Consider the following 60,948-nt stretch of genomic DNA (forward strand, 5'->3'; position numbering starts at 1 on the left):
GAAACAGCAGAGAGGAGCTTTAATAACACTGAGACACAAGAAGGAACTGGAACCACAGGAGTTTGTATTTAATATCTCCATGAAGCACTTTTATTAATGTTGTGAAGAATTTCTTAAACTTCTTGATAAATTTCTTTCTGTGTAACTTTTAATGTTCAAAGTATGTAGTAGAGGATTGTAAAGGTTTAACTGGCTGCAGAGGCGTTGGGGATTGTGTTTTACAGATGTGTTACAGATGTCTTCTTCTTGTTGAACCATGCTTTTTACTTTCACCATGTAGAAAACTTTCATATGATCATATTACACGTAGCAGAATAAAGTCCAGCAGCTGATCTTTGTGACATTCACACTTCAAACTCAACACAGAACCAGATTTTATTCAAATGTTTTTGGTCTAAAATGTTTTTATTTTGTTTCTTTGTGTTTTTGTGTGTTTCTCTTTTATTTAACCCTTATTTAACTGCAAAAATGAAATAATAAAAATAAATGAAAGGAGCATCTTTCCTTTGCTTTTTTCTTTTCAGTGAAAAGTAGTAAAGTTTTAATGTTTCTCCAGAGAAATAACAACATAATATGTAGATTAATGTAGAAATGAAAGATAAAAATAACTTTATTTTTCTACCTTTATTTGTGAACATGTGATAAATAATGAAATGTGAAAATGAATCAAAGCAAGTCAGTTTATCAACATGTAATACGTGAGGAGACGGAGCATAAAACTGCTCCTGATTAGCTGTTAGACATAAGAATCACCATTTTTCTTTTTTCATATCTTGTTACTGTTGTTAAGAAGCAGCACAGTGTTTATGATGTTATCTCTCCACCTCTCAGGTCCTCCTTCTGTGTGAGCTCAGGTTCAGGAAATCCACACTGTGGATCAGATTGTAGCTGAGAGGAAACAGCAGAGAGGAGCTTTAATAACACTGAAGGAAAAACATGAAATCACACAAGACAAACATGTTCAGCATCAATGTTTAACTATTTAACTCTGCATGGATTTAATCTGCTGTCAATCATTAGTTTTGTTACCTTTAATAGAAATAAATAAAGTGAAAAGTTAGTCATGAACCTGTCATGAAAATCTTTTCCAAGATGGCGCAGACGTTGCAGGAGGGCTGCCAACCTGCTGCTTAAAGAATAGTGGAGATGGAGCTTCCCTGGCTGTAATACATTAGTGTGGACTTGTGATTTAATTATGATTAGTCTTATTTTATTTTTCTTGGCTTTTATTGATTGATTTCTAGTAACAGAACTCTTAACTTTATTTATTTATAGTATATGCAAGCTTTTGTATAGGGCATGAGCAACTGGTGTTTAAATTTTTCTTCGGGACTAATAAAGTACATCTTATCTTATCTTTTTATTTCTACGACCCCTGTTTTTTTTTTACTTTTGCATAGCAGAATAATTAGATGCTTAAATGTAAATCTTCTAGAGGTTATTCATATTTTTAATTGAAATATTTCAGCTTTTTACCTGTGATACTTATTTTTAAGTTATTCTTTCAGATTTTTTTTTTTTTTTTTTTTTTTTTTTTTTTTTTTGATTTTATCAATTGTATGAATACAGACAGAAATACAAGACAGAAAACAAAACTACAAGAAAATAAAATAAAATAAAATAAAATAATCCCCCCCCCAGAGCTAACCATGAGCGCTGCAATATATAGTTCTGTAAAACATAAGTATACAGGACCATTTGTGTACTTACGAAAAGAATAATTGTATAATCAACAGGGTTACAAGGGACAGTGGAATGATCAGCATATATGCAACAGATGAAAGAGGAAAAGGGCAGTCAGGTTTTCTCTTCCAGGGATAAATAACGTTATGGTTTCTGTAAAAAGGAGTGGAGAGGTTCCCAGATCTTCCAGAATGTGTCAAGTTTGTGATTGAGATAGTGTGTCAACCTCTCAAGTGGAATAAAGGCAGAAATCTGTGATATCCACATGTCGACAGTAGGGGCCTGAGAGGATGACCACCTCAACAGAATACATTTCTTAGCAAGAAAGGTAAGAACTGTTAGCAGAAATCTTGTGTTGGTGTCAAGAGTAGTATCTGAGGTATAATTCAGAAGATAGAAGGAGGGAGTCAGCTCAAAATGTGTCCCAATAACCTCTTGAATTACAGAGTTCTTTCAGATTTAATAGTTTGTTATAACCGATAAACCCACCATTACACATGTGGATTTATTACCTGCTGTTCACTGTTTGTTGTCAGTTGTATTGTTTAGTAAATGTTGTGAATTTATTCCTTTATTTTCCTCTTATGGAGTCATTCTTAAATGAAAAGATCAGACAAGCTGAAAATCAATGATAGATCAGATTACATATTCTCTCTGTGTATGCGTGGCTTCACTCCGGCTTCCTCCCACCATCCAAAGACGTGCATGTAAGGGTTAACTGGTCCCTGTAAATCCTCTGGAGGAGTGTGTGTGAGTGTGTTTGTCTCTCTGTGTTGGTCCTGTGATGGACTGGCGACCTGTCCAGAGTGTTTCCTGCGTCTCACCTGCTAACTGCTGAGATAGACTCCAGCTGGATGGATGGATGGATGGATGGATGGATGGATGGATGGATGGATGGATGGATGGATGGATGTGGATGGATGGATGGATGGATGGATGTGGATGGATGGATGGATGGATGGATGAATGGATGGATGGATGGATGGATGGATGGACTTTCCTCACCTGTAAACATGTCTGTAAGTAAATCAGCTGATCTCGATTGTTAACCGTGAATTCTTGTCATTACAGAGAAAACAGACAAACCTTCCTCCAGCGTTCAGTTTGGTTGGTTTGTTTGGAGAATAATTACCTAAAAGGTAAGCAGGCTTGGTAAGGATGGATGTTGGGGTGGGTTCTTGTATATTTTATAACTCATATTTTCTCAGTGTCAAAGGAAAACTGGTGCGGTAGAGAAGATGTGATTAAAACTCACAATTAAGCTTCACTTTTTCCCAGATTTATCTCTTTAGATGGAGGTTCAGACTTTCATAAACACATTTCTAACATCACAGATCACCATGACAACCTTAACTAAAGTGTTTTTATTCAGGCTTTTTATCCTGTGGTCTCACAGAAAGAAGGTTTCTGGTTTGAAGCATTTCATGTAGAATAAAAACTTCTTGTATGAGCTTTAATGTCTCCTGCTGCTTCATGTTATCATTATATGAACCCACATGATGAACACACTGAAAAGTTTCACCATACAGAGGTGTCTTCTTACACAATGATGCTGATGAGAGGATTGTGGTTTGCTGCCACCTAGTGGTTAAATCTGGAAACACAGAAACATGTTTGTGTTCATGATGGTCAATAAATGAAATGATCAGGTTTTCATATCTTAAACAAACACCAACCTTTAACTCTGAGGTTTTACATATGAAGAAATCATCATCATCAGTCTCTCACATCATTGTGAAGGAGTTTAGGTCCACACTTCACATTATTTAGTAACCTGCACACCTGAATAGTGTCTGAACACGTCCTGCAGCTGAAAGCGAGCTGCTTCAGTCATGCTGCTCAGGACAGGATCAGACAGGACAAAGAAGAAGAAATAAAAAATGTCTGGTTTCCTTCTGACTGGCTGAACCATGAAGCTGCTGCCCTGACACAGTTTCTGGATGGGAAAGGAAAATAAATAAACATGTTTTAGTTTTGTATGAATGGATTAATGGTTAAATAAAATAAATATTAACTGTTACAAGTTAACAATACTTGTTAAACACACCATATTTTCCATGAAATAGTAAAATGTCTCAGTTTCAGCATCAGATGTTGTTTATGTTCTACTGGGGAAAAACATGTGGGTTTACGAGGTTTGTAAATCTTTGCATTGCTTGTATGTGGTTGTAATTAATAAGTGATGGGTATTTTTCTATCATAAAATAAGACACAAAGAACTCAGAGTGAAGTCAGCTTCATCGCGATGGGGAGAGACAGTGGTTCAGCACTCAGAGAGTGTCTAGTGTCAACTCCAACTCCTCAACCCCTGCGCAGCCTCTTTATTGAGCAGATTACTGTAAGTAATTCATATGAACCAGTAGCAAGTCAATCCAAAAAAGGAAAAAACATCAGCATTCATCACATCATCACCCTTATCGCAAAGAGCAGTGATAGCCACATCCTGTTTTCTGTACAGCAGGCGAGACTGCAAGTCATTACTCAAGTTTAAGAGAGGAACTTTAAGATGTCAACTTCTGCTTACTTTAACAATAAGGTGCTGATTATGTATCTATCAAAAGAAAAGAAAACCCTGGTCAGTGGCTGAAGTGTTTTATTTAGATCAGAAATAAAGTGTACAGTACATGTTTTATATCTGCAGTTGTACAGTGTTGACTTTTTACTGAAGTAGAAGAAGAACTTACACTTATACATAATTCTACTACCTTAATTAAAACCTTATTCAGACAAATATACTGCATATAAACAGCATTTGCTGATCATCTCATATAAACAAAATCATATTTGTTAAAAAGTACACTACACAGAGTAATAATACAGAAGTGTGTTATGAATCCTTATGTAACTGTAAGACTCATATGGGAAGGAGGTGAAAAAGGATATATGAGAGACTGATTACTAGAATCTACTGAGTACAGCTTTGTAAAGGAAAATCACATTTGGGCTTGTGTGTGTGTTTTTTTGTTTTGTTTTTTCATCTCTCCCTTACAGAGGGTAGGAAGCCAGCACTAGGTGAAGACTATGAGGAGAGTGCTGTTAGATGGCAATGGGACTTTGCCTAGTAACTGTACATTAGTCAGAAAAAACTGTGTATAGGAAGAGGACGAATGTATATGAGGGTTCATGGGCCAATAGTTGAGTGTTCTGTCTGTCTACAATCTATTTCGTGTCACTGTTGGCTACACCAATAATTTTCAATCTTTTTGGCTGATTACATCTCATACAGAGCACATTTCTCTGTAACATGTTCAGTGTTTCCACTGCAGGTTACTGAGCTGGATGTTTACAGATTTCTATCTACAGCAGCTTCTTTACAGACCAAGGCAAATTGTGGGGAGTCATGCCAGCAGCTCATATATGTTCACTTTTCACAGCTACTTCGTAGGAGTCTGAATCAGCAAGTCTAAAGAGAGATACAGAGTTCATGTACTGGGAGATGACAGAAAAGCATTTTTCATTGTAAACAAAGGAGGAAAAAGGGGAGAGTCATTTAGACACATGCTGCTGTACAAGACACTGAAGGGTTCTGGTCTAAAATCCATATCTGCTCTGCTGAAACCACATGAGGCACCAAGACAAGTTTGTTTCCATCTTGAGTTAAAACCCTGCAGCAGTCTCAGGGATGATGGTTCTTCTTTTTCCACCTTTTACAAATATTTTTACATTTATACATCAGTGGAGAAGAGGTCACGAGTTCCTCAGTCTCTAATCAGATGTGGGTCATCTCTCTGTCTCTCATCCTGGTTGCTTGTCTCAGTGGGTGAAGATAGAAAAGAGAAAAGGTCAGAGGTCTGTCAGGATGAAGATCAGCATCATGGACCTTCAGGTTTCTGTTTAACAGCTGATCTGAAGTTTGTCGTCTTCTCAGTAGATTTAATAAAATGAATTATTGAGATGAGTTTGATCATCAGAGCTGCTGCTGCTGCTGCTGCTATCAGTCCCAGTGCAGCAAAGAGGATGATTCTTCCTCGATTGTCTGGTTGTTGATTCTCAGTTGGTCTCTGAAGTTGATCCTGACTAGCAGCTGCTGTAAAGGACCAAACATATAAAATAAAAACTCATCTCTGTTTTTAAGAAAAGAAAGAAGACATCAGATTTCTAGATGGAGGTAAAACTGTGATAGAAGCTGCTCTTTTTCCACCATTTACAAGGTCACTTCATAAAGAACTGGACTGTGAAATTTCTGTCAAACTTTCCTGAAACTGAACATTCATGTGTTGTTAACTACTGAAAAGTCTTTAAGTTAAATAAAGCTCAATGTGTGTGGAGGGATGCTGAACATCAGCTTTGATTTCCAAGTGTCAGCTGAGGTTTTCATGGTTAACTGCAACATTTTATCTGGTTCACACAGAAAATTCACTTTAACTTTTTCTTGAAAAGCTGCTGCTGAGAGAGAAAATGTAACTCTTAATGACAAAGTTTTGCCACCATGAGCATCACAAGGTTTTCATTCACACATGAGAGAAACATTTGTTGGTTTTGGTGTAAAAACATGAACAAACACAAGAACAGAAAATCCTAAATTTGCTTTGGGAAGAAGAAAATCTTTTTGGAAAAAAGGAGAAAGTTGGTTAACTCACCGGTAACGTTCAGTTGACATTTTTCAGAGCTGAAGCCGTAATCTGTCTTCACATCACACACATACAGACCAGAATCATTAGTTCTGAGTCTTGATACATGAAGTCTGATTCGTCCTTCTCTGAGGACGTCTTTGTCACTCTGGACTCGTCCTGCAAACTGTCCATCCTGAGACTCTGGTACCTCAACTCCATCATGGACACGATACAGGGTTAAGACTCTGTGATCAGTTATCAGGTTACAGATGATAAACAGGAACCTCCAGGAGACGTCAGGTTTGGTGGTGAAGGTCCACTCCAGAGTGATGTTGTGGTTCTCCTCTGCCTGATAGGAGCTCTGTGTCACATTCACTACAAATGTTGCTGCTGAGGAGACAGAGAGAGAAAGAGAGGAGCAGACACACTGAGAACTGGAACATGGAGGCTTTAAACTACATCTAGAAGTTTCTGAAGATGTAAACTGACCACAGACAGATGAGATGAGGATGAGGAGCAGCAGCATCCTGCAGATCATCTTCTTAATGTGAGAGTTTACAGAGGTGAAGATTCATTTTCTACTGTGTTATAACCTTGAATAATATTATATTTTACAGTGCGGGACTGAGTATCTTTTTCTCATATTGATTTAATCAATGCATATTTCTTTCTGCAGAAACATATTAATGTCTTTCATCATCTTAAAAAGAGTCTTTCACATGGAATAAGTAAAGTGAGGTATTTATTTCTGAATCTAAAAGTAACCTTTTTAAATACATCTTTACTTTTTAATAAATATGGAGAAAAGTTCAGCAGTGAAGTTAGTTTTTCCCATTAACGTCCAAATCATCCAGCAAATCAAAGGCATCTGGAGTTAAATCATAAAGCAGCCTTCTTTCATATTTACCAGTAAATAGCATTAATTACTAGTTGTCTGTTTACTTTTTTTGTTATTAAATACAGTACTAATGAAAGTTACTATTAGTGTCCATTAAATGTACATTAACCAAATACATCTCTCCATCAGAAACATCAAAGATTTCCACAAAATAAATGTGTTATTTCAGATCAGAGAGATGAGTGGAGTAAAACTGAGTTACTTCAGGTCTCGATGCAGGAAGATTTCCTGCTGAAATGTTAGCATGCTAATGAGAAGCTTACTGACCAAGAAATCACGAGTAGATAATCACCACAATTCTCATGAGTTTTACTTATTTGTTAATTTTTTAATCAACACTTCATAACTTTATTCAATGCATCAAAGGCCATATGTCACATATGTTTATGTGCTCATGCCTTATGTAGCCATCCTTATTGTTACCTTCACAGCTCATGACAGTCAGCCTCTGATCTGGTTAACCTGTTTCTCTCCTTGTAAGCAGGACTTTCACCCAACATGTCTGCAGACCAGCCTGTCAGTTAGCAACTTTCCAGCGTTCTTTTATCTGACCTGTTTTGAACCTGACCCTGTTCTCTGTCTCTGGCCCCCCTGCACACATGAGTTTGTAATCTGATCCCTGCCTGTTTCTGACTAGGATTCTGGTTTTCTGGACTCAGACTGCCTGTCTGGTTTTGACCCCGAACCCTTCGTCTGAGTACACTTTTTATTGGACTGGATTTCTGTTTTTTATTATCTGCTTTGACTTCAGGACCTGGATAATTTCATGGATTGTTTCTCAGAGACTATCTCTTCATTTCTGCATGACACCTTGTCACATCCCCCAGCTTGTGGCCGGGTTCTGTGTTAATGCAAAGCGTACTGTGTGATTGCAACTCTGCAATTGGCTGTGGATCCGAGAGACCTCCCTGCTCTTTTGGACAACTGCCATCCAGCCAAACCAACCAGCGGAACACCTGACCTTTAAAAGGGAGGAAGCACCAACATTCGGGGCAGCTGGTCATTGGGCCCTCAGCTTGCCATCTGGGATTGTGTTGTTGATTGATTGATTGATTGATTGATTGATTGATTGATTGATTGATTGATTGATTGATTGATTGATTGATTGATTGATTGGTTGGTTGGTTGGTTGATTGGTTGGTTGGTTGGTTGGTTGGTTGATTGATTGATTGTAGGAGCGTTTGGTTTTCCCGATAGTTACACGATTGTGTTTGATTTAAGATAAATTGAGATTGTTCGCTCTCATCGTTTGTGAGTAACTTTTTTTGTTAAGTTTTGTAGCTATATTTGGTTTGTGGTTTAAATCGCTTTCTGATTTATTTTGTGGTACTGATTTTGGTTTGTCTTACAAAAGAAGCTTAGAGTAAGTTTAATAAGATTTTGGTTTGTATAATGGTTTAAGATTGTATAGATTGTTAAAGTTAAATAAGTAAAGAGAACTATTTATTTTGTATTTGCTAATTGTTACCTCAATTGAGGACACCTTTACTTAATTGGCTTTCATTTTTCCTTTAACCGGACTAGATATTCCGTACCTTGGACACCTTTTGTTGTTTTTGTTTTTTGTGTTTGAATTGGAACCTGGGTTTGTAATAAAACGTTGTATATATCTTTAAGTTTGGTCCAACTTGTTTTTGTTGTCGACCCCTTGGTCCCCTGGATTTTGAGGCGGGGTCGTAACACACCTCTACATGTAAGTCTCCACCCTTTTTCTGAGAATAGATTTAAATGGTTGGAAAACTCCTCCCTGAGCCGCCACACGCAGGTTTGCGCATCCTGATGACCCTAGGAGTTATGTTGTCAGAGGCTTTATGTCCCTGGTAGGGTCAACCAAGCCAAACTGGTCTCTAGGGGAGAGACCAGACAACGAGCAGCTCAAAAGACCCCTATGATGACAATAAACTATAGACCCAGGTTTTTCTCGCCTGGACATGGGTCTGGAGCCAGGCCTGGAGGTGGGGCACGAGGGCGAACACCTGGTGGTCGGGCCTTTGCCCATGGGGCCCGCTCAGGCTCAGCTTGAAAGGGTGACATGGGCGCTCCTCCTGTGGGCTCACCACCTGCAGGAGGGGCCATAGGGGTCAGATGCAGTGTTAGCTGGGTGGTGGCTGAAGGCAGCAACCCTGGCGGTCTGATCCTCGGCTGCAGAATCTAGCTCTAGCAACATGGAACATCACCCCCCTGGCAGGGAAGGCGCCTGAGCTGGTGCGTGAGTTTGAGCGGTTCCGGCTAGATATAGTTGGACTCACCTCAACGTTTGACTTGTGTAGGGAGGACTGTAGCTAGTTTGTGGGTGGATTAGCAATCACTGCAGGGTGTCGGTTTAGGACAACAATTGTTATGTTCAGGTGAGGTGAGATGGAATGACCAGGTTCAGGATTCAGCGTTGAACCGTCTTTATTGATAAGTGGGAGATGCGTGTGTACAGTGGTACATGTGTGTGGTTTTTTCTGATAGACACACACTATCACTGACACAGCTCAAACAATAGCAACGTGATGCCGAACCTCTCTGAGCCACGCTGTCTGCCGGATGTGATATATTACTACAGCCGGGTCAGCCGCCTAGTGGTGGAACGTAAGAACTACATGTGAACACAATACACTAAATATACCAGGTAAAACAGTACGGTCTTTTGTACAACTTGAGAATCTGGACTCAAGGGGCTGGACCCTTGAGTCCAGACCCTCTCAGGGGTAAACTCCAACATACCCTGTATGTTAATAAATAACCTGTGTTTCGGTCGTGACTATTCTGATCCTGTAGTGACCAAAATTATTTGATTGAAAGGTTATATTATTGTATCTTTTTGTTGTTGTAAATTTAAGCCAGTAACATAATTGAAGTTAGAAATTAAATGATAAAATATCCCATGCTTGGTATTCACCATTAAAAGTTGTATTGGTAGGATAAGATCACCCAAAGTTACAGGTGCAGCACACTTCTAACAAACCGTGTCACATGCAGATAACAAACTTCACATATGTATGTGTAACATAAGGAATGTGTCTTTAAGCTTATCAGTTAAATATAATAAATTATTATAAATGACATGACTGCAGGATTTAATTTTATATCCATTTATTTGGATAAACCAACAAAGATACATTACTGATAACATTCAAAACAAACAGTAAAGTTACAAATGAAAACTAATGAAGGCAACAAAATATCCCAACTTTCCACGACTAAATCTGCTATGTGTGAACAATAACTGGTTAACTCTACCCTAAGAGCTCTTTTCAGAAGAAGAAAAGGAATCATTAGCCAATCAAACCAAACATAACATTTATTATACATCTCTGCTTTTTAATACATCTGTTTTAACCAGTATTTTAATTTACTGTTTTGTTTTGTAGTAAGTGTTCATATGAAAAAATAAAGATTCCTTGGTTTCAAAAACAAAAAAAAATGTTCTCAGTTTTCAAGTGATTTCATCATAACAATGTATTAAAACATGTAACTATTCACACACTGCTTTAAACACAGTCGGACTTGTTTGGACATGCCTCTTGTGACATTATCAGGAGGATGGATTAAGGTGATGACCTTGTCCATGGTCTACCAGATCTTGTCCTCCATTTGTGGCAAAAAAAAGTGGTTTCACCCAGTGTTGTGCATGACTTTGACCTTAAGGGCATTTAACGATTTTGCCAGGGATAGTACAGATAACTCGATGAATGCTCAGTGTACCTTTGATGGTTTGCAGTCCTTTTGGTAGGAATGCGCCAACTCTGTTTATCTGTTTGTCCTCCACATAGATGAGCTTAACTTTGGTAAGTGGAAGAACTGCATCATAGAGGGCTTTAGCTGTGGGTATGTCCCCTGGCTACCAGTGAATCTGCTGTTTTATGCTTTGTGGTGGCCCTGACACCATCAGCAGGTCCTTTGCCATGACCCGCTTCCAGGAAACTCCAGGTTACACCATTAAATCCCACCTGGAATGGAGCAGTACTCATGAGGTAAAAGTTGTTCTTCCCTCTGTATTGCATGGTTGGCCCATCCCTGATGAAGAAGAATTTTTATCTTTTGGATAGTTCTCCTTCAAGAACTAAAGAATTGGTTCAAGTTGAGCTCAAACTGCAGCAGCATCGTGTTTCATAGACGATGACAAAACACAGAATGAAATGATACTATCTGTGGTGTACGTAACAGCATTGTGCAGTGTCGTGAGATGTGAGATGCTTCAAAGTAAACTTCCTGCACCTCTTTTGCATATTTGCGCTGCCAGTTTTCAGCAGTCAATGTGAAGAATGGCTTTGTCTTCTTTAAGGGATTTGTTCAAGTAATGCAGCTGTATGAATAGATTATTGATGTTGAAGAGGTGCTTGCACACTTTGGTTTTCATTTCTTTTTCAAAATTTTCTTAAAGTTGATCTCTTTTTCATAGTCCTCTTTCTTTGTGAGCCACTGGTACCACCATGTTAGTCCTGTCCTGGATCTATTAGAGGTGTATGAAACGGACTTGTTAATATATGAGAGACATTCTCTGAACATACAAGCTTTTGTTTGTAAGCCACAGCACAAGTCTTCTGCCACCTTGTTCAAGCTCTGTGAGTTAATAATTCCAAGCTGCTTGAGTCTGTCTGCTTTCATTAGAGTATTTTCATGCACTTTGCAAACACAGGTCTCTCTGTTGTTAATGTTAGGGGTAAGTTATGTTAGGGGCATCTCCAGCATCAGTTTCTTATGCAAATTCAACGTAATGTCAGAGAGGAACCTCTTTTGTTTCTTCTGTTTAAATTTTGTAATCATTTAATTTTTTCCTGCTGATTCTTGACTGTTGTCATCTCAGCTTAAGATCATTTTGATTCTTTCTATAGTCTAGTATACTCTATAGTTTTACTTTCCTTCCTATGATTTGTTTCGTGCGAGATACAAAAAGCATTTCTGGCCATGGAAACAAGTCTGTATTTTCTGAGTAACCTGGCTGAGACAACACTTTGATACTGTTAGCTTTGGCTAACAGGAGATATTTAGATGGCTGTGTGCAGCGTGAAAGATCTCTTCAGACTAGTAATATAACTTTTATCTTCCTTTACTGAAGATGGCAGCACTGTACAATCTGCAGGACAATCACAGATTACTGAACCCTCCAGAACCAGTGCAGACAAACATTTCCACACCAGAGCCAGCGAGCAATCATCCAAAAACAAAAACATTTCCCAGAACAAACAGAAACTCCTACAAAGTTCCACTTACCAGGTAAAGCTGCAGCAACATACCAGTGGCTTTTCTGTATCATTGCAATATAACTGACAACCCAAATAACTAAGCAATATAAGCACAAAAACATTGTCTGTACTAATATGTATGTTTCTTGAGGACTTTTATTTTTCCTGAATATGCTGCACAAGCGTGTTATGAAAACAAGGGTGTTTCTGAAATCAGAGGGAAGTTTGTGCTTCAATAATTCTCTCAGAGTTTTAGTTCTTGGGGAACTTTCTGACAGGTACTGTATGTTGTCAACCTTAACTTCAACATCTGACTCCTTTTACTATACTTTCCCTTCCTCTTCTTTAATGTTTTGTTCTTTTCCTTTAATCCCAGTAGTTGTAGTTGTGTGTTCTTGCTGTTGCCCTTTCTTGTTCTGAAAGCCTACATCTTGGTGTAGGTCCAGGTGTTAGCTCTGGTGTTGGCTCAGACATCAGTCCTGGTGTTTAATCAGTCTCTCTGGAGGTGCTAGTTGGTGTGGAAACCATGTAAATTTTCTCAATCTCTACCTGTATTTTCACAAATCTCCAGTGACCCTGTTGTCTTTTCCTCTTTTGTGCCCTGACCCTTCTTTTCTTTCTATCTGATAATTCATTGATGGGTTTCTGCTTTCCTTCTTCTTTTTATTTCTGAGTTTTTTCTTTCCTTTTTAAAATATTTTTGGTATTTAATCGGGTCCTTTTTCAGTCGTTCCCTGTACACTCTTAATTGCTTTGCGCCACTTTTTCCTGTATTGGTAGGCATTTTCATGTTTTATTTCTCCCTAGGAAAATACAAGCTAAAACAGAATTTAAAGTAATATATATTTGAAAACTTAAATATATTCTTTGGTATAAAAATATTTGACAATAATTAATTTTGTCATTACCGAAACAATCAAGTTGCAGTCGTGACTTTACTATGAGTCAGTGTTGTATGTGGCTGTTTTGGTGGTGAAAATATCAGCTATTTCTTAACCAAACTCTGCAATGCCAGGCTAAAAACAGCTACCAATTACAGATTTGAAAAGACGTTCATAAACAGAAAAGTAACATTTAATAATAAAAACAAAAACAGTTATTTAGTAGCAGAGATGACATGTTTGACTTTAAAAAATGCTGTTAATGTGATTTTAAAGAGTCACACAGGCCTCAGCACATAGCTTAATATTCTGTTTTGGAACCATGTTGCTTAATGATATTTGAAAAAAAAAAAAAAATAAAAAAAAAATAAAGGAGAAAAAAGTGGAAGTTTTCAAAGAAAACCCAAAAGTTAGATTTAAGGAATTTTATATATTGGTAACAAAGCCTATAAAGATATTTAAAATGTTATTGTTATAAAATATAATAAAAGGTGATGAATGCTGGTTGGAGGAGCCCCTGTGAAATGTTGCCTAAGTCCACAGGAGACTCCAGAATCACCTCTGCAGATAATAACAGGTCAGCTGTATCAGAGAGGAGACTGTGTTTATGTATGATATTTGTGTGTATGTAAAGATAGATCAGACTACGATCAGAAAAAATAAATGATGTATCTGTGTGTTCCTGATGATACACAGAGAATGAGCTCATAATGCTGCTGTTTAATGTAAGTTTCTTTTTACTTTATCTGCACAAATAAGGAAAAAAAAAATCTAGATACATCAAATATTATTTAATCTTCCACCACTATCTGCTCTCCAGATATCAAAGAGGTGCAGGGTTAATCTTAGTGGAATTTAAATATTTGGGGGAGTGGCAGCCTTGTGGTTGCAGAGGTGGTCTTGGGTCTGGAGAACTCTGGTTCTTGTCCCCAGTGTGGCAACAGAGGTGAACCACTGAGGCCCCTAACCCCTCCCAACTGCTCCCCAGATGCTGAAACATGGCCGCCCACTGCTCTCTAGTCCATCTAGAAATGGATTAAAAGCAGAGCTGAATTTCTCAGTTGGGATAAATAAAGTAAAAAATATTATCATGATGTTGTTAAAGTTGCACTATGTAACCTTCCAACCTATAACTCAGTGTTCCTGACTAGTTTGATGGTGCGCTGATATTTTTCATGCACATTTCTGGAGTCGTCTCAGTCCAGCTCATCATGATGCTGAGAAACTGCACTTCACAAGATTTTCTTCCAGGATGTTGCAGCAGAATTTTACTTTACACACCGACTCACTGTGTAGTGGGACCCTAACCCATCCCAAAAATAATCACAAATCCAAAATTTTTGTCTCCACCACTGGTCTGGTACTCCGTCCCGTCCCAATAGTGTTTGGCTTTGTTCTGCCTCTTAAAAAGTTTGTTCATGACAGTTGTGTTTTGAGCATACAACGGCCTTTTGGAGGGTGCGTCTTTTGGTTTTTCTCTTAGTTTGGTGTTGTTTGTTGTTTTGGCCTCGGCCCACCCTGAAGTAACATCTTTTTTCAGCTCTTTTTGTCTATGTTTCTACTCCTCAGGACACACCCTTCGGTCTTCAGGCCAGAGCCTCCTGAATGTTTCAAAGACCCATTTTAAAACCAGGGGAGACCTGGATTTCAGGCTGAAGCCCCCAGACTCTGGAAAGACCTGCTCCTGTCCCTCTGTGTGGTCGACTCTGTGGACTCTTTTAAAAAGCAGATGAAAATTTATTCATGAACAGTTTTTGCTGATGATTTATTTTATGAAATTATGTTTTATTGCACCCGTTTTATGTACAGATTTTTACCTGTGTAAAGTGCTTTATAAATAAACTTTACTTTGTTATTACTAAGTGAACAATAAAGTTTTGTAACTAAAACCTTTTTGTTTGTGGCTCTTTGAGACTTTAGGAATAAAAGTTTTTTCCGTGTAATGCCTCGGCCTCTCCTAGACGAGCATAACAGCTGATATTAAATCAAATTTTGTATTTATAATGTGAGTAATCATTAAACCATTGTTAGTTTATAAATGAATGAACATTTACACAAAGTGAATGAATGAACTGCTGTTATTCCCAGTACAATACAGTCTAGAGTCCAGTTCTCCTCAGGTTCTGGTTCTGGACCTGAAAAAGGACTTGTCTCTGAGGTTGAAGCTGAAATAAATAAGTCATGCTTCTTATAATAAAATCCAGGATCGTTTCAACTTAAACTCCCTGGTTTTTACTCAATACATGAGTTATAAAATGGTTTAAGTATAAATGCCAATACAAATCTCAAACTTCATCATCAACACTTTTACAACCCAGTCAGTCCATCTGTGAGTGAAATCTTTATTTTATTATTTTTAAAGAGTTAAACTGCAGCTGAAGCCAGAATCTGTCTTCATGTCAAACATCCAGACCAGAGTTCCGAGTTCTGAGTCTGAACATATGAAGTCTGACATACGTGAGATGAGTGTGATGAGTAGAAGCGTCTCTAATTCTGTAATCTACTAAACCAGTGAAACATCATGGTGCATTCAAGTACATATTAAACCTGTTGAAACAGCCAGGAAGGTTGTTCAGGAAATTAGTTTTTGTTTTACTCTTGTTGAAGCATTTGTCAGTTTTTTCTTGTTCTTTCACTCACAGATACGACATTTCAGAGTTTAAATTTATAGATTCACACAACTGAACTGTTGGCAGATACGGTGATACTGAACACCAGGTACTGGCTCTGGTTCCAGTTGAAATGTGAACATGGGACATGACTGTAAATATCCTGTTAACATGCTTCATTGCAGTGAACGTCTTATTGATTTGTTTCCAGAAAGAAGACAGCAGATTTATAGATGAAGGTAAAACTGTGATAGATACTGCTCTTTTTCTCCCATTTACAAGGTCAGTTCATAGAGAAGTGATATGTCAGCGAGTAGCAAGCTGTTACTGTCTTACATCATTAGATTGTCAGCTGGTTAGAAAGACTTTAACTACAGAACAGAGAAGTCACATGAAGAGGAAACAAGTCACAGTCAGGACTGATGAGTTGTTGTGTCAAAAGTCTCATTTTTGCCACAAATGCTGTAAACACACCTAAAATGTTTTACCCATTTATAAGGAAGCACTGTCAGGATTGTATTTTATTGTTATTTTGTCATGTTCTGTTTTTGTTACTTGTGGTTCAGAGATCCTACTGGTGGTGTTATTTGGAGATTCTCCTCACCTGGTGGTAATGGGAGATGCCACTCACCTGCAGCTGTTTGACTTTCCCAGCCTACATAAGAGCCAGTTTGCAGTCCACTCGCCGCCAGATTGTTGCCTTACCCTAGTGGTACAACACCGGCCACTAAGAGATTCGTTCCAGACTCAGAACTGATGACTCAGTTGTGTAGAGATGTCAAGTGAAGACATGGACAGAGAAGAGAAAATAATAGAATCTTCTTTATTTTTTCTGATTGTTTACGGTCATCTATAACTAATAAGTAACAAGCTTAACATGTAACAGTATCAGAGAGAGCAGGGAATGGCTTTCAGCAAAGGGCTTCTTGGTGGGATCTGAACCTGGACCAGCTGAGTTGAGGACCTGTAGTTTCTGTAAATGAGACGTTATCTAATTACCATTTGTTACATTTACCAACACACATTTATATTCTGCTGTTATGTTACACACAGCAGCTAAATTCTCCTGACTCTGTTATCTGTCTCCTGTTATATCTAACATGTCAACTTCAGTATGTTTTTAGTTTTTTTTATCTTCTATCTTTTATGTTTTCTTACTTTATTTATTAATGGATAAGATTTATGTAGCTTGTTAAACTGAAATGATCGACAGCTTTAAAAAGCTCCTATTACTGCAGATGTGCAGAGTTCCTGCAGTAAAGCCTTAAACCTGCTCACAGAAACCAGTGACTGAAATATCAACTCTTCTTAGATTTTCTTCTGATCATGTTGCAACTGATCATATCAATATATTTAGATGAAAACTAAATCAAAGTGAATAAAACTTGTGTAAAACACATCCTCTCCAGAGAACTTCTCTCTGCTGCTTCACTACAATCTGGTCCACAGTGTGGATTTCCTGAACTGGAGGCTTCTCATGTCTGTTCCTGATGCTTCACTTGTGTTATTGAGGAGTCAGAAAGCAGGAAACACGTTTTAATATCAGTCTGAACTTTGACCTACATGATGACACATCTGGGAACTGGAACATGATGAGACCTGATGTTCACTGTGATGGACGATCAGACTCAGGCTTCACTGACTCACATTTCAGTACAGAAATACAGAGTTACATGATAAATATGTAGAAACAAGCACATCAAAGTATCATTAGTGGTAATTCTGATAAAATACTGATATGGAGAATAAGCTGTTTATTCACAGCATCAAGAACAAAAACTAATTTGGTTAAAAATTAAACTGGTTAAAGATTAGTTGAATGATGTGAGACGAAATTTTCTATTTACTGATTAACACAGTCTGAAGGTGAAAGTTAGTTTAGAAAAACACTTCCTCCTCTGTGTCTGTTTGCAACATGATGAACATGAGATTTGGTTGCTTAAACACCACAAACACACACACTGGATGCTGATTAACACGAGGACGTTCCTGCTGTCAGATAGTTTCATCAGACAATATCATGAAAAACAGACTGAAAATTAAATAAAAATCAGAACCTCCATCAAAGTCTTTCTGTTCCACCACAACAGCAAATAAAACCTGTACATTGGATGTTTCTCGTCTTTGGTTCCATCAGTTTGTTGAAAAAGTTGTGATTTTTGCTTGTTTTTAATTTTAATGGGTTAGATAGGCTCCTACATGAGCCGCCACCTTATCGTGGTGGAGGAGTTTCTGCGTCCTGACGATCCTAGCGGCTATGTTGTCGGGGGCTCATGCCCCTGGTAGGGTCACCCATGGCAAACAGGTGTCTAGGGGAGGGACCAGACGAAGTGCGGCTAAAATCATCCTTATGATGATGAAAAAACAAGGACCAAGGTTTCCCCTGCCCAGATGTGGGTCACCAGGGCCCCCCTCTGGAGCCAGGCCTGGAGGTGGGGCACGAAGGCGAGGGCCTGGTGGCCAGGCCTTTGCCCATGGGGCCTGCTCAGGCTCAGCTTGAAAGGGTGACATGGGTGCCCCTCCTCCCGTGGGCTCACCACCTGCAGGAGGGGCCGTAGGGGACTCCCTCGCTGGGGTCTTCAATGCTCACGTGGGCAATGACAGCAAGACCTGGAGGAGCGCGATTGGGAGGAATGGCCCCCCTAATCTAAATCCGAGTGGTGCTTTGTTGTTGGACCTCTGTGCTCATTATGGATTGTCCATAACAAACACCTTGTTCAGACATAAGAGTGTCCACATGTGCACTTGGCACCAGGACACTTTAGGCCGCAGTTCAATGATCGACTTTGTAGTCGGGTTGTTGGACTTGGGCCGCATGTCCTGGACACTCAAGTGAAGAGAGGTGCGGAGCTGTCAACTGATCCCCACCTTGTGGTGAGTTGGCTCAGATGGTGGGGGAGGATGCCGGTCAGGCCTGGTAGACCCAAGCGTGTTGTGAGGGTCTGCTGGGAATGTCTGGCAGAGTCCCCTGTCAGAAAGAGTTTCAACTCCCATCTCCGGCAGAGCTTCAACCATGTCCCGAGACATTGAGTCCGAATGGGCTGTGTTCCAAGCCTCTATTGTCGAGGCAGCCAGCATCAGCTGTGGCCATAAGGTCATCTGTGCAAGTCGTGTTGGTAACCCCCGAACTTACTGGTGGACACCGGCAGTAAGGGATGCCGTCAAGCTGAAGAAGGAGTCCTATCGGGCCTTTGTGACCTGTGGGACTCCAGAGGCAGCTGATGGGTATCGGCAAGCTAAACAGAGCGCAGCTTTGGCGGTCGCTAAGGCAAAAACTCGGGCATGGGAGGAGTTTGGAGAGGCCATGGAGAATGACTTCCGAATGGCTTCGAGGAGATTCTGGTCCACCATCCGGTGGCTCAGGAGGGGAAAGCGGTGCTCCGTTAACACTGTGTACAGTGGGGATGGGGGGCTGCTGACCTCAACTCGGGACATTGTAAAGTGGTGGAGGGAATATTTCGAAGACCTTCTCAATCCCACCAACACGTCTTCTGATGAGGAAGCAGAGTCTGGGTTAGCTGGTGCTGGCTCTCCTATCTCTGGGGCTGAGGTCGCTGAGGTGGTTAAAAAGCTCCTCGGTAGCAAAGCCACGGGGGTGGATGAGGTCCGCCCAGAGTTCCTTAAGGCTCTGGATGCTGTATGGCTGTCTTGGTTGGCATGCCTCTGCAGCATCGCGTGGACATCGGGGACAGTTCCCCTGGACTGGCAGACTGGGGTGGTGGTCCCCCTCTTCAAAAAGGGGGACCGGAAGATGTGCTCCAACTACAGGGGGATCACACTCCTCAGCCTCCCCGGTAAGGTCTGTTCAGGGGTGCTTGAGAGGAGGGTCTGTCGGATAGTCAAACCGCGGGTTGAGGAGGAGCAGTGTGGTTTTTGTCCTGGTCATGGAACAGTGGACCAGCTCTACACCCTCTCCGGGGTCTTTGAGGGGGCATGGGAGTTTGCCCAACCAATCTACATGTGTTTTGTGGATTTGGAGAAGGCATTCGACCGTGTTTCCCGGGGACTCCTGTGGGGGGTACTCCAGGAGTATGGAGTGCCGGACTCGCTTGTAAGAGCTGTCTGGTCCCTGTACGACCGGTGTCAGAGCTTGGTCCTCATTGCCGGCAGTAAATCAGAATCATTTCCAGTGTGGGTTGGACTCTGCCAAGGCTGCCCTCTGTCACCGATTCTGTTCATAACCTTTATGGACAGAATTTCTAGGCGCAGCCGAGGTGTTGAGGGGATCCAGTTTGGTGGCCTCAGGATTGGGTCTCTGCTCTTTGCGGATGCCGTGGTTCTGTCGGCTTCATCGGGCCGTGATCTTCAGCTCTCACTGGAGCGATTTGCAGCCGAGTGTGAAGCGGCTGGGATGAGAATCAGCACCTCTAAGTCCGAGACCATGGTCCTCAGCCGGAAACGGGTGAAGTGCTCTCTCCGGGTCTGCAATAGGGTCCTGCCCCAAGTGGAGGAGTTTACGTATCTCGGGGTCTTGTTCACAAATGAGGGAAGGATGGAGCGGGAGATTGACAGGCGGATCGATGCGGCGTCTGCAGGGATGCGGACTCTGCATTGGTCTGTCGTGGTGAGGAGGGAGCTGAGCCAAAAGGCAAAGCTCTCGATTTACCAGTCGATCTACTTTTCTACCCTCACCTATGATCATGATCTGTGGCTAGTGACCGAAAGAATGAGGTCGCGAATACTAACGGCCGAAATTAGTTTTCTCTGCAGAGTGGCCGGGCTCTCCTTTAGAGATAGGGTGAGAAGCTCGATGATCCGGGAGGGGCTCAGATTAGAGCCGCATCTCCTCCACATCGAGAGGAGCCAAATGAGGAGGCTCGGGCATCTGGTTAGGATGCCTCCTGGACGCCTCCCTGGTGAGGTGTTCCGGGCACGTCCCACCGGAAAGAGGCCCCAGGGAAGACCTAGGACACGCTGGATGGACTACATCTCTCGGCTGGCCTGCGAAAGCTTCGGGATCCCTCCGGATGAACTGGTGAATGTGGCCGGGGAGAGGGAAGTCTGGGTTTCCCTGCTTAGGCAGCTGCCCCCACGACCCGACTCCGGATAAGCGGAAGAAAAGGGATGGATGGATGGGTTAGAGAACAAAATCCTTAAAAATATAAGAATCACTGTTTTATTGTTTTTTATTGATTTTATTGATATTAAAATGCTCACATACCCAAATGAATTTATAAGGAGATATTTTCCTTTGTTTAGGTTTTTGATACGTATAGTAACACAGATTATGTGAAGTTTCTGTTTTTAAGGAAAGAGCAGGACAGTTTATAATCAGGATTCTACTCATTCATTTCTATTTTTGATGAATTCACATATGCATCTGCTCAATCATAAAGAAGGCTCAGCAGTGGCTGCACTGAAGAAGAACAACCTGGAGAAGAACAACCTGGAGAAAAATCTGCTGCTGGCCTTTTATCACTCCTCTGTAGAGAGTGTGCTCACATACTGTTTGTGTGTGTGGTATGCCGCTTCCAAGGTGGAGGACAGGAAGGTTCTCCAGAGAGTGATATCTACAGCACAAAAGATCATCGGCTGCCCTCTCTGGAACAAATATCCATGAGTTCACTGATCTAACTCATACTAGAGTAGAGACTGTGCAAGAGTTTAAACTCAGCCTCAATGAGCTGCAACATGTCTGTACCTGCATGTACCCTCAGAGATAAAAACACAACAAGGCATGTCTCTACTTGTTTAGGAATGAACATTAGAAAGCAGTCTTCATTGTTTTGATGGAATTTTAGATTCATTACTCAAGACAGAAAAAGAAACCAGTTGAAGATGAGCTGCACCTCCATGTCAGTTTGATCAGACTGTCCCCATAACACACTTTAGTTTAGCTCTTTATAACCAGTGTTTTTACCTTCAAGTCCTGCAGGAAAACACACATCACATTCCTAAAGCATTATTAATGATTTACACACCCGTCTCTCTTTAGTGTAACCAAGTCAGATGCAGGTATGTTTGCACTGTAAAAAATAATTCTTGACAAACTATCAGAAGATTCCTCAGTGATGGTGAGTAAAGGAAAAAAATAAACATGTGTCAAATGTAAAATACTATAAGGACTGTGTGAGGCTTCACTGGGTGGTTTTATTATCTCACTATCTCTGTCACTGCTGTTCACGTCTTCATTTCACTTCAATAAAAACAAGATGAGAAAACTGATATTTGTAGTGACATGAGAAGATGATGGTGCTGCTGTTGGTGCACTTCCTGTAAAAGCTGCTTTATTTATGAACTGATAGTCATTTAATGTTTACTAATATGTAAAGAAACTTTAATTTAATCAGCATGTTTAATGTTTAATCAGCAAAGTCTGCAGTTTGAGTGTGTTAACATTGTGTTTACATTAAGAGCGTTTCAGGATGTAGGCGTGTCTTTATGTTTCAACTCAGACACGCCTACACGCTTGAAGTTGTAAACAAAGCTGATCAACGGGTAATTTCTGCTGCTGGGTGCAGTGAAGATGGCAGAGTCAGAAACCTTCCCAAGACCAGAAATTGTTTCTTCAGCAGTTTTTATGGAGCATCTTCTCCTGGTGTCTAAACTACAGCAGTGTTGGACCTGAAAGAAAAGACAGTGAGTATCTTTATGTCTCATTAAAGCCTGACGTGTTTTTAACTCTGCACGTTTTCTCTGTTGTGGTTTTTAAAGCTTAACTTTCTCACAGTGTAGTGGGATTAAATTACAGTTAATAACATAGTATGCTAACAGTAGGACAAAGTCTATGCTGACCATATAAATATATTTACCTTCTTTTGTCATGTTCAGAAACATCTGATGTTTTGTGCTAATTGATGGAAAACCTGCTCTTTTGTCTAATCAGGATTAAACTGATCAGCTCCAGATTAGTTTACGTTTGTACCTTCAAATCAAACAGATGGAACAAAACTGCACATGAGAAATGTTTTTTTTTTTTTTTAGACAGGATATGTTTTGCAGGCTGTGTGATGACTTGTGGTTTCCATAATTTACTTTCACTTCTAGCTCACCAGTTCTTCTCATGATCAGTGTTTACTACATGTGATATTTTATCTGCTTTGTTTTTTTTTTTTTGTTCTTTTTGTTTGTTTGTTTCTTTTTAAGTTTCCAAAGTATTTACATTTATATTATACTTATTTAAAATCCAGTTGATTATTTTACAAATCTGTCTCCAGTAACAGACTGAAAAGTATAATTTGACTGAACCCATTAGAACATAAACAGATTCACTATTTACATACAAGTAATTTAATTTATTTGTCCATATTTAACCATATCTACATCTTTGATACAATAATACATCGTCTCCTCTTAGAAAATAGTTTAAAGTTCAGACTGAATTAATCTTTGGCATCATTCTGAGTTACATAGAATTTAATAAATCCAGCTGGTAATTATTATTACAGTTTCTCATGACTAAATAAATAAATTAGTTTATGTCAAAGTGTTTCTGCTTCTCAGGTTTGCTTCTCTTTAGTTTAATTATAAACTGGCGCCCTCTTGTGACACAAATATATTCCAGCTGATATTTTCAGAGAAGCAGGAAACATGTTTTCACTGCGTCAGATTCAGTGTTGTTCATACAATATAGATAAAATTTATGTAAATTAGAACAAAGAAAATTGCATTTAACACAAAAATAAAGCTTTCAAAGTTAAAAAAAAATGTTACCAAGTCTAAAGCCTTTTGGTCAATAATAACTTAAATATTGACACTTTCACAGCATTTTATCAGGATATTTAACACATCACAAACCATAAGAAACAATGATAATAATGAACTCTCACAATAAACCATAACACACAATAAACCTGGTTTTCAAGGAGCCCCATTGATTTTTATATATCTTCTAATTAAATAATTTCTATCATTTGTTTAAATCTTCATGTTGTTTGACATGTTTAAATTAATTAATTAGTTAATTGCTTTCATGACTCTTCACTTCTGTCTCCTCTCACAGGAGGAAGATGCTGCTGCTCCTCATCCTCTGCTCATCTGTCTGTGGTCAGTTTGTACATTTATTTTATTAAGTTTTGACACTGTAACAGTTTTCAATTCATACCTATTGACTGTTACTATATTCATAGTTTAGTATCTTTAAATCTTATGTTTTCCATATACTTTATAAACCGGAACAGACTGTCAGTGAAGGCAACACTTCAGAGATGAAGATGTTCAGAAACTTCTAGATGTAGTTTAAAGCCTCCATGTTCCAGTTCTCAGTGTGTCTGCTCCTCTCTTTCTCTCTCTGTCTCCTCAGCAGCAACATTTGTAGTGAATGTGACACAGAGCTCCTATCAGGCAGAGGAGAACCACAACATCACTCTGGAGTGGACCTTCACCACCAAACCTGACGTCTCCTCCAACTCTCTTTTCATCTACTGTGAACTTAAAGCTGCTCACAAACTCAAAGTCCTGTTTCATGTATTTAAAGGTGTTGAAGTCTCCTTGCATACAGATGAACAGTTTGTAGGACGAGTCCAGAGTGACAAAGACGTCCTCAGAGAAGGACGAATCAGACTTCATGTGTCCAGACTCAGAACTGATGACTCAGGTGTGTACAGCTGTCAAGTGAACACAGATCATGGATGGGGCTCTGCCAGCTGTCAGCTCAACGTTACTGGTAAGTTGTCTGAGGAGAAAATAGCAGAATTTCCATGATTCCTCTTCTTAATGATAATTATCACTGTTTTTCAGATTGAACTGTAAAACCAGTCTTTATGTAGTCTGACTGCTGAGAACTGGATTATTTACTGGAATATGTGGAATATTTTCAACATAGAAACATGATGTTATTCACAGAAGCTGCAGAAGAGCTCCCACCTCAGAGACCAACCATCAGACCACAACCAGAGAGAGGAGGACACATCTTACTGCTCGTTCTGGTGGGATGTGGAGTACCAGCAGCAGTTCTTCTGGTGATCATTGTTATCACTGGTTTTGTTGTCAGGAAGAGAAAAAGCAGAGACAAATGAGTGTTTGAGAGTCTGACAGAGACAACCCTAAAACATCCCATTTATCATCAGCCTGAATAAGAGATTCAGTTAAAGACTTGAGTTATAAATTCATCAGAAACAAAGACTCTGTTCCTTCAACATCTGTCTGAAGTACCAGAAGAAGAAACACAGAAGTACAAACTATTCTGCTGATGTACATGATGCTTCTTTTCTGGGAGGAAAGACAAAAGACATCCAAACTGTCACCACAACTTCATCTGATGTGTTTCATTTTGCTGAGTCATGAAAAGCTTCTTCTGACTGAGGATCTCACCTCCCTGAAAATCCCAGATCCACATGATGACACCTGTAATGGAGAGTTAATGTGTAGTTTAAGGGTTTATCCACAAATTATATCTATCAAGTTGTCAGACCTCCAAACAATCCCAGTTGTTCCAGTTCACTGTATGAAATATTTTCATATGAAATATTTTTGTGCCTTATCCAATTTTTATATGTACATAATGTAAATAAATATCTTATTTTCAGGTTCCCCTGTCTTTTTTATTTAATGAACTATAGTCATGAACAGTTTGTCAGCAACAGCAAATCTGAATCATTAATAAAAATATCTTTAGCAGGTGTGTTTGTAGACAGAAATTATTATTGTTTCATGAAACTCACTTTACATACAACAGCTGAAATATAAATAGAGAGAAAACGAGATTACAAAGATAAAACCTGGAACAAAACAAATTAATTTTTAAAACTAATTTGACTTTATTATAAAATGTCTTCATAAGAAGTCTGAAATTGAAACAATGATTTAAGAAAAAGTATACAGACCTAAACAGGTCAAAACACTTTGTATAGATGCTCTATGAGCATCTTTGGAAACACTTCGCTGTTGTTCCACATGTATCTACAAGGTGGCAGCATAAAGGAACAACAGCAGAGTTTCTGTAAGAAGTTTAAACTTTTCAGTCTGTTTATCATGTGGATTCATATAATGATAACATGAAGCATCAGGAGACATTAAAGCTCATACAGGAAGTTTTTATTCTAACCTTAAATATCAGCATTAGAACTGTGTCTCTGATTCTGAGCTTCATCATCACAAACAGGACAGAAAGCTGCTGCTGCTCCACAATACTGCATGAAGAAACATCCACCAGATGGATGTTGAAGGAGCTTTGAAATGATCTGCTGCTGTTTAAACAAGAACTGGATCAACTTAGAGCAGAGACATCAGTAAGAAACCAGGTGAAGATCCTCAGTGTGAAATAATCAGAGAACACCTGTAGTGTTATCTGTCTGTCACAATGAGCTCAGACTAAGAAAACTCAGTCTGTTTCTGTTCACTACTGAAAAACTGCCTGTCAGGTTGGACTAATCTCTTCTACTTCCAAACACATAACAAGAGGCCTTTTTGAATGAAGCTGTGGAGTTTTACATCTACATCTCTCTGGAAGAGTCCAGAACAGCTCAGAAATCAGACGTCTTTCTTTATCAGAGTTTTTATGTTTTTGTTCAAGAATTCCAGCAGAAAATTTACAATCAGCAGGTTATCAGTTCTGCTTGTCTTCCTCATCTTTAAAAACTATTAGAAAGAGTCATTATTCATTTTGTAGATGTGTGGTGGGGTTCATCAACCAATAAAACAGGCTCAGTCCCTCTTCAGTTTTTGGTGGTTTATTGTGCTCGTGGCTCCCAAACTGTGCTCAATAGTGCAAAAATGTCCAAAATTCCAGTGCAAAGATTATTCACATATTTACAAGAATAAAAAAAAATCACAAAGACAACATTTACTGTTTTGTCTTTTCATAGACCAGCCAAAAATTCCTGTAGTCTACTTTCAATCCTCTAAGCCTCCTTAGATGTTAGACAACGTATCAAATGTTGAAACTGAGACGTTTTATCATTTCAAGGTAAATATTAGCTCATTAATTAAGATTTTCAAGGCCAACATCTTAACATCAACTAAGGTCCTTACTGACCTCTTCCAAAACATCTGGAACAACACACAGTCTCTGAAGACTAGTCTAGAGGTCTTACAGTCAAAGTCTTGACAACAGGATGGAGCCAGCCATTGACACCAGGCTCAGACAAGAACCAGCAGCCTTCAGGAAAGAAGGAGGGTGTACAGACCAGATCTTTGCATTACATTACATCCTAGAGCTGTGTTTAGAAGGGAAAACATACCTGTACATCAATTTTGTAGATTTCAGGAAAGCCTTTGGCTTGGACATGTGTTAAAGATGCACTATGTAATTCTGGTAGATTTTCTCAGTGATGTGCCCCCTGTCGACGGTTAATTCTGCATCCATCTTGCATGCTACCTCTACACTGAGTTGTCTCCAGCGAGTAAAAGTCAGTCCGGTAGGGTGGTTTTTCAGCAGAAATTAAGCAGTTAGCAGCTCCATGAGTACTATTAACAGAGCCTCATTCACAGTCTATCATGCTCTAAACTTTTAACACAAATTAAACTGTAATAGAGAAGCCAGATAGTTAAAGACTATAAATCTAAAACATTGAGACATACTCACGGACATTTATCAAGTAAAAATCCAGACAGATTCAGTCTCTGTTATCAATCTTTACTGGAAGTCAGAGCAGAGTTTGTGAACAGGTTTTACATATGAGGAAGATTCTTTATTATGTGCTTGTATAAGACTATCTATCTATCTATCTATCTATCTATCTATCTATCTATCTATCTATCTATCTATCTATCTATCTATCTATCTATCTATCATGTACATAAATACATATATATAGATAAATAGATATGTATACCTCTGCCCCTGCAAGTAAGGATGCTTAAAGTGGTTTTTGTTTCCTTTTATTCCAAAACAACTAACTAACTAACTAACTAACTAACTAACTAACTAACTAACTAACTAACTAACTAACTAACTAACTAACTAACTAACTAACTAACTAACTAACTAACTAACTAACTAATAAATAAATAAATAAGGGGGGGGGCATTTATGTAAGACCAGGGGTCTTATAAAATATATGATTAAATATATAATATGTATAATATATTATTTATATAATATTTTCTGTTTAATCTTTCTAAATTAATTACACATTTTAAAGGAAAAAAGACATTTATGCTTTATTTATGGATTAATAACTTTATTCAATTAATTTTCTTTTTTTTTTTAATTAACAAGATACTTAAAAGACCAGGAGAAGTCTCAGGCATGCTCTCACCTGCAGGAAGTAAAGACAGAAGAAACGGAGAAAGGGTGTTTCAGCATTTGACAGGATGAGGGTTTAGTTATGTTGGACTATTTATTCTTTTACTGCAACCAGAGCTTCAGGACCCTCATTTTTAACATCACTTCCAGCAGTTTTGACTGTGATTTACACAGTAACGAACTTTTCATCACTCTTAATAATCTGTACTGAAGCTGTGAGAAAAATGAGGGTTCAGATGTTGTCAAGAAACAGCAGCCACCAGAACCCCCTACTAATCACGATCTCCTTGCTCTTTAAAAGAAAGAAATATATACCACCTGTTCCCTAAGTGAAAGCAGAAAGCTTCTGTAAAACTGTGACTATGTTAATAAACGTGTTAAGTATTAGGCCCAGCTTCTCTGATCACATGACAACTCGCGCAAACAAATTGTATAACGGCACACGAGGACCTGATTCACCTTTCAAACTGTAATAATTACCATCTAGCATCTGTATCTAACATCTCCACTGGGACAAGGGATGAAACACTCAAATATCTACAACGGAGGGAGGAAAAAAAAACTACAGACCTGCATCAGAGAATGACATCATTACTTCCTGCTTCACCTGAACCCATCTCACATTTATACCTTTATCAATAAAATGGTTTTGTCTTGTTTGAATACTCAAATCTTTTCTCCAGTTTTGGTTAAGTAATCATCGGATCTGAAGTTTGTTGTCTTCTCAGGTGATTTAGTAAAATTAATGACGAGTTTCAACATCAGAGCTGCTGCAGCTGCAGCTACTACTGCTAACATGAGCCCCAGTTCTACATGGAGGCCGGTCCTTCCTCGAGTGGATGGTCTTGGAATCTGAGCTGGTGTCCAAAGTTGACCCCGACCAAAAGCTGCTGTAAAGTACAAAAATGTATAAAGTGAAAACTCTCATTATTTATTTAAAGAAAAGAAAGAAGACATCAGATTTCTAGATGGAGGTAAAACTGTGATAGAAGCTGCTCTTTTTCCACCGTTTACAAGGTCACTTCATAAAGAACTGGACTGTGAAATTTCTGTAAAATTTTCCTGAACTAAACATTTATGTGTTGTTAACTACTGAAAATTATTAAAGTTAAATGAAGCTCAGTGTGTGTGGATTTTACCTGGTTCACTTAGAAAATTTACTTTAACTTTTTCTTGAAAAGCTGCTGCTGAAAAAAAAAATGTAACTCTTAATGACAAAGTTTTACCACCATGAGCATCACAAGGTTTTCATTCACACATTTCATCCATATCAGAGCAACATATGTTGGTTTTGTTGTAAAAACAAGAACAAACACAGAAACAGAAAACCATAAATTTGCTTTGGAAAAAGGAGAAAGTTGGTTAACTCACCGGTAACGTTCAGTTGAGATATTTTAGAGCCGAAGCCGTAATCTGTCTTCACATCACACACATACAGACCAGAATCATAAGTTCTGAGTCTGTACACACGAAGTCTGATTCGTCCTTCTCTGAGGACGCATTTGTCACTCCAGACTCGTCTTGCAAACTGTCTATCCTGAGACATTGGTACCTCAAATCCATTATGGACATGATACAGGGTTAAGAATCTGTAATCAGTTATCAGGTAACAGAGGATAAACAGGGACCTCCACGAGGTGTCAGGTTTGGTTGTGAAGGTCCACTCCAGAGTGATGTTGTGGTTCTCCTCTGCCTGATAGGAGCTCTGTGTCACATTCACTACAAATGTTGCTGCTGAGGAGACAGAGAGAGAAAGAGAGGAGCAGACACACTGAGAACTGGAACATGGAGGCTTTAAACGACATCTAGAGGTTTCTGAACATCTTCATCTCTGTGCTGTCAGAGCTCATTTCTCACATTAAACAGAACAGTTTGTTTAAAAATTTATATAAATAATAAAAATATAATATAACTGTTAATATTTCACATCAAAGAACTTTCTGACTGAACTATATGAGCTACAACCACTGCAATAGAAGCTGTCACCATGGAAACCTGCAGTTTTTGTTTCTAGGGAAACATTTTACATGGATTGAATTACTTTTTTCTCCACAAATTTTAGGTTAATTTGTTACCCTAAATTCTCCCTAGGACTGTAAGTGTGTTTGTCTCTGTATCGGCCCTGTGATGGACTGGTGACCGGTCCAGGGTGGAGCTGCCTCTCACCTGCTAATTGCTGGGATAGACTCCAGCTTCCCCACGATCGTGAATTCACTAAGTGGTATAGAAAATGGTGGTGCCAGTTTTAACTGAAAGACAACTTTTTGTTTCAGTGAGAACTGAGTTCAATCTGCAGCTTGTTGAATGTTTTACTTTAATGTGTTTTTGTTCCTCGTTCATGTGGAGACCTTTGCTCTTGTAATGCAGGAGAATCTCTTACTTATTTTATTATTTATTTTCTATTTTGCAGGTAAAACATAATGAGCTCATTCATGATTAAAAAAGCTGGTATTCATAGATCTACATGTTAATACATAGTTTAGTCATAATAATCAAGTCATTGTACATTTTTCTACTCAATTATTATTGCGGCGTACAAACTTAAATTCCAAACCAAACGCCGCAGCACGCTAAGTCATGAGGATTTCTATCAAAGACGCGTCACACTGAACCAGTGCACTTGTCACAATGTTTATTCTTTCATATCCATGTCACTTACTTCCATTGGTGTTTTTCAGGTTGTGCAAAGATATGTTAAAACAGTACATTTAGATGGCGGTCAACAGAAAATTTCTCCCCAAGCTCACCCTGACTCCATAACACACCCACAGTGCCAAATAAATACATCATTCAATAAGGAGAAAAGTTCAGCAGTGAAGTTAGTTTTTCCCATTAAAGTCCAAATCATCCAGCAAAATAAAGACATCTGGAGTTAAATCATAAAGCATTCTTCCATCATATTTACCAGTAAATAGCATTAATTACTAGTTGTTTGTTTACTTTTTATGTCATTAAATACTGTACTAAAGAAAGTAACCTTTAGTGTACATTACACTATGTCCATACATGGAATCTAAGATTCACTGACTCTTAGCGAGTGGCAGTCTGCTTACAGCTGCAACCAAATATAATCCTAATCTATGCAATGTTAATTCATTCTAATTATGAAATGTTGAGAATCAGACACTTCATTTGACATTCCCGGTTCTGCACCACACACTTCTACATGTGAAGCTCCACGCTTTTTCAGAGAATAGATTTCATTGGTTGTAAAACCATCTAACCTGCTCCATCTTGATCCATCCAGACCTGCCTTCCTGCTCATCCTGCCAGTGCGGTTCAAGGCTAAAAACTCAAACCATTTACTTCTGTTGTCGCTGGTCTTTCGTGAGTCCGCCACATAAATGTTATGTTCTCGATAACTGCTGATGTGTAGATGAAGTTCGATCCCTGTTCTGGTGCGAACAACCTGTTCAGAGTGATCCTCACCCCAGCAGAATGGATAGCTACCACTTCCTTTAAAAAGCTTTCACACAGCACATCATGTGTGCTGCCTTGTTTGTGTTACTTTCTTCATGTCATGCTGAATTTGTATTATTTTGCATTAATGAATCATGTAAATGTTAAAATCTTTAAATTACTTTTAACAAACAATCTTTTTTTAAAGGAACCAGCAGCTCTGTTTAGGTACCGGATCAATAAGTAGTTTTGGGAAGTTTTAGTAGTAATGTCCCCTAGATGTTACTGATGTCCTACAACACTGAACCAGTGTTAAAGTAAAATGTTCCTGTGTGTGATTTCAGATAACATGTTAGATGAGTGTGTTGTTCTGATAGATGCAAATATTCACATTACAGACACTGACAGCAGCACAATAACACGAGACATTTTCTAGGTTTTCAGCTAGTTTTTTTCACACGTGAGCAGCAGAGTTCTGAACAAACATCATCAGTAATAAATGTGATGGTAGTCATCGGATACAAGACCAGAAACATCTCATCCTCCACTGATTTACTCATGAGGTTGTTCAAAGGTCAATATTCATCATATTACTGGTTTACCTCCTCACTTTCACTCTTCTGCTGTTTGTTTGATATTCACTCAGTCAGAGGCTTTAATCCATTATTCGTTTACATTAGAAGCTGTTTTTTATTGTTTAGAAACAGCATTAAGTAGAAAGCAGTGACTTACCCACTGCAGGACTCAGAGCCACAGTCAGCATCAGGAGGAGACCAACTTTCCAAAAAGTCATTTTTGACTGAGCCGCCCTGAAACAGAGACTTTAATGAGGCTGCAGCATCTTCATCTTAATGTTTCATTTATCTGCTTTATTTACAGCAATTTACATTATTTATTAACACATCTGACTCCATCTTTGTCTGTCTGTCATATTTGTGTTTAGCTTCAGAGGACAAAATGGTGGCTGCAGAGGAAACCTCAGTTAATAGTTTCACTTTCATGTTTGCTCTCAGGGTTATTAATACACATGCTGAGCTCTGGTTCAAAGTTTTGTACAGCTCTGCATAAACCTGTGTCAACAGAAGAGAGGTGGGAGGCCATTTATGTAAGAGTTTGAGTCTTATAAAACATATAATTAAATATATAATATGTAATGTTTTATTTATATAATGTTTTCTGTTCAGTCTTTCTAAATTAATTACACATTTTAAAGGAAGAAAGACATTTATGCTTGTTTTGGATTAATAACTTTATTCAATTAATTTTTTTTCTTTTTTTAATTAACAAGAAACAAGAGAAAAGACGCTCCCATTCATGCTCTCACCAGCAGGAAGTAAAGACAGAATAAAAGGAGAACGGGTATTTCAGCATTTGACAGGATGAGGGTTTAGTTTTGTTGGACCATTTATTCTTTTACTGTAAACCTAAACTATGCAGTAAGAAAAATACCACTAGAGGCAGTTTAACAACTGCACCTGCAGCTTCAGGACCCTCATTTTTAACATGACTTCTAGCACTTTAAGCATCATTTATACATTTTCAACATTTTTGTGACATTTAAGTTGTTAACGTACTAAAATGGTTTTAGGGTAAAAGTTAAATAAGCAGGATTGTTGTTCTCTCACAGTAATGTTCTTTTTCCTCTGAGTACAAAATGATGACCCGACCTATAGGAGACACTAAGTCTACAGAAATACTGGGTTTCTTCAAGACAAGGTTGTGTTTAAGGGAAGGTCCAAGGAAGGTAATCAGTCTTATCTGGTCAGGATGACTACTGTGAATAACACAAAGGTAGAAAACTGATCACGCTAACCCCGGTCTTTCAAAACCTCTTGCATGTCTTGATTTTTTTTTCGGTGGTAAACTTTGTTAAACTTCACTCAACTATACTCTCGTTAATAACTTTTTCTACAACAATAGTCAAATATCAACAAAGGAGGGAGGAAAAACAAAAAAAACTACAGACCTGCATCAGAGAATTAAATCATTACTTCCTGCTTCACCTGAAACCATCCCACATCTATAAATTAATCAATAAAATGATTTCTTCTTGGTTGAATACTCAAATCTTTTCTCAGGTTACATAATCAACCCACAAATGACTTATAATTAGGTGAAAACTATTGATTCTGGCTGCTGCATCAATAAGTGCGCAGAAACTTACCTTCAGACGCAAACGGAGCAGAAAGTGGAGCAAGATGACCTGATTCAGCTTTAAAACTTTTAAAAATTTAATCGAGCATCAATCTCACTCACGTAAAAAGCAAAAAGAAATAAAAATAGTAAAATCTGGATCTGCTACAGAGTGACTTCACCACACAAGCAAAACATAAAACTGCAAAACTGTAACAAAGAGCAGCGTCATTACATTCCTCCTTCATGAAAACCACATTCCTCCATAATCCAGGAATGAAAACATTCCACTTTTACCTCATTAAAGAGACAATCTCTAGAAAGCTTCCTGTTTAGTAGCAGTAGTAGTAATAGTAATAGTAATAGTAATAGTAGTCTTTATTGTCGTACCAGTCATATACACAGTGAGAAGACTATTTTTCACCAGATGCAATTGGTGTTATACATACCATTAAAACACAATACAGATATAATTCATTGTCTTACATTCATTCACGTACTTCCACATATGTTTACTCAGAGTGCAAGGGACAGCAGTAACGTGTAAAGTGCAGAAGGTGCAGTGCGCTGATGTGCATTTAGGTTGCAAGTAGAATTGCAGATTGAGTTAATGTTAATCAGTTTTGCACTAAGAGTGGTTGAGCAGTCTGACTGCTTGGGGAAAGAAGCTCTTTCCAATCATGGAAGTGCAGGCAGAGATGCTGTGGAACCTTCTTCCTGATGGAAGTAGGGAGAAGAGACCGTGTGAAGGATGTGTGATGTCCTTAATGATGATCTGGCTTTTTGCAGGCAACAGGTGTTGTATATGTCTGCTGCAGGTCCGCTGCAGTACAGCTGCCAAACCATACTGTTATGGAACAGCTGAGGATGCTCTCAATGGTCCCTCTGCAGAAGGTTATCAGAATGGAGGTTGGGAAGCGGGCTTTCTGCAGCCTCCTTAGAAAGTACAGCTGCTGCTGGGCTTTCTTTGTAATGTATTTGGTGTTTTCTGTACATGTGAGGTTGTCTGCAGTGTGCACGTCCCAAAACGTTGTATTCTGGACGATCTGGAACTGAAAAGAAAAATGCATAGTGGAGTATGACTGTGTAGAGACCGACTGAAGTCAACAATTAGTTCTTTAGTTTTATCCACAGTGAGGGATAGATTGTTTAGACTGACCTGTAGGCATACAGTAAAGACTAGATATCTCAACTATAGATATCTACAATAAAGTCTTTATTGTAGATATCTATGGGCGGGGTGGCCTCCGCCAGACCAGACACACCCCACCTGTCTGTTTTTATTCTGGGAGGATGGGTGGGGTGGCTTCAGCTCCTAATAGTTCACTATGAACTAAAAGTAGTTAAATTTCACCAGTAGAGGGCAGCATTTACTAGAAAAGTCTATAGTCTCTACACTACAGCTCTGTAAATACCCAGTTAACATGCCTCATTGCAGTGAACGACTTATTGTTTTGTTTTCAGAACTGGCTGAAGCAGATTTTTAGATGAGGGTAAAACTGTGATAGATACTGCTCCTTTTCTCCCATTTACAAGGTCAGTTCATAGAGAACTCACGAGCCAGCAAGCAGCAAATGTTTAAAATGTTTTAACCATTTCTTACATATAAGGAAATACTCATTTAACAACAGCTAAAATGTTATAAATAAAATGCTGTGATGAGGAAGAGAAACAAGGATTTTATTAGTGATGTTTTTTTTTCTTCTATGCCTCTGCTTCATACATACATACATTAATTTATGTACATTTAGCTTTCAAATGACCCAGCCAGTTATTCATTTGATGATGATGTTAAACAACAGATCTCAGCACCACCTCACCACCACTGCTGCTAAACCTGCATCACTTTGGTCACAGTGGTGGAGGATTTCCTGCAGCAGCCTCTCAGCTTTTAAGATTTGCTGCCAACATGTTTGCTGTTCATCAAGCAGCAAGATCTTCCTCTGTTACATTATCAGATTGTTACGTGGAGTTAAAGACTCCTTTACTACAGAACTGAGAAGTCATACAAGAAGAAAACACTAGATCTACGGTTTGAACCGAGACTGAGAAAAGTGAGTCTCCAGCTGAAAAAGTCTTGTTATGATAGATCAGCCAGAGCTGGTGGATGATCTTTGAAGAGCTGGAGTAAAGACGAGTTTAAACTCAGACTTACTGAACTGTAACATGCATGTACCTGCATGTACAGTCTGATATGTAAACATTAAAGGCATGTCTCTACTTGTTTAGGAATGAAGATTAGAATGCAGAGTTTAGTGTTTTGGTGGATTTTTAGATTAAGCAAGACAAAATAAGAAACCAGTTGAAGATGAGCTGTACCTCCATGTCAGTTTGATCAGACTGTCCCCATAACACACTTTAGCTTAGCTCTTTATAACCAGTGTTTTTACCTTCCAGTCCTGCAGGAAAACACACATCACATTCCTTAGAGCATTATTCATGATTTACACACCCATCTCTCTTTAATGTAACTAAGTCAGATGCAGGTATGTTTGCATTGTAAAAAATAATTCTTGACAAACTATCAGAGGATTCCTCAGTGATGGTGAGTAAAGGAAAAGAACAAGCATGTGTTAAATGTAAAATACTGCAAGGAATGTTTACTGCGGTGAAGTTAGTTTCAAGTTGGATATTGGATATTCGCGCTGTGGTTGTTGACTTAGGGACTGTCAATAAATTTTGAACCATCACTCTTCAGAAACAAAACTTATAGCTGTCCTCTCTTGTTACCAACTCTCACAAAATCAATGAAATATCATGCAACAAAATTAAATGAATCTGCTAAATTACCAGATTTTTGAGTGATTTTGCTGTATTTTTTCGACGTGTTTTTAGCCATTTTTTTTATCCAGAATTTCTGATTATCCTTCAATAGCTTCCAGGTCATGTGACCCATTGACACAAATTCCATATTAAACTTTTCTCCTAGTCTCCACAGATGAGGCACACTCATTTTTTATTGCATTTATAGTCATTTATTATTTTTGAGTAATTTTTTTACTGTAAATTTATGATTAACGTTCAATAGCTTCCAGGTCATGTGACCCATTGACACAAAATCCATATTAAACTTTTCTCCTAGTCTCCACAGATGAGGCACACTCATTTTTATTGCATTTATAGTCATTTATTATTTTTGAGTATTTTTTGTACTGTAAATTTATGATTAACGTTCAATAGCTTCCAGGTCATGTGACCCATTGACACAACATCCATATTAAACTATTCTACTAGTCTCCAGAGATCAGGCACACTCATTTTTTTATTGCATTTATAGTCATTTATTATTTTTGAGTATTTTTTGTACTGTAAATTTATGATAATCGTTCAATAGCTTCCAGGTCATGTGACCCATTGACACAAAATCCATCTTAAACTATTCTACTAGTCTCCAGAGATCAGGCACACTCATTTTTTATTGCATTTATAGTCATTTATTATTTTTGAGTATTTTTTGTACTGTAAATTTATGATAATCGTTCAATAGCTTCCAGGTCATGTGACCCATTGACACAAAATCCATCTTAAACTATTCTACTAGTCTCCAGAGATCAGGCACACTCATTTTTATTGCATTTATAGTCATTTATTATTTTTGAGTAATTTTTTGTTACTGTAAATTTATGATTATCGTTCAATAGCTTACAGGTCATGTGACCCATTGACACAAAATCCATATTAAACTTTTCTCCTAGTCTCCACAGATGAGGCACAATCATTTTTACTGCATTTATAGTCATTTATTATTTTTGAGTAATTATTTTACTGTAAATGTATGATTATTGTTCAATAGCTTTGAGATCATGTGACCCATTGACACAAAATCCATCTCAAACTATTCTAATAGCCTCCCAACATGAGGCACATTTATTTTTATCCAAATTAAAGTAATTTCATCTTTCTAAGTATTTAGTATTTAGAAAAAAAAATCCCATTTCAAGACGAATATGATTTTAAAATATTTGTTATGACAAATACCATCCTAAACACTAGGTGGAGCTAACGTGATCCACCTAATTTTATCCTAAACAGAGTGAAACGGGGCAGAGAGAGCACATGGCAATGGCAAATCTACTCTCAACTTCTGTCCAAAATGGGTCGTTTTAGAAAAGGACAGAACCAGAAAAACACAAACCTGTGGCAAAAAGCTGGAGGTATCGATGCTATCGTTCAGTGTTTTATTTCTCTGGGATTTAGTGAGGCAGTTGTAACAAAGCAGCAGTGGCTATCGCTTGTATTTGCTGTGTTTAAAACGAACGAGAAAAATTATTTAAAGTGGCTTAAGGTAATCTGGTCTGCAGATCGACAAGGAATCCGGACGAAGGTGCTTACTGCAGGTAATGTTTATTCTGAAACATTCAGACAATTTTTGCTTTTTGCTTTGTTACAACTGCCTCACTAAATCCCAGAGAAATAAAACACTGAACGATAGCATCGATACCTCCAGCTTTTTGCCACAGGTTTGTGTTTTTCTGGTTCTGTCCTTTTCTAAAACGACCCATTTTGGACAGAAGTTGAGAGTAGATTTGCCATTGCCATGTGCTCTCTCTGCCCCGTTTCACTCTGTTTAGGATAAAATTAGGTGGATCACGTTAGCTCCACCTAGTGTTTAGGATGGTATTTGTCATAACAAATATTTTAAAATCATATTCGTCTTGAAATGGGATTTTTTTTTTCTAAATACTAAATACTTAGAAAGATGAAATTACTTTAATTTGGATAAAAATAAATGTGCCTCATGTTGGGAGGCTATTAGAATAGTTTGAGATGGATTTTGTGTCAATGGGTCACATGATCTCAAAGCTATTGAACAATAATCATACATTTACAGTAAAATAATTACTCAAAAATAATAAATGACTATAAATGCAGTAAAAATGATTGTGCCTCATCTGTGGAGACTAGGAGAAAAGTTTAATATGGATTTTGTGTCAATGGGTCACATGACCTGTAAGCTATTGAACGATAATCATAAATTTACAGTAACAAAAAATTACTCAAAAATAATAAATGACTATAAATGCAATAAAAATGAGTGTGCCTGATCTCTGGAGACTAGTAGAATAGTTTAAGATGGATTTTGTGTCAATGGGTCACATGACCTGGAAGCTATTGAACAATTATCATAAATTTACAGTACAAAAAATACTCAAAAATAATAAATGACTATAAATGCAATAAAAAATGAGTGTGCCTGATCTCTGGAGACTAGTAGAATAGTTTAAGATGGATTTTGTGTCAATGGGTCACATGACCTGGAAGCTATTGAACGATTATCATAAATTTACAGTACAAAAAATACTCAAAAATAATAAATGACTATAAATGCAATAAAAAATGAGTGTGCCTGATCTCTGGAGACTAGTAGAATAGTTTAATATGGATGTTGTGTCAATGGGTCACATGACCTGGAAGCTATTGAACGTTAATCATAAATTTACAGTACAAAAAATACTCAAAAATAATAAATGACTATAAATGCAATAAAAATGAGTGTGCCTCATCTGTGGAGACTAGGAGAAAAGTTTAATATGGATTTTGTGTCAATGGGTCACATGACCTGGAAGCTATTGAACAATAATCATAAATTTACAGTAAAAAAATTACTCAAAAATAATAAATGACTATAAATGCAATAAAAAATGAGTGTGCCTCATCTGTGGAGACTAGGAGAAAAGTTTAATATGGAATTTGTGTCAATGGGTCACATGACCTGGAAGCTATTGAAGGATAATCAGAAATTCTGGATAAAAAAAATGGCTAAAAACACGTCGAAAAAATACAGCAAAATCACTCAAAAATCTGGTAATTTAGCAGATTCATTTAATTTTGTTGCATGATATTTCATTGATTTTGTGAGAGTTGGTAACAAGAGAGGACAGCTATAAGTTTTGTTTCTGAAGAGTGATGGTTCAAAATTTATTGACAGTCCCTAAGTCAACAACCACAGCGCGAATATCCAATATCCAACTTGAAACTAACTTCACCGCAGTGGAATGTTTGAGGCTTCACTGTGTGGTTTTACTATCTCATCATCTCTGTCGCTGCTGTTCACGTCTTCATTACACTGTGGAGTGAAAGTAATTTTAAATTCTATTTCCAAAACATTTATCCCTCTCTCACTTCATGCATTTTAAAATAAACTCAAAACTGAAATAAATAAAAACATTTCATTATTTTACTGTAGGCTACCTGTAGGCCTATGGAGTAGGGGGAAATAAAAACACTTGACAATATGTTAAACTATTTATTTTAATTGGAACATTAATAACCAGTAGAAATTAGCGACTTTTTTTTTTACTATATTTAGCGAGTTTTCAGACTCCTCCAGCAAGTCCCGCCCCCCCCCCAATGAGGAGCGGGTGCTGCACAGACCCATCTACCGTCCGAAAGCACCCATACGAGGCTTCACATAGCAGCAGCACAGAGCAGACGGCGTTCGCCTCTGTTTCATGACTAGGCTGAAAGTCGAAATGGACAATGCTGGATGATCGCTGGTTTACCGTCAGATACTGCATGTTGCTAATGGATCTATTGTCTGACCCAGACTGCAGTATGGCAGCCACTCCCATCTTCCTGGTACTGCGTACCGCCAGTGAATCTATTTGTAGTGACATGAGAAGATGATTGAACTGTTTTAGGTGCACGTCTTATAAAAGTGGCTTCATTTGTTTACGAACGGATAGTCTTATAATGCTCACTAATATGTAAAGAAAATTCTGTTTAATCAGCACAGTCTGCAGTTTCTGTCTCAGTGCGCCCCCTCAGGATGTAGACGTGTCTTTATGTTTCAACTCAGACCCGCCTACGTGCTTAAAGTTGTAAACAAAGTTGAGCAATGCTTCATTTGTCCAACAGGGTGCAATGAAGATGGCAGAGAGACAGAAACCTTCCCAAGAACAGAAAGTGTGTTTCTTCAGCAGTATTTATGGACCATCTTCTCCTGGTGTCTAAACTACAGCAGTGTTGGACCCGAAAGAAAAGACAGTGAGTATCTTTATGTCTCATTAAAGCCTGACGTGTTTTTAACTCTGCACGTTTTCTCTGTTGTGGTTTTTAAAGCTTAACATTCTCACAGTGTAGTGGGATTAAATTACAGTTAATAACATAGTAAGCTAACAGTAGGACAAAGTCTATGCTGACCATATAAATATATTTACCTTCTTTTGTCATGTTCAGAAACTGAAACATCTGATGTTTTGCTCTAGTTGGAAGAAAGCCCGCTGTTCTGTGTTCTGTCCAATGAGAATTAATGGGCTGGACCTTCAAATCAAACTGATGCCATCAAACTGTGGGTGGAGAATGTTTTTTTTTCTTTGTTTTGTTTGTTTGTTTTTTTTTTTTTTTTTTTTTTTTTTCTGCAGACAGGAGTGGTTTTGAAGACTGTTGACTGTGGTTTCCATAATTTACTTTCACTTTTATTTCTTGGTCAGTGTTTACTACATGTGTGATATTTTATCTGGGTTTTTTTTTTCTTTCCTTTTCTTTTTTTTCATTTTGTTTCTTTTTAAGACAGAGTAAAAAAAAAACACACATCTTAAAGTGACATTCTTTGTAAATATTTTTGATCATATAGATTGACAAGAAACATCCTTAAATTTAATTAGCTGTTTTTATTCTAAACACACATTTAGTTTCTTAGAAATAAAATTTTATTGTGCTGAATCACTTTCTCTCTTGTTGCCAGTTTTGACAATGAATAATATTTCTATTAATCAATAAATAATAAATAATTATCTTTTTGTTTTATTTGGAATAACATGTGTTGTCAGTTGAACTCTTCTTGTATTACTGAGCAAAAGTCTCCATGTGACTGTCGTTAAAAAAGCAGAGAAATAACTGAAGTTCAGCAAAAGAGACTCATTAATTTCACTTTGTTTTGCAGTTGAAACTGGCGCCACCTGGTGGCAGAAACAAAAATAGCTTCATCCATGTGAAATGCTTCCATAGAAACACAACCTGTAGGTTTCCATGGTGACAGCTTCTATTTCAGTGGTTGTAGTTCATGTAGTTCAGTCAGAAAGTTCTTTGATGTGAAATAAACAGGATGATGAACAGGATCAGATGCTGGAATGACTGAATGAAGTCAGACTGGAGATTTTCCTTCTTCTACCTGGAATGACTGAACTTTGACCTCATGTGTTCATGACTCTTCACCTCTGTCTCCTCTCACAGGAGGAGAAGATGATCTGCAGGATGCTGCTGCTCCTCATCCTCATCTCGTCTGTCTGTGGTCAGTTTTTACTGTTATTTACACTAAATTTATAAACAAACTGCTCTCGGTTAATATGAGAAATGAGCTCTTACATCATAGAGGTGAAGATGTGACAGAAACTTCTAGATGTAGTTTAAAGCCTCCATGTTCCAGTTCTCAGTGTGTCTGCTCCTCTCTTTCTCTCTCTGTCTCCTCAGCAGCAACATTTGTAGTGAATGTGACACAGAGCTCCTATCAGGCAGAGGAGAACCACAACATCACTCTGGAGTGGACCTTCACCACCAAACCTGACGTCTCCTCCAACTCTCTTTTCATCTACTGTGAACTTAAAGCTGCTCACAAACTCAAAGTCCTGTTTCATGTATTTAAAGGTGTTGAAGCCTCCTTGTATACAGATGAACAGTTTGTAGGACGAGTCCAGAGTGAGAAAGACGTCCTCAGAGAAGGACGAATCAGACTTCATGTGTCCAGACTCAGAACTAATGACTCAGGTGTGTACGGATGTCAAGTGAACACAGATCATGGATGGGGCTCTGCCAGCTGTCAGCTCAACGTTACTGGTAAGTTGTCTGAGGAGAAAATAGCAGAATTTCCATGTTTCCTCTTCTTAATGATAATTATCCCTGTTTTTCATATTGAACTGTAAAACCAGTCTTTATGTAGTCTGACTGCTGAGAACTGGATTATTTACTGGAATATGTGGAATATTTTCAACATAGAAACATGATGTTATTCACAGAAGCTGCAGAAGAGCTCCCACCTCAGAGACCAACCATCAGACCACAACCAGAGAGAGGAGGACACATCTTACTGCTCGTTCTGGTGGGATGTTGGGTACCAGCAGCAGTTCTTCTGGTGATCATTGTTATCACTGGTTTTGTTATCAGAAAGAGAAAAAGCAGAGACAAACGAGTTGTTGAGAGTCCCACAGAGACAACCCTAAAACATCCCATTTATCATCAGACCAGAGATTCAGTTAAAGACAAAAGACAGTTTGTATTATAAACTACATGCAAACTATTCTGTTGATGTACATGATGGTTCTCTTCTGGAAGAATATGTTACATCTAAATTACTGCAGTTTTGTACAAAGACATCCAAACTGTCACCATCTGATTTGTTCATCCACCACAACTTCATCTGATGTTTCATTCTGCCGAGTCATGAAAAGCTTCTTCTGACTGAGGATCTCACCTCCCTGAACATCACAGATCCAGATGATGACACCTGTAATGTAGAGTTATTGTGTAGTTCAAGGGTTTATCCATAAATTGTATCTATCAGGTTGTCAGACCTTATGGAAGTTGTTCCAGTTCACTGTATTAACAGTTTTTTTTTTCAGAATAGTTCACTGTGTGTGTATATAGTGTAAATAAAGAGGTCTTATTTTATGAGTCTTCAGTGTCTTTTCCTTCTTTTGAAACATTATAATTGTCAAAGTTTGTACATGCTAAGATCATTTTCAGAATATTAGAAAAAAAGAAGCTTACAGAGACCTGCAGTTACAGTCCTCAGGATTTTTGACCTGAGCTTAAAAGATGTTTCATCTAAACATGTCATACACGTGAACTGACTAGAAAGTTAAATCAGGTTTTGTCTCATGTTCCTGGGATTTCTCAGCAATCTGATCATCTGATTACTAATAATGTTGGTCTTCTGCCACATTTAAAGTCTGGCAGTAAGTACTTGTTAACAGTAACGTGTAAAACAAAAATAAACTTTCTTAACCCATGAAATCACAGCAAAAGTTGGAAAAATGCAAATGAATGACATAACAAAAAGCAAAAGTTGCACTAAAAATGTGTCTGGAGGTTCTTGTTTTAGCACCATTAGTGTCTCAGACAATGTCTACCTATTTCCCCCACTTTTTAGTATTTTTTATACATTTATTCCTCTCTGTCTCCAACCCTGTAAAGCCCAACTATGTGATATGTCAAATATATTGTAGTATAGTCTCCTGCTTCCTGGTACCATTAGGGGGCAGATGACAGGTATCACTTTTTACACTGCAAAATATCTGCATATCACTTTACACTCTTGTGGATGTTTGCAGTTTTTTTTTTTGTTTGTTTTTTTTTTTTAAAAATTTGTCCCAATTTGTGTGGAAAGCTTATAAATGTGCAGACCAGCTACTGTTCATGTGTTATTGCGTCTGCCAGAGAAAACTAAACGGTCTTTTCTCTGAACATGTTTGTTTTTCTCCTCTCTACAGGTTTCTTTGTACTCTTTGTCAGATGTTGGAAAAGTTATCCTTAGAAAGTGTTTGCTTTAGTAAACTTACACAAAACGTTGTTTTACTGTCAATTTTTGTGGGCTTTAACACCTTCATACAAGGAGGGAGGAATATAGCGCCGCCTCACAGGGACATCATTCTCTAGAGTGCGAGAAAAAGCACTGATTTCAGTCAGGGTTGGCACAGTCAGTTAGGTGAGTTTACTGTTTGAGGTTCTGTCTTGGTTTCGGGTTATTGTTTACATTGCTGGTGTGGGGCTCTGTCCAGTGATGTGCGGTCAGGGGAGACAGGTGAGGTAGTGCCTCACCTGTCATGATAAAGGAAAAAAAACATACAATAAATATTAATATCGTCCACTGGTCTGTGTTCTAGCTGAAGGACACACTGGGAAAGATGAGTTCTATTAAAATAGAAGTTTTAAACATTCATATCATAGCTAAAACAGAATAAGAACAATTATTACATTTCCCACTTTGACATGATTTTGTTATGTCAACTAACAAGTAAATAATTTAAAACCTGTAACTACAGCAAGTAATAATGTAGAACAACTAGGAAGAGAAAGGTTATCCCTCCTTTAAACTATGAGTTGTGTAAACAGTGTCTCCACAGCATTTTGCATCCTATATATGAGCCATTATGTGAGGTCTGTTCCACTCTCATAGGCTCCTAAAGCATATCTGCCAGCGTCTGTAAGCTGAGGGTTCTTTAAGGTCATAACTAATGGATTACCTGAGTCGGGGCCACACACGGCCAGAGGTGAAGCTTTTATAATTGAGAGTCTCTCCTTAAGGGGGTTTGCTGTTTGATAACCCCAATCTTGTACCTGTATTAGCTGTCACATAGTTCCACGAGGGACACCAGTGATCCCGTGTGCCGCTTGTGTTATTATGTACCATGCAGAACGTTATTAGGTGGAATCAGCTTCTGTCTTTCACAGGGTTAAAGTGAGCATTGTGTTATTTATTTTTTATTATTATTTCTTAGCAGTTTTCTTTTTATTTGGTTTTTGATAGTTTTTATTTCTTTTTATTGCATGTTTTTATCCAGTTTTGGTCTTATTATCGCAAGGGATTTTATTTAGTTTGATCTGGTTTTAATTGCATGCAAGGTCACTCACTTTGAGCCTACAGACTGATTGAGGAAAATGTCTTGCACCTGCAACAAAGTAATGGGCCTATCAGCAGCCAGAGTGAGCAGGGTCCAGAGGGCAGCACCTGGAAATAAAGGGAGAACTTGTGATAGGAAAAAGGACACACAACAGCAAGTAAAAGAGGTTGGAGGCAGCACACAGCGGACCCAGGTGTGGACAAGGGAACAGAGTACAGCAGAGACACAGTTACATCGCAGAGGACAGAAGAATGGTGTTGCTATGTGAACGACACAGGTGCATATGTATTAATCAGATCTTCAGCAACACCTGTCAAGAGAAGCCTCTCGTGTTTGAGCATACAGATGCAGCATACTGGCAGAACTATCACTTCTTTTTCAGAAGTCCACGGTGGGAGTGACAGCTCGCAGGGACCACACGGGCAGCACTGCTTCATTTGGACCTCTGTGCCTTTTTAGTTTTACAAAGACTTTTTAGTCTCCTTGATTTTATTTTTTTTCCTTTTTTTAAATGCTTGAACTCACATTCTTTTAGTGTAAATTTATGTATCTTATAATTGTATTGGTTTACAAGAATAAAAATTCTTCCCATCCCTACTTAATGTTGTTTCTCTCTACTCACCATGCTCGCTCTCCACCTGTCACATATGCTCCAGTTCGGTTCACAGCTGAGTGTGTTACAGCTGGGATGAGAATCAGCACAAGCAAGAGAGATTTGAAAATTTAAAAAAGAAGAGAAAAGTTATTTTCTTGTTTAACATTTACAAGGACTTGTATATGTACATGTAAATTTGTAGCTGGAAAAACAAATTGGCACTAAGTTTTATGAGGATGGGTATAGCAGGTCATTTACTGTAAATACAGAAAACAACCTGCTATGTTAATCTAATATTATCTCATTTCATTTTCTCTATATCTCCACATGACAACAGAAGTCATTAAGGTAGGGGTGTCCAACCTCGGTCCTCAAGGGCCACTGTCCTGCAGATTGTCAATGTGTCCCTGCTCCAACACACCTGACTCAAATTAAATGAGTCCAACAACCTATCAAGTTCTGCACAATGACTCAATAATTTGAGTATTTATACAACAGGGTGTCATTTCTGTCTCTACATGCTCTTTACATCTCTCATGGTAGTGTTGCGCCCCAGTAAGCACACACACAGATGAGCACACTCATCGATAAAAATGTGAACCAGAAAACACGTCAACCACTGAAAACAAGGAAAACTATCAGCATTCTCTAAAATACCTGGTTTAGCAGTGCTGTGCCCCAAACCTCTGCCCCATATAGTTTTTTTCTCCCCATTAACTATATAAGGCATCAGTTTACAGGAAACTGCATCATACTGAAAGAGAAAGTGGCTTCATCCAGCAGCAGACCATAAAAGAGACGCCTGCAGAGCAACACTGCTTCAGTTCAGTGTGGAGCTAAATTCAGAGCACAGTTTACCTGAGACTGATGCACAGCAAGAAAAACAACTTTCACAAAGGGAATCGGTTTTACCATGGGCAGTCTTTTGCAAAGGTAGGCATTTTATGTTCATTTTTTAAGAATATGTTGCTTTAAAATAAACTGTACAAAAAGACAAAACCACCAGAAATAAGAACAAGGTTACATTTTAAAAAAGAAATAATCATTGAACATCATGTAATGACCTCAACCAGTCACAGACAGAAACAAGAAGAGAGGAATCTACTAACTAAAATGCTATTTTCAGCCAAAATCTATGACTGTGTGTCTTAACATAGATTAATGTTATGAGTTATCACCTACACCCACTTTGATCTGCATTGGATTGATGACCCAACTTTGCCATACCACTGTGATTTTATTAATTAAAAAGATGTCTACAAGACTCCAGAATGGTGAATAAATATCTAGTCTATATTTGGATTAAAGTTGGTTGGTGATGTTTAATTGCTGTCTTTTCAAAATGTGAGGCATTTTGTTGTCAACATGCTGTTTGCTGCAGAGCTAGCCCTGATTTGATGCCCTCTGCAAGATTTTAGCTGGTTTCCCACCTGCATATCAGTCAATTTCACAATCAATCAATATATAAAGGCAGCATGCATGTAGTCAAGATTTTATTTCTTTCACTTTGAAAATAACACAAAAAAAAACCTCATGCACCCCCTATTTATTGAGTCCTATTTATCTGTATAAAACTCAGATTGATGAGTAAAAAGAAACTAACTATAATGAAAGAAACAATCTTACTGCCTGTATTTTAACACATGGAGGGAGTTTTCCTCATAGGAAGAAAAACCTGTGCCCCATACAATGTTTTCTCCTCACCATTTGCTGTAAAGGGCTTCAATTTCCAGAGTGAGAAAAAAACATCTTGCTGTGCTATACATAAGACTAATATAGACTAATAATGATGGATGGATGGACGACCGGAAAGACAGACAGACCACTGCATGCTAGGGCCTCCACTTGCCACATTTGATGGTCATTCTTGTGTGTCTAACTTTCCTGTCCTTGGAAAGAAGAAGTGTACTGACCGCTTTTGCCTTGGTGGCTTTAAATTCCTGAACCACAGATGAAACTGGCAATAAAAATTTTGAAGTCTTGCTATACAGATTGGCTGTACTAAACAAAGGTGGAACTCACATTTTCATTTTCTAAATATCCCTGATTAATTTAAGGTGGGACATTTAACAAATTAAGTGACTCTAGCAGTTCATTGATTATAAACAATGCTGCAAACATCCAAAATAAGCAAGCAATTTAACACTGCGTCAACAGCAGTAATTACAATCCATAAAATATTAATTTAATTTACTTCATCACATTGAGTCACTATAGTGCTATCGTTTTACTTATTTTCTAATTACAGAAAAATTCACATAAATGAAAATGTTTTTAAGTCATTGGTTCCCAAACATTTTCTGCAAGGCCCCCTTTTCACTGTCTATGGAAGCTGAGAGCAGCCATTATCAGATAATATTATTTTTTTCATCATTATCTCGAGATAACTTAACTTGTCCTGTCCAGCATAGCAAACAGAATGATGGTCTGGCTGCTGTGTTGTGTCGAACAAATTTACTTTGCCAAGAGGAGTTTTATGGGTAAAAGGCTCCTTTTGATAATCTCATTTTTTATTAATTTATTTGTTTAAATATTTTGTTTTATCTTAGTTATTTGGAATTATAGAATTTATGTAATCTTGCTGGATCTGGCCGGAGGGGACAGAAAAAAATTTATTGCAATGACGAGAAGTAAGAAGGAAAGCGGAAAAAAGGAAGAGGAGAAAAAAGATACAGTAGAAAGAGGCAACCACCCTTCAATCCAACCTAACACCAGGCAACCAACTACTACACCTGTACAGAAACACAACAGAGAATTTCCTACAGCTTTTACAGGTAAACTAAGCTGACAATCATCAGGAAGTTGTAAAAAAGTAATCAAGACAGCAACAATAAGATGTATCACGACAACAACCAAAGTACCAAAGACACACACATAAAAAAAGTAAGAAAAAAAAAAAAAGAGAAAACCTAAACAAAAGTAGCTCTTAGTGTATAAATGTACTGGACAACTCTGTGACTGTGTCAGCATGCAGAGTATGAGGAATCAGGACTGAGCAGAGATGAGTGTGATCCTGCAAATGTGACCACACCTCTACCAAGGCAAATTAGGGCAACCCAGAGAACCGGGTGATCAGTGGCAATACACAAACACAAGTCACCCCACCACAAAGACTAACTGGGACCCACACCAAAGACTGCACAGGTGGAGACAATGAGCAGGCAGTCATAACATGTACATGTTAATATGTCTTATTTTTTTAGTTCTTATACAATAGTTCTTATATTCTGCAAGTAAGGTCATATTGAATAATTATTCTCAATATTATTATTTCCACAGCTCCTTGCTCTCATGTGAAGACAACCTTGTACACTCTCAGGAGTGAGTTAATGTCTCAGCATTTGGACACTCCTGTCGGTGAAGTGTTTGAACTTTAGAACAACATGAAGAAAAAAACTGTGCCAACAGCATCTGACGGAAACAGCCCAACACACAGACCAGAGGAACAAAGTAACCCTCGGGTTACTGGAAAAATGCAGGATGAAACTCCAAACACAGGTAAGGAAATAGTCAAACATCATCCATCTATCCTCCACCACTTATCGGCCCTCTTAAGTTGGTTGCGGGAGCAATAAGCCTAAGCAGAGATGCCCCGAATTCCCTCTCTCTTGCCACTTCTTCAAGCTGCCCCAGGAGGAAACTAATTTCAGCCACTTGTATCTGCAATCTCATTCTTTTGATCACAACATGCTGGCATAGGTGAGGTTAGGAAGGCTGATGCTGTATCCGCATTACTGCTAATGCTGCACCTGCACCTGTTACTTAACCGCTCCATTCTTCCCTCACTCGTGAACAGGACCCTAAAACTTGAACTCCTACACTTAGGGTAGGATCTCATCACCAGCCCTAAGAGGGAATTCTACCCTTTTTCTAAGGACCATGGTCTCAGATTTGGAGGTAATAATTCTCATCCAAGCTGTTTCACTCTCAGCTGTTAAATGCTCCAGTGAAAGTTGTAGACCATGGTCTGATGAAGCCAACAGGATAAAAAAAAAAAAAAAGCAAAAGCAGAGACACAATCCTGAGGCCACCAAATCAAACCATATAAATACTCTGGCTGCACCTCAATTCTGTCCATGAAAGTTATAAACAGAATCAGTGACAAAGGGTGGCTTTGGCAGAGTCCAACCCCCACTGGAAGAAAATCAGACTTTCTGGCTACAATGTTGACCAAGCCTTGATATTTGTTGTACGGGGACCAAACAGCACTGCTACCCCATCCTGAGTCACCAAATGGTCAAGCAGAATCTTCTCAAAGCCATATGGAAATCGTTCTCCAGGGTCTCACTGAACTTCTACCACGGTCAGATATTTGCCTCAGCAACTGCTGAAACCAAATTCCTTTTAAGGCAATTACTTACTCCAAGAGAAGCAAGAACTGAAAAAAAGCTTCTTGTGGAGTATGATGGAGTGGCAGCATCCCTTACAGCCTGTGTTCACCAACACATTTGGGGATTAAAGCCTCAATAGACACAAACCACTTTATGGCCGGATGGTCACCTCAACAATGGAGATGCAGAATACTGGCCACTTGGGCTAAACATCCCCTGCCTCGCATGGGACATAGTCGAAACTCTGCCAGAGTGGGAGTTTAAAATTTTTCTGACTGGGGACTCTTGGAGAATAATTTCAGCAAGAGTTTTCCAGCAGACTCTCTCAAAATGTTTGGGCCAGCTTACCACCCAGTAGTCATCATTTGATTTAATATCTCCTCCTCTTTTTTTTTTTTTTTTAAATTTTTTAATTAGTTTATTTTTTTAACCTGTCCTGTCCAGCATCTTAGCAAGCAGAATGATAGTCTGGTTGCTGTGTTGTGCCAAACAAATGTACTTTGCCAAGGGGAGGCTTATGGGTATAAGGCTACTCTTGATAATCTGATTGAGATTGATGAGCTCCTCCTCTTTTTATCAACCAAATGTCCAAGACATGTGGCTGCAAGTCTGACAACATGACTACAAATTTGGTCTTGAACTGCAGCCTAGAGTGGCTTGGTGCCAGGTGTGCATCTAGACATTTTTTATGCTGGAACAGGGTATTTATTATGGACAATGTGTAACAAACACAAAAGTAGAATGACAAAACTGTCCCTCCTAATGACACCAGGGCTGTCAACTTTTCAGTAATCATTTGAGTATGATTTAGTGAAACCAACTGAAATTTTGCCACATACAGGGCAGCAAGACATAACAATCATTTTGTCTCATTTTGTGCAGGTTGAATCATAAAATACAACCCTCAGGAGTGACAAAATGTTTAAAAAAGGTATACAAATAGGTCTTCAAAGTACTAACACAAACTTTAAAATAAAACAGGAAACAACCCAACTACACAGGAAGTGACACTATGACAAGATGCAGGAAATTTCATAATAATAATAATTTCTCAAGATCTGTGTGTCTTGTTGGACTGGCTTTTAGCATGTTTTGAGGCCTTAATTAACAGCTGATTGAGGTGGTGAGAGAGTAAGAAAATGAATACAGACCCCTCCTGTCATGGACGAAGTTTCTCGTTAAATATGAAATGACCCTTTCAGCTGTTCATTGCACATAGTAATGTCACTGTCTTTATGTCTGTTTTCTGTAAATTTGAGTTTTTGTGTTGATGTTTAAACAACAGGAGTTCCCTGCAATCTTAAAACTAAGGCTATCAGTAATCTACCTGTTGAGTCTGACCAAACACTTTAGTAATCCATAAATTATGCCTGCAGGCAGGGACAGGCTTGCTCTAAACATCCAGCATAAAAAAATCATATAGTCAGACTTTACTCTATTTGTATTTACAGAAAGACATTGTTTTAAGTGATTGTTGGAAATGTGCTCCAACAAATATGTTTAAAAAATTATGGTGAAATTCATTCTCCAGTAAATTAAAGCTGCTGTCTGGGAACTGTCTGACTGAGAACTGCCTGATTGGGAACTGTCTGACTGAGAACGGTCTTACTGGGAACTGCCAGCCTGACTGGGAACCATCTGGGAATTGACTGGAAACTGACTGGCAAAGGGATGAAATATGGACACAAAGCTGAACTGTTTTTATCACAATGTCTCAGGGTCAAACGATTAGCAATAGCAACTTTGATGAATTTCTGATCATAATTAATCAGTGTTGTCCCTAAATGCAGTGGCGTCAGACTGGGGGCAAACATTACCATTTAACCAGGGTCCAGTGCAGGGTGGGGTTCTTGAAAATCCTCGAATTTAAAGTTTTTGTTTTCCATTTTAACATAATAATTAATTAATAAGATGATCAAAGTCAGTTTGCCTGTATTAAGGTGCAGACAGACTAAATTTTGCATTATAATAATGATGGATGTTCTTAGAGGCCCTATCACCCCTCTAAAATGGTGCCAAATGCTTTAGTCCACACTGGAAACAGTTGGTTCAACCGAGTTACAGTGCAGCTATGTACAGTTATGAATTTCCCAAAGAAAGAAAGAAGAAAAGAAGAAGGGAAAAAACATTAGGGTTAGAAAATAAAGTGTAGGGCTGCTTCTTATTAATGTCTTAGAGAAGAGAGGTGAGCAGCACCTGAACGAAAACAGTTTGAGCTGATAACATCAACAGTTGTCTAGGCAACGTGTTAGGATTCATCTGGGGACAACAGATTAATTACTATCATCAAAGTTGTTCCCCTCAAAGTGGAAAAACATTTCTACATTATATCAATAGTTTAGTCCATTACCACTGATCAGTCACGACATATTTTGGTATCAACTGATTCCTTGTAATTTCAGGATTGTGAATATGCTCTTGACATTGTGTTATTGGTTAAGCTGAATGCACCAGACCCCAAAGTCAGTAATGTTGACAACAACTGAATCAGTTAATTTCACTTCTGAAAGTTGGCAGCCCTATTGACCACATAAGTGCTGAACTGGTTTGCAAAGTGTTAAGTTTACTAGTGTCATTCCTAATAAAAAAAACAGTTAACAGCGGGGTCCCTGTTAGCTTTTTCAAACCCAGTGTGGCGGCGTAAATGAATAGTGTGATGCCAGTGAGAATGGTCTATAGAAAATAGATGGATGGATGGATGGATGGATCAGAAAGGTGTCCAGCCTACATCTTATAAGATACAAAGTAGAATTAGTTCACAGTAAGACAGAAGATACAGTACAAAACATGTGTTTCATGTGCTTGTTGGTGTAGTTCCATATAATCTAGCTTGTATGGGATCTGGCCTCCTTGAACCAGAGAGTTACAGACTCTGCAAGAAGCAAGAAGTTTGTTCTTGTTCTCGGCCACAAGAACAAGAAAAAACGTTTGCATTGGTCCTTTCATTTCATCCTCCACAAGCAGCTTCATTCATGGCAGGCAGGTCTGAGCATGCAGCAGTGTCAGAGTCTTTATTTTCCACGTGTTGTATTCAATTTCTCACCACCTTGATCAGTTGTTAATTAAGGCCTCAAAAAAGGCAACAAGGCAGTCCAACAATGCTCACAGATCTTCAGAAATTATTAATTGTTAAGAAATTCCCTGTGTCTTGTCTTAGTGTCACTTCTTTTGTGTAGTTGAGTTGTTTCCTGTTTTGTTTAGAAGTTTCTGTTGGTGCTTTGAAGACCTATTTGCATACTTTATTATTTTTACATTTTGTTACTCCTGAGTGCTATATTTTATTATTCAGCCTGCACAAAATGAGACAAGAGTCTCATGTTTTGCTGCCGTGTATGCAACAAAATGTTGTTTGGCTCCACCAAATCTCACTCCAAGGATTATTAAACAGTTCGCAAGCCTGATTAAAGTCTCCCAGTATAATGGGCTCGACAAACGGGACGCATCCATTCCTTTTTCTATGGAACTTGCACAATGAGGTGAAAATCGCTGTCCTCTTGCAGCCAAGGCAGGCAACATGGGTGCAGGTGTGGCTTCAAAGTGCCCATCATGGAGATCCATCTCCAGGCTTGGATCTAAAAAAAGTGCCATGATACCCACGTCTGGGCAAGGGGAACTTGGATCGGTTGTCATTTGTCTTCCTGGGGATGACCCAACCATAAAGTTATAATGCCCCTAGCAACACATTTCCTAGCATGACTGGGACATGCAAATCCCTCCACCATGATGAGGTTGTGGCTTGAGGGGGTCGTCAACATTAGTTGAAAATTAGCAAAGAGCACACACTGGCAAAGTCAGCAGAAAGGTTTCCTATTGTATTCGAGTGAAATATTACAATTCCCATTACTGTATCAAAAATATAATAATTGTTATTTCCACAGAAACGGACCTGGAGAGGCTACTGAAGGACCTGGGGTTGGAGCAGTACTACAGTAAGAAGCTGTCACTCAGCAAGATATTGGAAATTGATGAGAAGACTATCAGTGATGAACCTGTGAAACGCAAAACAAACATTCCCTGGAATTTTCTAAAGAAACTGATGATGGTTAACGTGACAGCTAGGGATGCAAAATGCACATCAGTAGGTGAGCCAAACTGTGATGATGCATCAGGAACTAAGGAATTAAACATTGATAAACTGCTCGGCAGTTCGGATACAGATGACAGGCTAAACCCTCTTGACATAATCACTGCTCTCTTTCTGTGTTCTGATGGTTTTGTACAACAAGAAATGTCACTAAAAATGTCAATGTGTCAGTTCTCTGTACCTCTGCTGCTTCCCAAATGTGACACAGCACAGTGCACACTCATGCTGTGGGCCATGAGAGACATTGTGAAAAAGTACAGACCTCAAGATCTTTCAGAATCCAAAGGCTTCATTGAAGAAAGAATTGTTCATTCTCAACTTCCAATGGTCTCTTTTGTGAGACTGGGTGAATGCTCCTTGTCCAAGTCAGAGATCCTCAACAAGCTTCTGAGCAGTTCTCAGCAGTGCCATGACACCTTTGTTCACCACAACATGGAGTGTGGAGACAGTAAAAGAAAAATATCCAATGGACTGACTGAAATTACCTGGTACCTTCCTTGTGGAAACCAGAACATGGACATTTTTGTTGAGCCAGTTGCTATAGCTAACCTTCATGGTGACATTGCTACGTTAGAAACACAATTCTCCTTTCTTTGTCAGACCTCTGCAGCAGTGTTTGTGTTCTTTGATGATTTAGACTCTGAGTGTGAGCTGCTAAAGAACCAAAAACACAAAGCACAGATCTTCTTGGTAGGAAACCAACAGAACATGAGCTTCAGTTCAAGCACTTTGAAGGAGGTAGTGACTAAGTTAAAATTGTCTAACAATAACATCATAATAAAGACAAAACAGAAAAATGATGCAGACTTCATCAAATGTTTGAGAGAATCGGTGAGTAATGTAGTTGGGAACTCAAGGGTGAAGATGTCAGTAGAGCAGATGGCTGATGTGGCTCATGAACTGGGAATATTGGTTGATGAAGATTCTCCAGAGTGCCAGGCTGGAAAGCAAAAAGCAGATGGCATCACTGAAGTCATTCAAGACATTCTTAAATATAAAGAAAATCAGCTTCCCTTGCAAGGAGAAATATGGAAAGAACTGACGTTCTTGGAGAAGGAGGAATTTCGACTTAGAAAAGTTGGGTCTGAAAACATAGAGCAGTACAAGAGTGATCTTAAGGGGCAGAAAGAAGAACTGAGGAAAAAGCAGAACTCTTATGGCATATCAGAAGCTATGACTTTGTTCATTAATGCCATATCCAGCTCAGAAACAGAAAGGTGTTATTTCCTGAAATGGATGCGAATGAACCTCGATAACTTGTCTTGTAGAAAACTGTCTGGACTCAGGGAGCTGTACCAAGAGAAGTGTAAAGGTTCTGAGAACAAAGACGAGATCAAAGAAATTGACAGACAACTTTCCAACAGCTCACTGGGGACTGAACACTTCTTTCGTGAAATGGGTCAGATCTACGAAGCTTCGGTTTCCCTTCCAAAAACAAACCCTTACCGTATACAGTTGCAGCATCTGCCCAAACTCTGTGCACAGCTGTTACTTGATGGATTTCCTCTTGAGCTTGTAGATGGACATGCTTCCAACATACCTCTCAGATGGGTGAGTGATGTTCTCTCTCAGCTCAATGGCTTGGTGTCTCCAAAGAACAAGATCATGGTCGTCACAGTGCTTGGAGTTCAGAGCACAGGAAAGTCCACTCTCCTTAACACCATGTTTGGAGTTCAGTTTGCAGTCAGCAGCGGTCGATGCACTCGAGGTGCCTTCATGCTGCTCATCAAAGTCAATGAAGACGTCAAAAAAGATCTCAACTGTGACTTCATGGTGATCATCGACACTGAGGGCTTAAAGTCACCAGAGCTGGCACAGCTGGACAACAGCCATGAACATGACAATGAGCTTGCAACACTTGTTGTGGGGCTGAGTGATATCACCATTATCAATATTGCAATGGAGAATTCAGCAGAAATGAAGGACATCCTGCAGATAGTGGTGCACGCTTTCCTCAGGATGAAGGAGGTGAGCAAAAAACCCAAATGTTATTTTGTTCACCAGAACGTTTCTGATGTCTCAGCCCATAAGAACAACCTGAGAGACAAGAAACTGCTCTTGAAACAGCTGAATGAGATGACCCAGGCAGCAGCAAAAATGGAAAAAAAAGAGGAGAACAAGAGCTTCACTGATGTGATGGAGTACAATCCAAACACTGGGAATTGCTACGTTCCTGGACTCTGGAATGGAAACCCACCAATGGCACCAGTCAATGCAGGATACAGTGAGATTGTCTATGAGCTCAAGAAAAACATCATCCATCGACTGGGAGAGAGTGAAGCATTTGCTAATAAGATCTTGGAGTTTAGAGAGTGGATGACCAGTCTGTGGAATGCAGTAAAACATGAAAACTTCATCGTCAGCTTCAGAAACAGCCTCGTAGCTGATGCATACATGAAGCTCTGCACAGAGTTCAACAAATGGGAGTGGGAGTTCAAGAAAGAAATGTACACCTGGGTTACCGAAGCAGAGACGAGAATCTCTAATTTTGGTACAGTTGCTGCAAAATCTGCAACATCTGACATGACACAACTCCTCACTCTGCTGAAAAGTGAAGCTGTATTAGAGCTGTCTAAATGGGAGAACAAGCTCCTGGACAATCTGAAGGAATACTTCAAGCAAACAGAGGGTCATGTTCATCTGGTTGAAAGATACAAAGAGGATTTCGCAAACAGTGCAAAGAGCCTTCGGCGAGAAATAGAAAGCTCTGTAATTAACCAGCTCACAGCAGCAGCTGATATCAGACGAGGAATGAAAGAACTGGATGAAATCAAGGAAAATCATGCAAAAGTAATAGAGAAAGCAGTGAGTAAGTTAATCGATGAATGTCGAAAGAAAAATGTTGAGATGACAGTGACAGTGCTGGACAAAGAATTTGACAAGATGTGGAGTGAAACACTGAAGAAACTGACTTTCCCTGAGCAAAAGCCCAAAGATGTCTATGACAGTGTGTACCGCTGTCTGATAGCTAATCTGTCAAAAAAGGGGGGCCAGGCTCAAAAAATGTTGAGTGAAAAAAACATCAAAGATTGTGGGCTGGAGCCTTACAAATACAAAGCTGAAGGACTCAATAAATTTACAGATTGGTTCTTTAAATATTTTGTGAAGATGAGACAACAAATAGCTGACAATATCATATATTCCTGCACTCAGTTTGTTGATGAAAAACTGGTAAGAAATTCTGATTATCATGACACTTACATTCAGGAGATCCTTCACATCATTGATGATAGTCTGGAAAAATGCCCTGATACTGAGTTTGAAGTTTCTCTAAAACAGCACATCTGTGGATTTGCAGCCCAACACTTTGAGAAAATGCATTTAGAGTTTCTACGTGTCAACAATCCCCGTAAATGTCTGGAAGAAAACAAAATCAAGTTCCGAGATGATTTCAAAGATGTGTTCCATGAACGAGACCAGTGTCAGAAGAAGGCTGAAGAATTCACAGAACAATGTCTGAAGCCTGCTGTTAAGGACTTTGTCAACCGTTCCCTTGGTCCTGATATCATTGATGAAATGCTGAAGAAGGAGCGGTTCAGCACACGAATGTCCTTCCAGTACTCACTTTTACTGGATCTACTTTCAGAAAAGAAGTTCGAAAATTTCCGTAGCTATTGTTCTTCTTATGAGAGTTATGTAAAAGAGAAAATTCTTCAACAAGTGAAGGAACATTTTTCAAACAGCTCTGCAACATTTGAGTTTGAGGACAGACATCTTCAATCAAGGATCAACAGCATAAATGATGCCATCAACACCACCAAAACAAAGAAGTGTGGTGACTTGAAGACGTTTGTTGAAGAAATCTGCAAAGAACTTGGTGATAAACTGATCATTTCCCAGGATGCTCTTGGTGCTTTCATGATCCTGAACAATGCTGACCAGGATCAGTTTTCTAACTTGCTCACAGTGTCTGTGAAGGACATGGCAGAAGCTCTTAAGGAGGAATTTAAAAATACAACCTTTGAAACAAAACTCAAACGTCTCAATGTGAATCCCCAGAATGAGCTTTTCAACAGAGTAGTTGGTTGTGGCAAACAGTGTCCATTCTGCAAAGTTCCCTGTGATGCAGGAGGAAGAGCCCACACTGAACACTTTGCTTCACTGCATCGACCAGAGGGTCTGGGTACATACAGGTTTACAGCAACAAAAAAACTTTCTACCGACATTTGCACATCTTCTGTGCTCAGTAACAAAGAATTTTGCTGCCGTGAAACAAACAACCAATATCATCCTTTCAAGAATTACAAAGAATTTTTTCCAGACTGGAACATCCCTCCAGATTCCAGCCTTGAGGCATCAGACTACTGGAAATATGTGATGGCAAAATACAACAATGATTTTGCCGAAGCATATGGTGCAGAACCCGCTGACATTCCTGATTCTTGGAAAAAAATCACAGCGGAACAGGCAAAAGAAAGCCTTCAAGAGTCATTCAGGGTTAAAAGAGGCTGTTATTCCTCCTGAACTCTTTCTCTTCTCCAGAAGGATACATAGAGGGTCCCCACTGAGGGATCTTTTTTGGGGTTTTATTTACACTATTAGTGAAAAGTTTGGACCCACTTTCCCATTAGATTGTATTTAAAAAGAGAGAAAGAGAAAAAAAAATCCCAACAAAATCACAGCAAATGCTCAAATTTAGAAATGAAAAATGTAGTAGATGCATTTTATGAAAGACTTATTCATTGTTTTTGTTTTAGTTTAAATATATGACATCAAACTTTTTGTAGATCTTCTTTTTTCAAAGCTCACTCAGTTAACTATGCTCTTGGTGCTTTCATAATCCTGAACAATGCTGACGTGGAGCAGCTTGCTCAGTCAGATGGGACACACTCTTAGAGACAAAGTTAAAGAAAATGACATCCGAATGAAACTGAAACGTCTCTATTTGAAGCCCCAGAATGAGTTTTTCTTTTTACCAAACTGATTGGTGGCAAACAGTGTCTCTTCTGCAAAGCTCCTTGTGAAGCAGGAGGAAAAGCCGACACTGAACACTTTGCTGCTTCACTGCATCAGCCAACATGTCTGGGTACATACAGATCCTGTTCCTCCCGTAAACTTGGAACTAACATGCGCTCTTCTCTTGTGGTCACAAACAGGATTTTTTTGTTGTCATGCTACCTACCGTAGATTACACCCGTACAAGCGCTACAAGGAAATATTCCCAGACTGGAAAATTGCTCTGAATGTGAGTCTTGAAGCATCCATCTTCTGGAAATATGTAATGGAAAAGTACAACTATGAAGTTACAAAAGCCTGCCAAGATCCCAAAAAGCCTATCACATATAAACAGATGGAAGCAAGCCTTAAGGAGTCATTTAACATTAACAGAAAAGTTTTACACCAGAAGAGGTGAACACACTCCATGTTTTATTCATCTCTATCTCCTAGTTATCCAGCCTGACTTTACTTAAACTCTATGATATGGAGAAAAATAGCAAATGGCTGGAAATAAGACAATAAGGTTGAAGATGTCAGTGAATATTTGACTATTTTCTATTATACAATTACATTTGAAATGTTTTTTTATTATCATTGTTATTTTTGTGTTTGTAAAATGAGTGCCTTTAAGACAAGGTTTTATTTTGTTTGCTTATCAGTTTATTTACTTTTTTTAACTATAGTACAGTTAATAAATCAGCAATGCCATTGAATGATGAGTCAAACAGTTTGATGTTTTAGTCTTTTCCCATTTTGAATAAATTGAGCTCTGAAGTGTTAGAGGCTCAAATTAAAGTGGTCATGACAAAATCTTTATTTTATATTTTAAAATATTATAGAATAAGGTACTTGATGAAAATGTTTTGCTAAAGATGAATTTAAAAATAGTTATTTTCTATATGTAAAACGTGTTCTTGTTGTTTCTATTGAAAATTTGATGCTACATAAATTTTTATTATGCTTAAAAAAATAACTTGGTGACACTGTTGTCAGAAAATAATTTGCTAATCTGTCATTTATCCTGTAATTTTGTTGTAAATGTTTTACTCTCTGTCTCTGATTTCATACAAACATATGATTCCTTTACATTGTTGAAATATGCAAAATGACCAGTTATTGTACGGTAAATCTGGTCGTATCAACATAATGCTGTTTTATATACTCCTGTTAAACAAGTGAATAAAGAGACAAATCTCCAGTCTGGTTATAAATGTCTTTAATGTTTCCCAGATCAGAATCACAGCATACAGTGTATAATAACTTCTAAAGTAACAGAAATATCATCACCTCATTTATTTATAGGATTTTTACTTTACTTTTTTAATAGTATATATATATTTATTATTAATAATAATAATAATAATACATTTTATTTAAAAGCGCCTTTCAAAACACCAAAGGACACTGTACAAAGGAACATTAAAATAGTTTAAAAACCACTATGTACAAAACAAACATTAAAAAAGTGCAAAACTAAGCAGAATGGAGGACAACAGAAAGATATATATTTAATCTTATTATTTAACAGTTTTCTTTATCTGAAGTCTTGGGTTTCTGAATTCAACATAAAATCTAAAAATAAGACAACGGGTGCAGATTTACAGTTGAGACCAGCTGAAGGTGGTTGATTGGGTCCATGTCATTGTGTGTGTTTGCTATTGAGGAGTGTTAATGATGCTTTTAGGGACACCTGCACAGATAATTGGTCTTTACAGTTGGAGACCTTATATCTTAGTTTGGCTGAATGCAGTGGATTAGTGTGTTGAAATATTCAAACTTAACTCTGGTTTCTTGCAAAGATTTGTTAAAACACATCCAAACTAATGCACTTGAATACTTTACAGTAGGCTGCTAAACAGGTCCGTCCCAATTAAACCATTTCCTGTTACATCACACCACTGAAACGAACACAACCTCCATAACAGCCGAACACAGTGACTGGAATCAGAAAGTTTGACCATCTTTGTGATCTAGTTACTCTATGA

The 60,948-nt window shown here is 38.4% G+C and overlaps 3 protein-coding genes across 10 annotated transcripts; 2 read left to right on the top strand and 1 right to left on the bottom strand.

Annotated features, from left to right (window-relative positions):
- Positions 1–27,828: 27,828 nt before the first annotated feature.
- On the bottom strand, positions 27,829–33,725 carry LOC121639799. Of its 6 annotated transcripts, none has more exons than XM_041985321.1 (5): positions 33,489–33,725; positions 32,057–32,133; positions 29,297–29,659; positions 29,065–29,109; positions 27,829–28,812 (listed from the first exon to the last, which is right to left on the bottom strand). In XM_041985321.1, exons 2-5 carry the CDS (start codon positions 32,115–32,117, stop codon positions 28,592–28,594), a joined length of 690 nt encoding a protein of 229 aa, XP_041841255.1. In that variant the 5' UTR covers positions 32,118–32,133; positions 33,489–33,725; the 3' UTR covers positions 27,829–28,591. The 6 variants fall into 6 exon arrangements, with proteins under 6 accessions (XP_041841255.1, XP_041841254.1, XP_041841253.1 ...); XM_041985320.1 differs by having other exon boundaries at positions 29,065–29,112; XM_041985319.1 differs by having other exon boundaries at positions 27,830–28,815; positions 29,065–29,112; positions 29,297–29,656; positions 33,489–33,723.
- Positions 33,726–39,868: 6,143 nt separating this feature from the next.
- On the top strand, positions 39,869–43,066 carry LOC121639803. 3 transcript variants are annotated; one of them, XM_041985334.1, is made up of 5 exons: positions 39,869–40,036; positions 40,316–40,444; positions 41,633–41,690; positions 41,873–42,232; positions 42,412–43,066. In XM_041985334.1, the coding sequence occupies exons 3-5, from the start codon at positions 41,642–41,644 to the stop codon at positions 42,675–42,677; spliced, it is 675 nt and encodes a 224-aa protein (XP_041841268.1). In that variant the 5' UTR covers positions 39,869–40,036; positions 40,316–40,444; positions 41,633–41,641; the 3' UTR covers positions 42,678–43,066. The 3 variants fall into 3 exon arrangements, with proteins under 3 accessions (XP_041841268.1, XP_041841266.1, XP_041841267.1); XM_041985332.1 differs by having other exon boundaries at positions 39,872–40,036; positions 41,870–42,232; XM_041985333.1 differs by lacking the exon at positions 39,869–40,036 and having other exon boundaries at positions 40,299–40,444; positions 41,870–42,232.
- Positions 43,067–46,457: 3,391 nt separating this feature from the next.
- Positions 46,458–59,482, top strand: LOC121639710 (up-regulator of cell proliferation-like). The gene is made up of 3 exons (XM_041985151.1): positions 46,458–46,543; positions 48,890–49,108; positions 53,820–59,482. The coding sequence occupies exons 2-3, from the start codon at positions 48,994–48,996 to the stop codon at positions 58,487–58,489; spliced, it is 4,785 nt and encodes a 1,594-aa protein (XP_041841085.1). The 5' UTR covers positions 46,458–46,543; positions 48,890–48,993; the 3' UTR covers positions 58,490–59,482.
- Positions 59,483–60,948: the final 1,466 nt, after the last annotated feature.

This window comes from Melanotaenia boesemani, chromosome 5 (assembly GCF_017639745.1).
Source record: "Melanotaenia boesemani isolate fMelBoe1 chromosome 5, fMelBoe1.pri, whole genome shotgun sequence".
Taxonomy (NCBI): Eukaryota; Metazoa; Chordata; class Actinopteri; order Atheriniformes; family Melanotaeniidae; genus Melanotaenia; species Melanotaenia boesemani.

What these genes read in the sequence shown, in the direction of transcription:
- LOC121639799 (XM_041985316.1), bottom strand. Translation starts at nt 32,117, where the DNA reads ATGACTTTTTGGAAAGTTGGTCTCCTCCTGATGCTGACTGTGGCTCTG. An exon ending in GGCTCTGAGTCCTGCAGTGG is followed by an intron (nt 29,660 to 32,056) that starts GTAAGTCACTGC and finishes CTGTCTCCTCAG; the next exon opens with CAGCAACATTTGTAGTGAAT. An exon ending in AAATTTTCTAAGTGAACCAG is followed by an intron (nt 28,816 to 29,064) that starts GTAAAATCCACA and finishes TGTACTTTACAG; the next exon opens with CAGCTTTTGGTCGGGGTCAA.
- LOC121639803 (XM_041985332.1), top strand. Translation starts at nt 41,642, where the DNA reads ATGATCTGCAGGATGCTGCTGCTCCTCATCCTCATCTCGTCTGTCTGT. An exon ending in CCTCATCTCGTCTGTCTGTG is followed by an intron (nt 41,691 to 41,869) that starts GTCAGTTTTTAC and finishes CTGTCTCCTCAG; the next exon opens with CAGCAACATTTGTAGTGAAT. An exon ending in CTGTCAGCTCAACGTTACTG is followed by an intron (nt 42,233 to 42,411) that starts GTAAGTTGTCTG and finishes TGTTATTCACAG; the next exon opens with AAGCTGCAGAAGAGCTCCCA.
- LOC121639710 (XM_041985151.1), top strand. Translation starts at nt 48,994, where the DNA reads ATGAAGAAAAAAACTGTGCCAACAGCATCTGACGGAAACAGCCCAACA. An exon ending in GGATGAAACTCCAAACACAG is followed by an intron (nt 49,109 to 53,819) that starts GTAAGGAAATAG and finishes TTATTTCCACAG; the next exon opens with AAACGGACCTGGAGAGGCTA.